The 70653-nt window shown below is 43.1% G+C and overlaps 2 protein-coding genes across 4 annotated transcripts in view; one reads left to right on the top strand and one right to left on the bottom strand.

Moving 5' to 3' along the window:
- Positions 1 to 6223, bottom strand: part of LOC119696158 (serine/threonine-protein kinase PAK 3-like) — a 14459-nt gene extending 8236 nt beyond the window's left edge. The window contains exons 1-5 of the mRNA XM_038125821.1: positions 5745 to 6223; positions 4673 to 4811; positions 1903 to 2658; positions 1043 to 1168; positions 330 to 471 (exon numbers count right to left, since the gene is read on the bottom strand). Coding sequence (XP_037981749.1) covers positions 330 to 471; positions 1043 to 1168; positions 1903 to 2088 — 454 coding nt within the window. The 5' untranslated portion in view covers positions 2089 to 2658; positions 4673 to 4811; positions 5745 to 6223. The remainder of the gene's footprint in view (positions 1 to 329; positions 472 to 1042; positions 1169 to 1902; positions 2659 to 4672; positions 4812 to 5744) is intronic.
- An 18874-nt stretch (positions 6224 to 25097) lies between these two features.
- Positions 25098 to 54958, top strand: LOC119695744 (3'-5' RNA helicase YTHDC2-like). Of its 3 annotated transcripts, XM_038124817.1 has the most exons (30): positions 25098 to 25424; positions 25693 to 25783; positions 27255 to 27451; positions 29210 to 29406; positions 30060 to 30226; positions 33020 to 33122; positions 34292 to 34448; positions 36253 to 36360; positions 37469 to 37617; positions 38000 to 38135; positions 38518 to 38644; positions 38904 to 38969; positions 39899 to 40077; positions 40252 to 40348; positions 40428 to 40515; positions 40600 to 40680; positions 41592 to 41674; positions 42715 to 42820; positions 42955 to 43074; positions 43424 to 43696; positions 44133 to 44259; positions 45134 to 45339; positions 45763 to 45958; positions 47039 to 47148; positions 48492 to 48781; positions 49187 to 49361; positions 50272 to 50475; positions 52543 to 52725; positions 53914 to 54017; positions 54165 to 54958. In XM_038124817.1, exons 1-29 carry the CDS (start codon positions 25244 to 25246, stop codon positions 53974 to 53976), a joined length of 4260 nt encoding a protein of 1419 aa, XP_037980745.1. In that variant the 5' UTR covers positions 25098 to 25243; the 3' UTR covers positions 53977 to 54017; positions 54165 to 54958. The 3 variants fall into 3 exon arrangements, with proteins under 3 accessions (XP_037980745.1, XP_037980746.1, XP_037980747.1); XM_038124818.1 differs by lacking the exons at positions 25098 to 25424; positions 25693 to 25783; positions 27255 to 27451; positions 29210 to 29406; positions 30060 to 30226 and adding an exon at positions 30237 to 31331; XM_038124819.1 differs by lacking the exons at positions 25098 to 25424; positions 25693 to 25783; positions 27255 to 27451; positions 29210 to 29406; positions 30060 to 30226 and adding an exon at positions 31536 to 32326.
- Positions 54959 to 70653: the final 15695 nt, after the last annotated feature.

Genomic DNA, 70653 nt, shown 5'->3' with positions numbered 1-70653 from the left:
CTGGTCCCTTTGGCCAGGCTAACACACACCCCTTCACTGAGTCATTGGCTAGGTCGCAGCCTACTGCTGCTCGGGACACAATGGCCGCTCTTGTCTTTGCTGCACAGGGAAGCTCAGGCAAAGCCCAGCCACTGGCAGCTTTTGCCTCAAAGGCAAAAGGAACGCCCCAAAGTGCTCCCTGGCTGCCCCCGAGCACAGCACTGGCTTCTGCAGCGAGTGCAAAAGGTCTTTGTGACACCCGAGGGAGGAGGAACATGTGCTACAGCTCATGCTGAGGCACACACACTATCCTACACTGCTGGATGGCACAAGAAATCCCCAGGACGTACTCAGCAGCTTCAGGAACTGCTTCTCCCTTTCCTGGCTTGAGCGGGGCCAACTGCTCACGCTCGGCTTTTCAGGCTGCGGAGAGGAGGCTTCTTCTTCGGATGCTGCTGCAGCGGCACCTTTGGCGGCAGATCCTGCGTCCATCTGGGACAAGAAATTGGTTTGTGTCAGAAAGGTGCCTGGCAGAGAGACCCCAGACAGAGCATTTGAAAGGCAAGCCCTTAGGAGCAGCACTGCTGTTGGGCTGCAAGCTGAGCTGTCAACTCTTGGTCCTCAAGTCAAAGCCAAAGAGCAATCAGAGACTAGAGCTTGTCACAGCCAGCCGTAGTAGAGGCTGTGAAAGGGAAAGAACAGCTTGACATTTTGCCCCGTTCTGAGGACTGCATTCACCATGGGCAGGGTCAGCTTGCTCAGAACCTGTGTGGGTCACCATGCTCAAAGCCCGCAAATAGCAAAGCGAGCTCTAAGAGGCCGGCAGAAATACATTCAGAGGCTTGCTGGCCCAGCGGCCAAAGCACTAGCCTGGCTGCCCGGGGCAGCAGCTGAGATTCAGCAGCCCAGGAAGTGTCCTTCTGACCAGCTGCCATGGAGACCAGAGAGCGTGGCGGTCAGAGACATTGCCCCCATCCCCCTGCTGCTCTGCAGGGCCCAGGCAACAAGGGCAGAGACCACTTGTTGCATGACTGCGGTGAGAGCCTCCTGCTCTTTCCCTCACCTGCTTTTGTGCAGCCGGCCTGTACTGCAGCAGGACCTTGTGCATCCTTTCCATTTCTTCTTGGTGCCTCTTCTCCATTGCCTTCATCTTCCTCTGAGCTTCCTGCAGCTCTGCCTGCAGCTTGTCCTTGATATTCCGTCAAGAGAAAGCTTACTGGCACCTGCCATCACGCTCAGCTTTCCTCTTTTCCAGTCTCAAAAGCACTTCTATTCAGCCACTTCCCTCTGCTTCTCTAGCCAGCTCTAACCCTTCCATCCTAGCTCTTCTTCCTGGTGCTCAGCGCTGCAGCCTGCGGGGCTCTGTGCTTCCAGTGCCTGCGGTAGTCCTTGCCTGCCCTTGCCTGAGATCTCTCCAGTTTGTGCGCCCCTCACGGCCCTTCCTTCTGCTAGCTGGCGAGTCAGGCTCACCTGCCCGTTCTCCCGCTCCTCCTTCAGCTCCCGCCTCAGCTGCTCCCTTTGGTTTAGCTCACTCTGCAGCCGGCACACCCTGTCTAAGAGAGCAGCCTTCTGACGCTGCTCTTCCTGCAGGAGCTGCACACAAATGAAGAGAGGACGGCTTTAAACTTCCCACACACCACTTGCGTGGCAGCCACGATGGACGTGCTCAGGCTTTCCAAAAGCATTTTGTTCTCATTGTCGTATTTACGAAGGGCCGGCTTAGAGACAATCCCACCCAGACAGACAGTGTCCAGAGAAGCAGTGCCCATAAGGAGACCAGAGGAGTCCAAAAGAGCACACAAACTCTCTTGCCACACTCTGTGCCTCTTGACTGGCTCTGCTTGGTATCTTTTCTTGTTCAGCTTGCATGATGGCAATTTCCTGCTTCATCTCAAGCAGCCTTTTCTCCTGCTCCCTCTGTACCTCTGCCAGGAAGTTTGCCCATTCCTCCAGCTGCTCCCGCGCCTCCAAGTGCTGTTGTGCCAGTTGTCTCTCCTGATGAGGGCAAGAGACACTTCCAGATGAAGTCCCAGCAATGCTCCCCAAAGAAAAAAATGGAAGCTTCATGCCTCCAACAGCCCTGCCTCCCCCCGCCCGAAAAGTGCACATTAGTAGCGACTTTGTGCCCTCCAGCAATGCTGTTGCGACTCCGAGTGTCAGCAGGTGGAAGGAAGGGATGCCACCTTCCTTCCCTGCTCTGATGGCTACCTGCTCTCTGGGCCCTCTCTCCTCAGGATTTCTGCCTGTTCTCAGAGGCTCTGTTCTCAAAGTCCCCCTGCCCTTTGATCAAGGAAGAGCTGCAGATGGACTGCAGGACCAGGCCAGCACATCGATGACCCAGTCCCAAGGCAGGCCAGCGGCTGAAATACCTTGAAGCCCCCTGCTGCCTGGCTCAGCAAGGTGGAGCCCAGAGCAGATGCTTGCGGCCATGTCACATACTCAGGCTGCTCTTCTGCTAAGCCAGCCCTCCAAACGTGGCTGAAATCTTCCGGTGCCTATTGTTTCTTACCAGTTTTTGCACGAGCTTCCTTTCTTCCACTTTCTGAGCAGATTGCCAGAGCCTCAGAGCCTTCCCGCACTGCTCTTCTGCCCAGCGGAGCTGTTGAGCCAGGTCTTCACATTGCTGCTGGCTGAGGGATCTCAGAGCTAGCAGCTCACGACGAAGGCCCCTCACATCCTCTGCAAACATGGCACAGGGCAACGGTCAGAGACTACACAAGCAGGGGAATCCGCTGACCTTAAGCCCTTTCCGTTTCAGGCAAGGAGGGATCTGCCCTCAGCTGCTTCCCTCCTCAGAAGCCCTGCGGACAGAGCCGGCTCGGCAGCAACTGCACTAGGCAGGGCCGTCACCAGAAGCAAAGCGCACGAGGCTCTCACCGAGTATCGCCTCCTTGGCCTGCGTGGCTGTGCGCACTTGGGCTTCCGCACGGCTCCTGGCCATCTCCAGCTCCGTTATGTGCTGCTGAGCCTCCAGCAGGCTGCTTTGCAGGCTCTCCTTCTCTGACCTACAGGTTGTGAAGATGAAGAGCAATTGTTCCTGGCACACAGGGGCAGTTTCTCCAGTACGATGGGCCTTTAGATCCCTACACCGTACTGTGGCAAGTGGCCTGCATGGAAAGTCAGATACAGCAGGACTATTTTACCACTTGACATGGCAAAGCAGGCCCCTCCAGGTGACTGGGCAGCCTTTCCTCATGACCTAGCCCAGCCGAGTTTGATCTCAGCAGCCAAAGCTGAAATTGCTCTTGCCTGACCTATCACACACGGCTGTTGTGCCCGCCAAGTATCTGCAAAGGAGCAAAAGCCCAGCCCCTCTGCTCCAAGCCCTGAGCTCATCAGCGCTTGCAAGTCTCTCTGCAGGGGGACAGAACAGTGCTCTCCTGGCTGACTCGTCAATGTTTCATGCCATTCATAGTGTACGTTTCGGTACTTTCTTTGCCAGGCACTCTCTAAGTAAAAGGGACTAAGGGAATTCAGCAAACGATATAGCCAAACCTCCGGCTTGCAGCAGCACGGGTAGGAAACCAGAAGGAGGTTTTTATCGGAAGAAGAACTATCTCAGGGTAGGGACCATTTCCTGCCATTTAAATGACTGGAATTTGATGAACAAGACCACTTGCTACCTTTCTGCTTAGTTAACGCTTGGCTATGTCTTGGCACTCTTGAAAAAGGAAGAAGGAGCAGCCAGATGGGGCCTTGGCAGGTTACAGAGGTGGGTGGACAAGTGGGCAAGAGTCAGGGCTCAGCAAGAATGCCTAGACACTGTCAACAAGTCACAAGAGCTTTCCCTTCTGCTGCTGCAATTTCTAAGCAGATCTAGGTCCTGCAGCATACTTGACAAGAGGGTCTCAAGATGTTCAGCATGAGCCTCCAGCTTCACCTGAAGCATCAGCGCACTCCTCACAACATTGACATGTAAGAGCCTTGAATTCCGAAAGGCCCATGTCAGACTACTTGGCAAGGAAAGATTGATGGTCAGATGCACCCAAGGAGAAAGCAAAAGCAGAGGGAAACTTGCGGTTTCAGCAAACATCTGCACGGTTTCCCTGGTGCTCAACTCAGTGCCAAGTTGGCTTGCTTTGCACTTGTCACGGGAATGTGCAAGGGGTCCCAAGCAGGCGCCCAAAAAGAGCTTGGAGAGCTTGAGCTGGCAGAAAAATAACATTCAGGTCACAGTATCCTTTTCTTTTTGCTCGCGGCTCTCTTGGCTTCTCTGTCCGAGAAACATCCGGAGAGCACACAGCAGGCAGTAAAGCCTGACATCATGCCCACCACCTTTGTAATTACAGCCCTTCGGTAACGTCCCGCCCAGGGTCTGCTGCCTGCCTTTACCTGGCCTCTGCCAGCTGCTCTGACAGGCCTCGTAGGTCCCGCTCCGTGGCTGCCAGTCGGGCTTCCAGGGCAGCGTTCTCTTGCGCCAGCACCGCCTTCTCTCTGCACACCTGGGACAGTGTGTGCCCTTGGCGAGAGAACTCCTGCAGCAGCTTCTCCAGACCCCTGCGGGCTGGCCGCTGCGGGTGGCACACCTGCAAGTGGCGGAGGAGGGGGGCACCATTTTTCAAGTGGAACAACACTAACCAACAACCACAACGCGGTCTGGGTCTTAGCTTGCTGCCAGAAGCAGCATTCGGGGGGGTCTTGCTAGGACAGATCCCTCTCCCACAGGGGCTGCCTAGGAACAAGGTGAGCGTACCTTTGGCACTGCCAGAGGAACCGCTTCCTTTAGCAGATCCCTCTGAGGCTGCGATTCCTCTGGTGTCTGCGCCGCCACCTCAGACGCCCGCTCTAGTGAGGAGTGGCGCTTGCTCTCAAATGCAGCCAACTCCTTCCACCTACGACAAGCAGACAGACAAACAAGCCTTTAGTTGCAACAGGGGCTCCTTGCAAAACCAAGACTACATACCATGTGCCACATAAGGCAGTCTCAGGGGCTTGCAACAGCCCTCTGCTTCCACCTGAAGAGGATGCTGCAAGTCCCTCCCTGGACCAGCATCTTTCTTTGTCATTTGTGCAGGTGGAAGAGTCACCAGTGAGAAAGTCCAACAAGCTTCCAGAAGCCACAGAACATTTGCAGAAAGCTCAGCCACTCTCAGCGTCACAGCTTCCTGCCTGCTAGGTCTTACGCTCCTTTCTGATTACAGTGGACACCGGACTTGCGAAAGTTTTACTTTGGCTGAGACACGCTTGGGAAGTCCAGATGAGTACTCCCACCATTCCTCTCACTTTCACTAGTGAGACAAGGAAAGAGCCTGCAAGCTATAGCTTGGCAAGGAGGTGGGTACGATTTTCCAAACCAATTCTCCAAGGATGGTTTAGGCTGGCAGAGGCCTCAGGAAGCCTCTAGCCCAGTCTTCAGTTCCAAGCACTTGGGATCAGCATCTGGACAGGCTGCTCAAGGCTCGAGCCACCTGGGGCTTCTGAATTTCCAGGGGTGGAATCTACACAAGCTCCCTGAGGCGCTTGTTCAGCTGCATGACTGCCTTTGCAAGCTCAATGCTATGCTGTCCTTAAGCCCAGCCTGAACCTCCCTTGCTTTTACTCTGGTCTAGCTTGCAATGCTTTTTGTCAAGGTTGAAGAAGTGAGTCCCAGGAGGCAGCCATGCTCTAGGTGGGTCGGCAGCAAGAGCTGCTCTGGGCTGCCTTCCCCTGTCTGTGCTGAGCAAGTCAAACAATGAGAAAGGCAAATTTGTTCCTTGACACTGGGCCTCCTAAAGCCCCGCAACGCACACCCCTGCTCAGAGAAAGCGAGAAAGCTTCACACACACCTGAACTCGGGGGCGCGGCGCGCTCTCTCCGTGCTCTCCTGCCGCTCCGCCTTTCCTGCCTGGGCCGAGGAGTCCTGACTGGCAAGAACCTCTCCTAGCGGGACCTGGAAGGAATGGGCCGGGGAAAAAGCAGCAACAAGCAATTAGGAGCAGGGAAGTTGGCTCCTGAGAGCTGGCAGAAGCAGCAAGCAGAGACACGGCTCAGCTGAAGGCAAAAGCTGTTGTGTGGGGCTGTTCATGTGCTATTTATGTGGTGATTATGTCCCAAGTAAGCCTCGAGTTGCTCTGGAAGTGTCTGAGTAGAAGCAGGGAGCATTTCCCTGCTGAGCTCTGGTCAAATGGCTTCCCCTCAGGATTGCGGGCCTTAGAGAGCAGCCAATAGGAACTGCATCGCAGCCCTTCCCAGACAGACCTCGTCTCTGCCATGCAGAGCCGCTCAGGAGTCTTCTGCACTGACTTGGGCCATGTCAAAGTGAAGGGGGCAGTCAAAGCAGTGACTGTAGCTACCTAGAACGGGTGTGGAGAGGGGTAGGTCCCTGCAGGCATCAGTGGCTCCTCCGCACCCCACGAGGCTGGGAACTGCGCCTTGGGACCTCTTTCTCTGCTGACAGCAGGGAGCCTGCACAGATTCTGTGCACAAAGGGGCTGACTTTGGCACCAGTAGCACTAAAGGACATGGTGCTACCGCTTATGAGACACCAAGGGAAGCTCACCGTCCCCGTGAGAATGCCAGGAAAACGGTGCCTGCATGTGAAAGTTCAGATGCCATTTGCCTTGGGTCAATGGCTGGGCTGAAGAGCTAGGTCATGGCAGGACTCCAGCCCACAGCATCTTCAGCCACCAAGGGCAAGTGCTGCCTGCTGGGAAACTTGCAGCCCTGCACTGCACCAAAGCTTTGCAGTGAACCAAGCAAAGCCGCCACTGGTGGGTGCGGGGCCCTCAGGCCCTGGACTGACGACACGTGGAGGTTCCTTGTCCTTTGGCTCCCCTTTAGCCTCTGGAGGAAGAGAGCCAGCCAGAGGAGGTTCTGCTGCTGCTGTGGTGCTCTGCAGGCAGGCAGCAGCATGAGGGACAGGGAGTGACGTGTCATTTGGAACCTGAATTCTCCTGAGATGTGTCGCCAGCTGTCCTAAGCAGAAGTGGTGAATTTGGATAAAAGTGGGATGCTCAGTCATTAAAACTCAAGTCAAGCGGGCTAATGAGAGTAATGTTTAGACAGGATTGCACATGCTTCTGAAGGAGCTATTTCAGCCTGGCTACAATCAGCATGCGGCCTCCTGTCTGCAAAGCTTGACTTTCATGAGTTATAACCTCGCCAGTGGAATAGGAGGAAACTGCTGGAACCCTTCTGGTAGTGTTCATGCAGACGCTGACATGGACTTTCTTTTGGCCGGCCAGGCTGGCACTCTACGGCAACAGGCCAAGCCCACAGCTTTCTCCACAATCCTCAGACACCAGGAATGTCCAGGGTGCCCGTCCCACTCACCGAAGCGTGCGCTTGACCCCTTCCACCTCTGAGGCGACCTGCCGGGGGCAAGGGAAAATGAACCAGGCGCTGTTAGAAAACTCTTTGTGCTGAGGAATCCCACAGAACAAGTCCACCCAAGCAGAGAGCCTTTTCCTTTCACAACATCCCTCCAGGAGCAGCCCTTCTTTAGCACAGCAAGCAGGACTGCAGGCCAATACCCTAGGCTGTATCTACCTTTTGCTCGGCTTTGCCACTAAGAACCAAGAAGCTTGGGACTGAAGATGCAACTTGTTCCTTAGCAGTCAGGGCCTACACGGGAGCTCATTGTCCAGCCTAGAGCTAGAGCAGCTTTTCCCCCCTCTCTTTCCTGGACTTGCTTTTTCTTTTTGTAACTTGCATGCAGCATGTCCCACATGGCTGCTGTAAGCAATTCCCCACAGAAGCTTCCACCAAACCCCTCTTAGCGCTTGCAGTTCTCTTGGGACACAGCACAGGCCCACGACCGGGCTTCAGGAGCACACCCAAAGAGCTCGGCAGTTTGCCCTTCAGCGCAGAGCCAATGGCTCTTGTAGCACACAGAGGGGCTCCAGTTAGACAGGCACATCCTTTAAGGACGGAATGCAGAACCAAGATGCTTTTGCTCAGTTCTGGAGAGAACTGCACAGTTTTTAGGAGGACGCCTGCAAAGCTCTCCCAGTCTGCATTTTGGAGGTTCCTAGACCCAGCTGGGCAAGAGACACCCCCTTTTAGCTGAAGCTGTTGCCAGGAACTTGACCAAGCCTATGGCATCTTTATGCCATTTTTGTTCTAACGTGCTGCCCCAAGGGAAAAAAAAACTTCAACTTACCAGCCAAACGACGAAAAGCTTTCCGAGAAGCCGCCAATGAAAAGGCGCTGCTGAATGCTCTACGGACTCGCTCCATCGTTTGAGCGGTGCTGCTCGAGTCCGTAGGCCGGGAAACAAAAATGGAACAAACCCCCACTTGCACAAGTCCCAAGACCGTGCAAGGAGAATGGGGAAAACCAGGAGACTTGCACAAGTCCACGGACCGTGCAAGAAAATAGCAAAACAAAAGGACACCCGCTGTAATCTGAGAACAGCTCAGTCGAGGTGATCCTCCTGCATCGAGCGTGCCAAGAGCTGCTCTGGGCGCTGAGGCAGGTATTGATGGCAGTCGCCCCCCTACTGCATTTGCAACTTACGGGGTAGTCAGGATGTTTTTGGCCAGCTCTGAGTCACCCTCCTGAGTGGCTTCCCTCTGTGTCTGGGCCCAGCACTGCTCAGACTCAGGATCTGAGCAGTTGCTGTTCTTATCCTCCGAAGAGGATGAAGAGCGCTTGATGATTGTGCAGGCCTTTTTTTTTGGGGACTGGAATCTCCCTGCTGGTTGGTGGCAGTGGAGGCCAATATTGCCTCCTTCCGGTCGCCATCATTAGATCTTCCCGACCCGGTGTTGTGGGACCTGGAAGTGGAGGGACTACTGGGGGAGGAGCTCAGAGGGGAAGGGATAGGGATGGGGTCTGCAACGGGGACCAATGCTACTGTTAATTGTTCCTATGATGTTGCTGAATGCTTATTGTTCTTATTGTCGATGGATTGCTCATTGCTAATGGTGCTTGAAGAATGGTCATCTATGGTAGGCATTGCAACTCAGTAACATTACATCTACTATGAACTTTGGAGTCACCACCACTCCAAAGACACTGGTCAGATCATTGCAGTGGCGTGGCAGGAGCTGCTGAAGTCACCACCTTCCTGAGAGCATCCTCTCTGAGAAAGGGATAGCTCAGTGTGCTCCAGATGCTTGCACCACACGTTGTTATCTGAGAGTCGACAAAGAAGCACAGCAGGGGCTCTTTGTCTGGTATTCCAATGGCCTTTATTATCAGCACACTGAAGGGGACCAGAGAAAAAGAGCGAAGAACAAAGAAGGGTCCAGGGTTATATATGCGACAAGGGAGGCAGAGCATCAGGTCTGAGGGCCAATGGGTAAAGAGAATAGGGGTGGTACAGAGGCGGGGTTATAGGGTAGCAATCAACTGGGATTCAGGGCAGGTGCTGTGAGGAATGGGGACCAATAGGGAAGGCAGGAGCAAGGAACATTCTAGAACTGAGGAGGGGGAAAGGGATGACAAGGGATAACTTGGGTTCTTACCGTACAACAGCAAAGAACTGTGGGAGAGCAACTCTTTGTGTCACCCTAACTTAAAGGGGTGTTTCTTTCCAAGGCGTCCCTGCCTCAGCATTCTCCTCTGTGTCTTGGGATGCAACAGATCATGATTGTGATTCTGGGGTAGAGCGTGGCAGAGGCACCCACTATCCACACTCTTGGCATTGTCACCAGTGTCGATGCCTTGCTGAAGTAAAGGTCTTCTGGGTTGTGCTTGTACTGTCCTTTTATTGCATACAAACAAGATGACTTAGATGCGGTGTGTTTGGTTTCCCTCTCTCTTTGGATTGTAGGATGAGAGGCCTGGGAGGTTGCAGTCTGACCCACCGGGACAAACATGAGAACCCTAGAGGATGAAGACATAGGGGCTTGAGAAAGGATCAGACACCAAATGTAGGTAAAGAGCATTGGTGGAGACATCCTCAAAGCAACACATGCCCATAGTTCTGACTTCTGCTGTAAGAACATGATCTCTCCATCAACAAACATATGTTCATGGCAACCACCCACTGTGATATGGTCACTGACGGTTGGATGGCACATGCCATGGACCCCTGTGTGACCCACTGTGATGTAGGCACTGCCAAGTGGATGTCATGTGTCATGGGCCCCTTTGTGACCCACCACCATATGGGCACTTTGTGACCCGTCTCTGGCATCAAAGTATGCACCCACGTAACCTCAGTGGACACAAGAGGACAAGAAGGAACAGAGTGGAGCTGCAAGGAGGCCCTGCACAGCTACCTCATGTCTTGCTGACCCCTGTCTTCTTTCCTGGGACATGTCCCATCCCTGTGGCTGAAGCCCTCAAAGTCCAAGCTCCAGCAGGATCGAACGGAGAGAACCCCCAGTGGAGAGAACCCCAAGCATGCTCAGATTGACCTCGGTGAACGGGAGGGAAGGGAAGGAGGGGGAGGAGGATGAGGATGATGATAAAAGCCCTGGGGCTGCTCCAGCACAGCAGCCTGAAGAAGTGGAGGGAGTCCAGCTGCTGCAGGCATGTAAGTGGCTGAGCTGGGGCCATCCCGTGCACTATGGACATCCCCAGGGAATAAGGGGAAATGGGAATGGAGCTGATTCCCCCAGTAGCCCTGCTGCATCCACTGGGCACCCACAGCCCCAGGCTGCAGCTGGAGAGACAGGGATTGGTGTCCCCACAAGCTGTTGTCTGAGAGCTGGCCCTTGCTGGGGAGTGCAGGGCTCAGTTGTGTTCTCCAGCCTCTCCTGCAGTCCCTCAGCTCTGACTGTGCTTGCTTTTTGCCAAATCCAGTTGAGAAACTGTCAGAAAAGAAGAAACACAGCCATCACCACTTCCACAGACATGCACAGGTACTTGCAGACTTCCCTGCCTGGGCTAGACCTGCTGTTGCAGCTCATGCAAGCACTGCTGCAGAGTACCAGATTTGACATCCCTCTTTTTCCCACCATAACCTATTTTTGAACATCCATAAGCTTACTGATCCTGAAGACAATACCACCATGGCCTCTGAGGACATGCCAAATGCTGACTCCCAAAAAACAGAGGACTCTGCCATGCTGGATGTGATCATGGGAAGCGGCACCTCCAAACTGAAGAAAGTAAGTCGTCTATGGCAAGGATGTGGCCAACAAGAAAATGCATACATTCTCAAGCGGGGTCTGCTGGGCATCCAACATACTTTTAGGCCAGCACAGTGTGCGAGAAAAAGAACCAATACTTGGGGCTAAGCTTGGGGAAATGGCTCACCTCTAGTGGCACTCCAATTCCCTGCCACGTCTCCTCCAGGTGCCGACCATTGTGAGGGACATTTACCAAAGGCTTGCATTCGTCACGGATGAATCTATTGACTACAGTCTGGATGAAACCCTGCAGGAGATGACTCTGGCAGAACCACATGATGTGGTGGTGACCCTCCTGCGGTGTGCTCCATCATGTGACAGGTACGAGGCACCGGCCTGGAGGGCTCAGGATTCATCAGCCTGAGAGCCCACCAACATGCAGGCACTGCCCCACATGTGGTGGAAGAAAGAGGAAGATTTTCAGGCCCCTCTGATGCCATTGTTTCCCAGTCATGGCATGTTGGCCTGAGACCCTGCTGCCGTGCTCCTTCCCTGTCCTTCAAGGCATCACCACTTGGCTGTCTGCTACTCACAGTAGCAGTGTGGCTTGGTGCTGCTGGAGAGGGGCAGAAGGCAGAGGCAGAGCTGCTGACCAGCTGGGTACCCTGCAGCTGGCCAGGCCACAGTGTTGTGGCCAAAACCCCACTGACACAATGGTCTGGGCCTGCAGAATTGCTGTGACCATGTGGAGGGCAGTTGTCTCCTCACGCAGAACTGCGGAGAAGGTGCTGCCAGAGCTCCTCTGTGTGCTGGAGGACTGGCCGCTGCACAGCACATCCACCTCTGATAAGGACGACTCAGATGTCTTTTCTCTGGCTGTGAGTTTCTAGGCTAGACCCAAGCACATCCTCAAGGGCTGCCTCTCTGGCACCTCTCCATGCTTTTTCCCCCATCCATCACTGCACTCCCGTGCCTCACATGGTGAAACCTGGTTCATGGCAGGTGCAGAGGCAGCCAGGGCAGATGCTGCTCCCCCTGCATCTGCCCTGGCACAGTGCAATGCCTGAGCGTCATCCTCCCATGGCTGGGCTCTGCCACAGAGATGTCTTGGTGCTGAGCGTGGGCTGTGACTGTTTTGGTGTTTGCAGGCAACCAGAGCACTGTGGGAGATCATTCACCTGCCTGAGTGCCCGAAGATGTTGATTCTGTATTTTCCCCAACTCTTTGTGGCCCTCCTCTTCCAAGTTTTCTCCAGCACAGGGCAGATGCCAGTGAAAGTCAATGCCTTCTGGAAGCGATGCCAGCAAAAGCACTTCCTGCCCAAGAACCCCAACAGGTGCTCCATTTTAGTCATCCCATCTCCACAGTGTCCTTGGAGCTGGGGCCAGGATTCCTGGCATGACCTGGGCTTTGCTCTGCACACAGATTTGCATTGATGACCATGAAAGCACTGCTCTGTGAGCTTCACTATAATGATGTGGTGTCTGAAGTTGAACGTGAGTGTGGCTGGGACACGCTCCTCAACACTGAAACCCACCACCATACAGTGGGTCTTCTGGCCAGGTGAGAGCCTCATTCTCCCCGTTCTGACTGTTATTTCTCCACAGTGTCTATATAATCCCTGTGATCATAGGTGAGAGGGACTAGTCACTGAGGGATGGTGCAGCAGAGGGACAATTCTTGAAGGGCTGGGTGCACTGGAGAAGCCACAACCCAAAGTGCCAACATCTCTTTCCGTGAGGAGTGCCAGCGTCTCTGTGCCGATGGCCCAGAGCAGGAGCTCTGTCTGCAGGCACCCTCGCTGAGGACAGCCTGCTGGGAACAGGGAGGCTGCAGTGAGGGCCACTGACAGCCTGGGGGACAGGACTGCCCTGTGGGCAGAAGGGGTAGTTTTTGAGCCTCTTCATTCCTGAAATGAGCCTGCTGGTGTTCGGCTCCACCCTCCTCCTTGCAAGAGGTAGTGGTGAAAGAAAAGGCCTCTGTGAGTCAGTCCCAGGAGAGGTTTGCCTGCCCTGCTCAGAGTCGATGATGTCCTTTTTCCCCTGCCAGAGCAATGCTCAGGATCTCAGAGTCTTTGTGTTACCGGATTGCACGCTACCTGTTCAGGCTGCTTCGCAGGGAGGAGGCACGCTGGGAGGTGGCTGCCATGGCCTTCCTTGTTGAGGTGAGCCTGATGGCAAGCACTGCCTTGCCAAGCTGTGTCCCACCACTCTGCCCTCTTGGAGATGCAGCTGCAGGGGAGTCCAGTCAGTGAAGGAGGGGCAGTGGTGGGCTCTGCTCTGTGTCCTTTGTCCCTTGCTGCTGGGGTGACACCTAGGGTTTGTGCTACTCTAGTGATAGCTCCTCCTCTTCCATCATGCCTTCTCAAGGCCAAGATATTGGAGGCTGCCAAGAGCTGATGGACAGAGGGGAGCAAGTGAGCAACCTGTGCAGGGCAGTGGAAGCGCAGGGGTGCTCTGCAGCCTCTACTACCTTTGGGCTCTGCTCCCATATGATCTTGCATATGCCCTTCCTGCTGTCCATACCTAGCCCTGTGCAGTGTTAGGGTTCTATCAGCTGTGCATCCCTGTCACTTATTTGTGTTTCAGATTCTGCCTTGCCTTAGCATAAAGCAATGGGATGAACGTATCCTACAGCTTTTCCCAATCTACCTGTGGAGGGAGTGCAGAGTGATGCGTCTCCTGGTGCTCAGATGCCTAATGGCACTCTGCAAGAGACCCTCGATGGTAAGAAACAGGCAGCCAGTGTGGGTCGGAGTAACACAGTAGCTTGCACTTGGATGGGCTTCAGAAGATGGGCAGCTTCTTCCAGCTCTCCTGACTTGCCATTCATCTACCAGACTCCATCAGAACAGGCCTTTGGCTTCTGGGCTCTGAGGCAGCAGCATGGGATTGAACTGCTGGAGTGGTTTTGGCAATGCAGCCTTTCATGGCTTCACATTATTGCATTGTGTTCCACACAGGCCAACACAATGTGGGCCCTGACAGACAGCCTCACAGAGGTGCTGAAGGATGAAGACAGGGAAGTGAGGAGGATGACTCTCTCTGTGCTAAGTGAGATGCTCCTGAACAGAGATGAGCCAATTGCCAGTTCCCTCGCTCTGCAGCTGGTTGAGGCACTCCGGCCACTCATTGAGAATGTAAGGCTCTGTGCCCCGCACCACAGGTGCTGGGTGCTGCCAGGAAACTGTTCCCTTGTGGATTTTCAGTTCCATGCCCAGGTGGGCCTGGAGCAGTCAGTTCTGAAATTCTTGCTGTCTTCCTTTTCACTAGGATATGAGCTGTGTGCAGCTGCTCTCCATTCGCGTCTTTCAAGCGGTGATGAAGTTGGTAGAGAAAGAGGGGCAAAAGCCCCTAGAGAGAATTGTACGCCAGAGCCTGTTCCCACTGTTCTGCCATTTGCATGACAAGAACCAGTTTGTGGCAGAGGTTAGAACTTCTTAAATGCTGGTGTCCAGTTTGGGTGTGACTTGGCTGCCTCGTGTGCTGATGCCTGGTGTAGCCAATGGCCACTGCATCCTCCCCCTCTTAGCTACAGAGCGGCAGTTCTGGGATACTTCTTTTCTGCTGTCCTGGCAGTACTAGGTGCCTGGGGTGGGGGCTGACCCATCACTCTGCCCAGGCTCCTGAATTTGTTCTCTCAGCTGCTGCATCCTCCCACTACGGGCCAGAAAAGGCCCTGTGCCTTGCCCATGTGAAGATACACAGGTTCTGCAGTCTCAGCAGTGGTTAAATCTCCTGGTATCTACTGCTCTATAGGCCTCCTGGGAAACTCTGCTTCAAGTTAACACATTCCTGCAAGAAAGGAAGTTTGAGGATCTGTTGGAAATGAAATGGAGAGGGGAAAAGGGCCTGGTAAGGATGAACTCAAAGCCCCAGACAGCCTGTCAATGCTTTTTAAGTTCAGCACCGTGTATTGCAAAGGAAAAGATGTCTTGGGTAGGCTGGGGAAATAGCTCACCTCTAGTGGCACTCCAATTCCCTGCCATGTCTCCTCCAGGTGCCGACCATTGTGAGGGACATTTACCAATGGCTTGCATACGTCACGGATGTATCTGCTGAGCACAGACTAGATAAGACGCTGCAGGAGATGACCCTTGCAGAGCCACATGATGTGGTGGTGACCCTCCTGCGGTGTGCTCCATCATGTGACAGGTACGAGGTACCGGCCTGGAGGGCTCAGGATTCATCAGCCTGAGAGCCCACCAACATGCAGGCACTGCCCCACATGTGGTGGAAGAAAGAGGAAGATTTTCAGGCCCCTCTGATGCCATTGTTTCCCAGTCATGGCATGTTGGCCTGAGACCCTGCTGCCGTGCTCCTTCCCTGTCCTTCAAGGCATCACCACTTGGCTGTCTGCTACTCACAGTAGCAGTGTGGCTTGGTGCTGCTGGAGAGGGGCAGAAGGCAGAGGCAGAGCTGCTGAACAGCTGGGGACCCTGCAGCTGGCCAGGCCACAGTGTTGTGGCCAAAACCCCACTGACACAATGGTCTGGGCCTGCAGAATTCTTGTGACCATGTGGAGGGCAGTTGTCTCCTCACGCAGAACTGCGGAGAAGGTGCTGCCAGAGCTCCTCTGTGTGCTGGAGGACTGGCCGCTGCACAGCACATCCACCTCTGATAAGGACGACTCAGATGTCTTTTCTCTGGCTGTGAGTTTCTAGGCTAGACCCAAGCACATCCTCAAGGGCTGCCTCTCTGGCACCTCTCCATGCTTTTTCCCCCATCCATCACTGCACTCCCGTGCCTCACATGGTGAAACCTGGTTCATGGCAGGTGCAGAGGGAGCCAGGGCAGATGCTGCTCCCCCTGCATCTGCCCTGGCACAGTGCAATGCCTGAGCGTCATCCTCCCATGGCTGGGCTCTGCCACAGAGATGTCTTGGTGCTGAGCGTGGTCTATGACTGTTTTGGTTTTTGCAGGCAACCAGAGCACTGTGGGAGATCATTCACCTGCCCGAGTGCCCAAATATGTTGACTCTGTATTTTCCCCACCTCTTTGTGGCCCTCCTCTTCCAAGTTTTCTCCAGCACAGGGCAGATGCCAGTGAAAGTCAATGCCTTCTGGAAGCAATGCCAGCACAAGCACTGCTTGCCCAAGAACCCCAACAGGTGCTCCATTTTAGTCATCCCATCTCCATAGTGTCCTTGGAGCTGGGGCCAGGATTCCTGGCATGACCTGGGCTTTGCTCTGCACACAGATTTGCATTGATGACCATGAAAGCACTGCTCTGTGAGCTTCACTATAATGATGTGGTGTCTGAAGTTGAACGTGAGTGTGGCTGGGACACGCTCCTCAACACTGAAACCCACCACCATACAGTGGGTCTTCTGGCCAGGTGAGAGCCTCATTCTCCCCGTTCTGACTGTTATTTCTCCACAGTGTCTATATAATCCCTGTGATCATAGGTGAGAGGGACTAGTCACTGAGGGATGGTGCAGCAGAGGGACAATTCTTGAAGGGCTGGGTGCACTGGAGAAGCCACAACCCAAAGTGCCAACATCTCTTTCCGTGAGGAGTGCCAGCGTCTCTGTGCCGATGGCCCAGAGCAGGAGCTCTGTCTGCAGGCACCCTCGCTGAGGACAGCCTGCTGGGAACAGGGAGGCTGCAGTGAGGGCCACTGACAGCCTGGGGGACAGGACTGCCCTGTGGGCAGAAGGGGTAGTTTTTGAGCCTCTTCATTCCTGAAATGAGCCTGCTGGTGTTCGGCTCCACCCTCCTCCTTGCAAGAGGTAGTGGTGAAAGAAAAGGCCTCTGTGAGTCAGTCCCAGGAGAGGTTTGCCTGCCCTGCTCAGAGTCGATGATGTCCTTTTTCCCCTGCCAGAGCAATGCTCAGGATCTCAGAGTCTTTGTGTTACCGGATTGCACGCTACCTGTTCAGGCTGCTTCGCAGAGAGGAGGCACGCTGGGAGGTGGCTGCCATGGCCTTCCTTGTTGAGGTGAGCCTGATGGCAAGCACTGCCTTGCCAAGCTGTGTCCCACCACTTTGCCCTCTTGGAGATGCAGCTGCAGGGGAGTCCAGTCAGTGAAGGAGGGGCAGTGGTGGGCTCTGCTCTGTGGCCTTTGTCCCTCACTGCTGGGGTGACACTTACAACACTCACTGCTATGTGTGTTTCAGGTCCTGCCTTGCCTTAAGCTAGAGAACTGGGACAAACGCATCCTACAACTTGTCCAAATCTACCTGTTCAAGGAGGGTAGAGTGATGCGTCTCCTGGTGCTCAGATGCCTTCTATTACTCTGCAAGAGACCGTCTGTGGTGAGAAGCAGGCTGCCCAGCTGAAGCTGTGCAGGCAGTGTGGGTCGGAGTAACACAGTAGTTTGCACTTGGATGGGCCTCAGAAGATGGGCAGCTTCTTCCAGCTCTCCTGACTCCCTATTTGCCTGGCCAAAGCCTTTGGCTTCTAGGCTCTGAGGCAGCAGCATGGGATTGAACTGCTGGAGTGGTTTTGGCAATGCAGCCTTTCATGGCTTCACAACATTGCATTGTGTTCCACACAGGCTGAAAGCGTGCAAAACCTGAGTGAAGGCCTCACAGAGGCACTGAAGGATGAAGACAGGGAAGTGGTGTGGTTGACCCTCTCTGTGCTCAGTGAGATGCTCCTGAACAGAGATGAGCCAGTTGCCAGTTCCCTCGCTCTGCAGCTGGCTGAGGCACTCCGGCCACTCTTTGACAACGTAAAGCTCTGTGCCCACCTCTTTTCCCCTGCCCCCTCACCTCCCCTCACCGCCAGATATGCTGCCAGGAAACTGTTCCCTTGTGGATTTTCAGTTCCCTGCCCAGATAGGCCTGGAGCAGGCAGTGCTGAGGTTGTTGCTCTCCTCACTAGGATGACAGCCATGTGCAGCTGCTTTCCATTCACCTCTTTCAAGCGGTGATGGAGTTGGTGAGGGAAGAAGGAGAATGGCCCCTGCAGGACTGTGTGCGCCAGAGCCTGCTCCCGCTCTTCTACCACATGTATGATGAGAACCAGTTTGTGGCAGAGGTGAGGACACTGAGCTACTAGTATCCCCTGTGAGCGGGTTCAGCTGCCTTCTGCTCTAATGCCTCAAAGACCGCAGCACTCCGGCCTCCTTCTGGCCTTTGGCTGGGCCTATGCCCTGGGATGCTGTGCCATCTCCCAGTCTCTGCTGCTCTGCAGGCCTCTTGGGAAACCCTGATTCAAGCCACGATATTCCTGAAGAAGTGGAATCTTGTGCAGCTCCTGGAGACAGAAGAGCTGTGGAGGTTTGGCGAGTGCCTGGTAAGGGTGGCCTCAAAGCCCCAGACTGTGTCTGAACAAGCCCTCTGGCCTCAGTACCCACTGTGAGGGGCTGGTAGATGTGGCCTCTGCCTACTGCTGCACTCTCATGACCAACAGCCTGCTCCCCACACACTAATCCCATCTGGCATGTGGCCCAGCAGGCGCTTCTCCAGGCTCCTGTGCTTCCCTGAGCCAGGCTGCCAAGAGAGCCCAAGCCCACCTGTGCTTTGGCATGAAGACAGCACTGAGGGTCCCTGTGGAGTAACCAGCTCTCTGCTCCCTCCAACCCAGCTGTTGGCTGGCCATCAGGAGTGTCCATGTAGGGATGCCAGTCCTGGATGCAGGGGCTGCCCGTCCAGGGGGAAGAGAAAATGCCAACCCTTCCCTCTGTCCCCTTGTGCTCTCTTCAGCTGCAAGAGGACAGAGACAGAGCAGATGAGTACCTGCGCCAGTCCGTGACGTACCTGCAGAGCCCACAGAAGTCCATGCGAGAGGCAGCCATCAGGCTCACTGGTGAGCCAAAACCCTCAGGGTCCCTCACTGCCCTGCTGTAGCTTGGCCCCAGCCCCAGCAGCAGCACTCAGCCCAGTGACTGTGGTATTCTGACTATGCCTTAGGACTCCCTGCCACCCTCTGCCACCCTTGCCCTTGTCATTTATACATGGCTCAGCCCTGTCAAGGGAAGGAGAACATGTGGCCAGGCTGGCAGCACTGGTGTTGGGGAGCTGTACCACTAGGGTGATGACAAGCTTGATGTCCCTAGTGCTCAGCAGCTGCCACTTGAGCAGGCAGCAGGAATTGCTCCAGGTCACCTGTGAGGATCAATGTGAGCAGTGGGATGTCAGAAGGGACAGGTGTGAATGCATGAAAGATCCTTGGCAGGGCTCTGCTCTGTCTGCAAGGGGGTGGTGGGCAGAACAGACAGAGATTTAACAGACACATGAGGTATTCATGGCAAGCACCTTACTTGGGCTTATCCTCTTACTTCCAGTTGCCTTCTGGACATGGGAAGACCTGGGATTGGGTGGGATGGGACAGAGTGGGGCTGCCATAACTAGAGAGATTCCTGGGGTCCCCAAAGGTCTGGGCTCTGACCTTGTGACCTTGGTGAACAGTGCTCCATCCAGCTGGTGGCCAGTCACCAGTGATGTCCCTCAGGGGTCTGTGCTGGGACCAGTTCTGTTCAATATCTTTATCGATGACATGGATGAGGGTATTGAGTAAATTTGCGAAGGACACTAAGCTGGGAGTGTGTGTCGATCTGTTGGGAGGTAGGAGGGCTCTGCAGAGAGACTTGCAATGGTTGAATGGATGGGCAAAGTCCAATAGGACGAAGTTTAATTAAGTCCAAGTGGCAAGTCCTGCCTTTTGGCCACAATAACCCCCTGCAGCGTTACAGGCTGGGGACGGTGTGGCTGGACAAAGCCCAGGCGGAAAAGGACCTGGGGGTACTGGTTGACAGCTGGCTGGACAGGAGCCAGCAGTGAGCCCTGGTGGCCAAGAAGGCCAATGGCATCCTGGCCTGTATCAGGAATAGTGTGGCCAGCAGGAGCAGGGAGGTCATCCTTCCCCTCTAGTCAGCACTGGTGAGGCTGCACCTTGAGTGCTGTGTCCAGTTCTGGGCCCCTCAGTTTGGGAAGGATGTTGAGACACTTGAGCACATCCAGAGGAGAGCAACAAGGCTGGTCAGGGGCTTGGAACACAAGCCCTGTGAGGAAAGGCTGAGGGAGCTGGGTTTGTTTAGCCTGGAGAAAAGGAGACTCAGGGATGACCTTACCACTCTCTACAGCTTCCTGAAAGGTGGCTGTAGTCAGGTGGGGGTTGGTCTCTTTCACCAGGCAGCACTGACAGAACCAGAGGATACAGTCTCAAGCTGCATCAAGGGAAATATAGGTTGGATATTAGGAAAAAGTTTTTCACAGAAAGAGTGATGAAGTACTGGAATGGCCTGCCCGGGGAGGTGGTGGAGTCACCATCCTTGGATGTGTTAAAAAAAAAAGACTGGATGTGGCACTCGATGCCATGGTTTAGTTGAGCTGTTAGGGCATGGGTTGGACTTGATGATCTTGAAGGTCTCTTCCAACCCAGTCATTCTGTGAATTGTCTCTGTTCCTCTCTGTTCCAGCCCGTCAAGGCATGACAAATAACTTTAGCCTCTCCATCCGTAACCTCGTAACTCAAATCCGGCACTTTCTAAGGACTGGAGAGAGAAATCCTCGCTCCAGATTCAGGCTGCTGCAAAACCAGCTCCGAGAGGCATGGAGGAGGCGAGATTCTCTCTTGGAAAATGGCTGGTCTTCTCGCTGGTACAATGTTGGGTCACAAAGCTGGAAGTCCCCGCACTACTAATCCCAAGAACTCTCAGGGCCATCTGAATAGAAATATTCAGCGGCTTCTGGCCTCTCCCAACCCATAGGACAGCTTTCCTCTTAGGGAAACTTTTGGGATCACTTTTCCTCACCCTTTTTAAGGAAACTATTAAAATGCAAAATTCCTGCCAGTCAGAGCCCAACGTGCAGCTGGCACTGCAGCTGCACACTGAGCTATGTGCATTGACTAGATATCTTAACACTTATCTTAACACACATGTTTGCATTGAGCATACCTGCTAATATACTAAAAGGGAAACAAAACCATTTCAATGCATTTACCCACTGCTCTTACACACAGCATTGTAACAAGTAACAAACTTAACAGTATGAAGGCTAACAAGAATGTCACAGGTCAAAAATATTTATTGATATGAAACCACAAAGGATCCTGAAAAGTCAGTTCCTGATCAAGAGACTGATCCTTCTCTACTTGTTAACATACTGAGTCAAGCATTCGTCACCATCTAACAGGCCTTAACTGGGATGTAAGTTCACACAGAGAATATTCGGAATTGGAAGGGACCTACAATGATCATTGAGGCTGACTCTTTAAATAAATGATTCATATGGGGATTGTGTGTGAATACATGAATGTGTATGTGACCTTGGTGTTGTTAGCAAGCTGATTGATTGTATTTGATAAGGACAGTAAAACAGAACAGGATAGCCTTGGAGGAATCAAAATAGGATGTAACTTAATCAAACAGAAGCCCTGAGAGAGACGCAGGATGCCAGCTAAGCTCTGCAAGGCTGACAAAGCAGGAGTTATAAACAATATTATGCTTACTCAAAAGTGGGGGTCAAGGAGCAGCCACCTAAGAAAGGACACCAGGTGTTGAAGACCATGGAAGATAAGCCCCAAAGAACCATATAAGGACTTCCAATAAGGGGTGTGACAATGTAAAATAAAGTAAAACCTACACATCAACTAAGTGGGAAGAGCTAATGATTATGTAAATCAGTGTGTATGATAAAACCTCTGTTTACGCAACACTCCGGGCAATTAATTAGAGGAAGGGTCCTCTGAGTGATCAGCATGCTTCAATAAAGAATGCCTGCTTTCTAATACTCAAAACTCTTGTAGAAAGTTTCTGTCTGGAAAATTTTGGTATCATATTTGCTATAAAATGAGCACTGATTTCTTTAAGCAGGCTTCTGTTATTCCTCCTGAATAAGTATTTTTTGTTGGAATAAAAAGCTTCTGCCCAGCCTGACAGCTGGTCTACTACCACCCAGGCACAGGTGGCATGTCTGCAGGGTCTCTTTGCATTCCCTGAGAATGGAAATCTGTCCATGGTCACCCTCCTAACTGTGAGCTCAGTCTGCTACCTGAAAACTCACGTCAAGTCGGGCAGCCATTTGTGATTCTCTTTTGTGGTGGCATAAATTCCTGGAGCTAAATTCCTGTGGTGGCTATTGCTGGCCATATTTTTTGTACTTGAATAAATATTGCCTGCTTCCCTCTATAGGTTTTATCATTAAACCATCTAGCCAGAGTGACTAAATATTCTTTGTCAGAACTGATATTCTGCTTTACTTGAAATGTGTATCACTTGCTCACATTGGTGATGGTTTTTCTCCATCATTAGGTACTGCTATTAGATTTTTGGATTAAAGGTGTTAAGATGCGACATCTATGTGTCTGTTGTGGTGTTAGAACTTTGGGTTCCTCCTGCTGCTGCCACTGAGTTAATACTGGCTGGTGCTCCTGCTGCAACTGTATGTAGCTGCAATTCATCTCTTGTGAGGTCCTAATTTCTGCATACCTCTCCACCAGCTATTCTCTTAAGTTCCCAGCTGTCTCAGTCAAAGACTTAGTCAATTCCCCTAACCTAGGAATTTGTGGATGTCAGATGCCACAGCTCTGAGAAAACCTCAAGCCTACTTTTTGTGATCAGACGTGGGAGCTTAATTATGGCCTTTGTTATCGTTTATTGTCCCTTCCCCAAAATACAGTCTAAATACTTCAATTTCCTTTTGACACAGCTGAAACATGGATGGAGATGCACTCTGTTCCCTTTCTGCTAGGGCAACACAGTCTAGAATAGCAACCATTCTTTCTCGTCACAATTTTCTTATGAAAAGTTATTTCCATGACCCGTGCAACAAGCGCTGATTCCAGTAATTTTGCATCTTAATTGCAGTGCAATGTAAATGCTGAAGTCTCTGCAGATTCAAGGGACCTAACATACCTCCTAAAGGTAAAAACACTTTCTCGTTCACCTTTTTTGTTTGGTTTTTTTTTTTTTTTTAAACAGCAGCTTTTCCTTTTGTTTTTCATCAAAGGGGCAATACAAAACACTAGGCAACAGAGACAGTTTCTTGCTCAGGCAGTACTCTTTGCATATTATCCTCCTGTGAGAAAATGGAACGGAATCCCCCACGTGAATAGATATACCATTATTTTGAATACTAAAAAGATTTCCTGCTCCTGTAACCGCACCGGTAAAACAGGCCACTGAGAATGCCCTTTGTTTATGAATAGCAAATCTTATCAGACAACTGCAACAGTTCTCCATATTCTGGAAGAAGTCTTACTAATATTATTTGCATGTTTACCATCCTCATACTTAAAATAAATGTACATGTAGGAAAATGTGGGTTTATAACTATTTTTTGACATAGATACAGAACTACCACCATTATTACAATTAGTAGTGATGCACATAGAAAAAATAAAGCAGCACTTCAGCATAACTTCTGAAGAACCTCCTTTTGGCACGGTATTTCAAAGTTACACCACAACAATGAAATAGTCACAAACATGGCTTGAAGATGATTGTACCTCTACATCAGATCTTTATGGGTCCCCCTCTTGGAAGAGACTGTGTGCACACTGCAATGTAGAGTGCCTAACTCTTTCAGTGTGTGTGCTTTCCAGAGATGTGGTCCCTCTGTGCACCAATTGCCTATTTGTTAGGTGCAAAATAAAACTCTTGAAGTGTTTTCAAGGAACACACTAAAACATGGCTGCTTGCACATGATACAGCGCAGGTTTTTAAATAGCTTCCTACTTAATCTTTTTAAATGCTTAAACAACTCTCCTACCTATCTTTTCTTCCTATACCAAGCTTAGTTAGTCCCTCAAATCATCCGTCAAAGTTCACAGAGCAATGCTAGGATATGGACAGTTCAACTTGGAGACCTGCTGTGGATATGGGTATAGTGTGACATGGACTTTCCCTTCCCCTGGATGGCCACAGGCTGTTGAGCATTCACTGGGCGCTGACAGAACTCTCCCTGCAGCTCCTGATGGCTTCTCTGGGATGGGTTACATCAGCATACAGGGTGCCTTGCAACACCCGTCTGTGCCACTCTGGATTTGGGCATCTGAGTTCTTCTCCCCGCTCCAGTTGGTGAAGAGCATCAGAGACCACAAACCTGTTCTGAACAGCTGTTCACTAATCTGTTCCGAACAGCTTTTGCCTGTTGTTTAGGACTGACTGACCCCAGTTCAACAGCTGACCCTAAACCTCAATCCCCCTGCAGGCCTTTTGAGGGACGCCAGCCCCTGCATGCCTTACTAGGGACTCCAAACCCCCTGCATGATTTACAGGGGACTGCAGCTCCCACATGCCTTAGGAGAGACCTCAATCTCCCCCGCACACCTTACAGGTGACCTCAGTCCCCTGTGCAACTTGGGAGAGACCCTAAGAACCCCTTTAGGTGTGCCTTTTGCTGATCAGGCTGGGCACCCATATTCTATGCACTAATTAACTTCACCAACCATGTACATAATGCTGCAAGAAGGAAAAGTCTGAAATAATTAGAGAAACATATTAAAAATAATTTGAGAGCCTTGTAGTTTATGCTGAATATACTTGGGGAATTTTAGCATTCATCTTTTGTATTCTCCCTGCTTCAAAGATCTCGGGTGAACTCATGCAGTTCCCCATGAACTCCACAGCAGCTGGATGTCTGAATAAGGGAGGCTATGAAGGTGGTAGCCTAGGGTTCCATTTGGATTGCCAAACTGTTGAGAAAACTTCCCTGCCTGACTATATCACGACCCATTTGGTTGGGCATGTGGTGTTCGCTGTAAATTCTTTGCTCCCTTCAACAAAGACACCAGTCCACATGTTTCATCTTTTAGACTTTTATCCTTTTACTATACAGTCCTAAAATCCAGCAACTAGCCTTTCCAGTACTTCTACATAATTGCATTAATGTTGGCTAACAAGGTCTCAACTTCTACAACTAACAACCTGCCAGTCCTCACCACAGACTTTGGTACAGACCAAGGGGTAGAATATGTTAGCCATACTTTGCCAAGACATAACAAGAAAGGAGAGAAATAAAGACGGAAAAGAGAGAAAGAGAATCTCGATGACTCCGTAAAACATTCAAAACAACAAGGCTGAGGACTGCGATATGATCACCTACACGTAACGTCATTCAATGAAATCGCATGATACCTGAGAGGTATCAGCGCTGCTTCTTCACTCATGGCCGACTGTGACGCTATTGCGCAACACCGATTCCACGACACACTCCTCCAGACTCTGCCGGGCACAGAAGCACCCCAGGCGCTTCCTTCCGTGCGCAGGCCGGCTCCGCCTCCCGCAGCCGCCGCGCCGGTGCGATCTCCGCCCGCTGCCGCCCGGCGCTGTGCGCACGTCACGGCGCCGCGCCCGCCCGGCCCCGCTGCTGCGTCGGGGGCAGCGCCTGTGGTCCCCGCTCTTTGCCGGAGCCCCGCTCTTTGCCGGAGCCATGTCGCGGCCCAGGAACATCCCGCCGCGGCAGCACGGCGCGGGCACAGCGGGCTCGGGCGCTCCCGCCGCGCCGGGCCGCGGCCGATGCGGCAAAGGTCTGAGGGATATCCGTGTGGACGAGGAGGTGGAGATCGCGGTGAATCTCGCTCTGGAGCGGTTCCGCTATGGCGAGGACACGGGTGCGTGGGGGAGCCGCGCGGAGCGGGGCGGGCGGGCAGCCGGGCCCGCGGGCTCTCCCGGGCAGGAACATCTCGGGCGGCCGCGCTGCCCCGGGGCGGCCGAGCCCCGCACGGGTGCCCGGGGACAGCGCTGCCAGCGTCCCGCTGTGCACGGGAAGCCTGGTGGGTTTGGGGACTAATAAACTCGCGGGCGCCGAGGTCATACGTCGGGGATACTGCCCGTTGAGTTTTTGTGCTCACGTTTTTATTTTTAAAATTCTCTTTCCAGAAATGGAGTTTCCGTCTTCTTTCACTAGAACCGAAAGAGCGTTTGTTCACCGGCTTTGTCATTCTCTTGGACTTATATCGAAGAGTAAGGGGTAAGTTTGACTCTTACTTTTATGTATTATTTTCTCTTTCTGGTGCAAATGTATGGGATTTCGTTATCAGTGTTAAAACTCTCTGTGTTTGTAACTTGTCCTGCAGTGTCATGGGGAATGGTACTAGACAGGAAACTTTAAAAAGGAAATATAAAAATAAGTGTCTCTGTGCTTTGCTTGATGTCTGAGTGAAAAAACACATGACGTACTAGTTTGTAATGCAGTTTTGAGGACTTCATGTGCATAAGAAAGCCTTCTCATAAAGATCTTTCCTGGTTTTTTTCCCTGCGCTAATGTGTTTTTAAAGGTTTTGCATAGAATCTCCTGCGTTGACAGGTACAACTTGGAGTAGCATGTTCAAAAGAGTGCTCTGTTGGGAAGCATAGTAGAGAGTTCAAGTGTTGTTAGCGGGCAGAGGGAGGCCACGGTTCACCTCTACTCAGCGCTGCTTAGGCTACAGCAAGAGTGTTGCGTCTGTCCAGGGCTGGGATCATCAGGAGGACAAAGACCTAGAGGTGAGAGGAGAATTCAGTGAAGGACCAACAACCTGATGAAGGGGATAGAGCATCTCCTCTATGCAGAAAGGGCCAGAGTGGTAGGACTTTTCAGCCTGCAGAAGACAAGGCTCAGGGAGGTCTCAAGAGTGTATGTAAGTACTTGAAATGTGGATGTAAAGAGGACATAGTAATTTTTACCAGGGGCTGCTGGAGGTGGCTGTGCCTCTCCTCACAGAAGCTGCCCTTGCCAGCACCTGCATACCTACACCAGTCTTCCACTCTTGCCAGGGACAGGTCACTGGGCTCTTAGTGTGACCTTCTGTTCTTACCCTGAGAAGTTGTTTTGGAAGTGTTGATGTGGCAGTTGTGGCCCAGGCACAAGTTAGTTCAGTTTCACATCCATTTACAACAATTCTTTGCATTTTGATGTCAAGAGTTCAGTCTGAGAAGTGGATCAGTGTTATGGTTAAGTGTTTTGGCTCTATTTCTGCATAATAAATCTTTGATAATGAACATCCTGAGATCTGATACGTTTTTCTGGATTTTGTTAAGGCTCGGAATGCCACTAGCAGGGAGCTTTTTTGTCTATTCTGCCTATTTGTTAATTTTTAACTTCAGAATCTTTCAAGTTAGTCTGAAAGTCAATTTGCTATCATAACTCTTAGTATTGATTGATAAAATGATTGGTAGAGCTGGCTGTATTTTGGGAGACAAATGCAGTGATAACCGGTGCAAAGTCGTTCGAGGTCTGCGGTGTCTGTTCTGCACAACCTCGCATGAATAAAAGCAGCTTTTGATGGTGATTATTGTGAATGTTGCATTATGCTCCTTAGGACATTATTTGGAGGATTCTTGTTATGACATTATATTTGAAAATAAGCTGGAAATCATCTTGAAAGAATTATTATAAAAGATCATTACATGGACGTAGCTAGTTTGCTTATTCCTGAAATGCCTTTTTTCCTTTCTCCCAGAAAAGGAGCAAATCGATACCTAACTGTCAGAAAAAAGGATGGATCAGAACTAAAACGTGCAGTAATGACTTGTGCCTTAACTCCTGGTACAAAACATGCTGTTTGTACTTTAATTCGAAATTTTCCTGTCACAAATAAAGAACGAACAGAACTTCTGCCAAAGACAGAACAAGGAAATGCATACGCTGTTGAATCTGGTATGTTCAGTGTATCTTGTGATATGAACTTGTCAGTCAACACTATCCTGTTATTACTGAAAAAACAACCCACAACCCAACTCCAAAACAAATCCCTCTGCTTTCTGTCTCTTCTTCTGTGCTGACACTCTTCTTTCTAAACCCACCTAATAATTTTCTTGTCTTGTAGTTGTTAATGTAGGGTCTTTTAAAACCCGTGTCATAAGACGCTCAGGCAGTCATGTCACTCACATTGCAATGTCTCCCCTGTATCAAGTTAATTTTGATTCTTGGAGACAATTTCAGCCAGATTTTTTTTTTTTAAATACAGTTGTGAAATGTGGATTCCTGCAAGTTCCATGGGGTAAGATTAGAGAGATAGGTGTTCTCACCTGTCTTCATCACTCAGTGTAAGAATACCCTTAAGAGAAAATAGGGCTGCCTGTTGTGGCTGTAGGAATTCGTGTTGTTGATTAAATAAAGAATTCATATTTTGTTTTGTCATCTAAATTAGATTCAGTCTGTAAGAGCTGCTAAGTAAACTCGGGCTATTATGTAAACTTTGTGATTTCTAGAGTGTATGAAGTCCTCTGGAAGACAAACTTCTGGTAGAAGATGGGTATTTTAATTAATGCTTTTAACATGGTTGTTGCCTTAAAGTTGTGTTGTGTTTCTGTGTACAAAGCTGGGTGTAGTGAAGGAAGAACATAGCAGCGTGCCTTGTTTAAATGGATATTTCTGATTCATTGTGTTAATTCTTTAAGTGCTCCCTGTGCTAGTTTTCTTTCTCAGTTTTTTCACTTGTTTAATAGGGTTGTTTAGTGAACAGAGGGAAATTATAATAAAAGTACCAAAAAGCAATTTCTTAGGGATGTAGGGTATAAATTAATGAATAGTGTAAAATTTATCTTTCTTTACATCTCCAGAATGGTCTTTGGCTCTTTTAATGTGTTAGTCTGTGTCTGCCTTGGCAAAACAGTGTTTGGAATTTGAGACGTGAATCTGTTAATTGCATTAAGTAATTGCATTATGCCTATATAATTGCATTAAAATTTCATTGACAGCGAGCTTCTCATTCTTCTGGAAAATAAGTCTTAAGGAATTACAGAGTAGCATTTAACATACTGACATTGAAGTAGCCTCCTCAGAAGACTGCAGGTTTTTTAGCTACTTAAGCATTGCTTTCTGATACATCACACTGCTGTGTGGCTCCAGGGCTCTCAATACATCATGTTTCAATTAGTACCTGTTAAGACAAATCTTATGGACTAGGCTATGAGGTTATGTAAGACTGACTGAAAGGAGTCTTAAAAGACTAAAAGTAAGGATGTGAAAGAAGCCATCTTAATCACAGTAAACTTGTCTTTTTGTTGAAAAACGCACTTGTCAGTTTGGAATAGCTGAAGTGTTTAACTATCTGGTGGATTTATGCAGGCAAGCTCTTGAGATGGGAATGTGTAAACAGATACAAATGCCAAGGCTTTTTTTTCTCAGATTTAGTTTCTATTTATCTTTAAGCTTTTCATGCCTTTTTTTTTTAACTTAAGCAACGTACTGTGATAATTCAGTTTAAAATTTCTATGAAAGTAAAAAATCCTTTAACTGTTTATTTTAAGCACCTTAACAAGATGTGTTACCGTTAAAATGACTTTTAAATGTGTCATGGGTTTCTCACTTTATCAACAGGGATGCTAATAAAATCAGAAGTCTTCATTTTTAAGTACAATTTTAAAGTGTTTTAGTGACCTTCCTTTATAATTTATTGACTTCTTTTCACAGAAAACAAAGAAATGAAGACAAGTGGACGACTTAGTGATGGTATCCCCCAGGTTCCTGTGAGGAGAGGGGAATCAGAGCTTGATTCCTTCAGGCACTCACTACCAGTTTTTGAAAAACAGGAAGAAATTGTTAAAATAATAAAGGACCATAAAGTTGTTTTGATTGTAGGAGAGACTGGATCAGGAAAAACTACTCAGGTACGTTTTAGTGAAATAAAAAACCTAAGAGTATTTATACCAAGCTGATGCCAAATCTGCAATATTTCTGTAATAAGGAATTTTTTTATTCTAGTTCTAAGGATTTTGTTTTCCTGTGTGGTTCAAGGTCTAGTGTTCCAGTTAACGTTTTTGCTTTTGCAGTACTAAATCAGCAGATACATATTTAAAGCATAAAATATTCTGCACAATTATCTGATGGATATCAGTTATTCTTTAAAATAATTGTAGAATATTGAAGGGAAAGTAGCTACAGTTTTGTATACCCTTTTCCTTCCAAAGCTAGTTTCTAGTGTCTGGAGTATTATTGTGTTACAATGAGAGATGGTCTACAGGGTTTTTTACATAGATTTACCTGAAGTGGGGGAGAGAAGCTTCAGCTTTTGGTTGGTTGGTGGGTTTTTGTTGTTGTTGTTGTTATTGTTGTTGTGTTTTGTTTGAAAGAGATGAAACTTAATAGACGAAATTGATTTTTGTGGCCTTTTTTGCCACTTCAGGTACATTTGCAATGCTAATCCTATTGTGAGTAATTTTGCAAGGTGTATGATACTGAGGTGTGGTTAAATGGTTTCATTGTGATAAAAAAGTTATGAGTCTATTAAACTAAAAAGTACATTTAAACCACTTCTTTGCAGATCCCCCAGTTTATTCTTGATGACTGTCACAAAAATGGAACTCCCTGCCGTATATTTTGCACTCAGCCAAGACGTTTGGCAGCACTTGCTGTGGCTGAAAGAGTGGCAGCAGAAAGAGGAGAAAAGATTGGCCAGACAGTTGGTTATCAGATCCGATTAGAAAGCAGGTACTGATGACATTTTTTTAAAGTCAGTTGATCTGGTATTGGTGTTTTATGTCTTGGTTATTTAAACTACAGTGTATTTGGGTTGCAGCCCAGTAAAATATCACTGTGTAGGATAAGTAGGATGTGTTATTTTGGGTAATGAATAAGAGTTGAAAAGGATGGTTTTTGTCCTGTATTATGCAGTTTCATGCAGTGAGCTGTTCTATAGAACTGAACTGCAAGTGCTTTCTCTTGATTTCTTCTAGGGAGTACGTGTGTGGATATCCTTGTCCTCTCTACTTTTAACATTGATAAATCCAAAAGTTCTGCAAGATTTGAAAATAGCTAGGAAGACCAGCATGCTGTGACAAAAGCTATGTGGGAACGGTTTATAGGGCACAGAAGAGGGAAAACAAAATTGTAAAGTGAGCAATGATGCTGCGGTTTAACCATCTCCTTTGGGTTAAATTTACTCTGTTTCATCTTTTGTGTTTAAAGCAAAAGCAAAAATTCTAGATGACCTGAGGAATTTGCTCCTAAAACACGGCAGGGATGGATGAAAGTCTGAAGATTGTGTGTGGTTTCTAAAATCTTTGACTTGTGTAAATAGTGGGATTTTCAGGAATGGGAAGCAGCTGGGATACAAATGAGAGGAAGATGGCAAAAGGTATGGCTGGTTATGTTGCTTATATGGATGAAGATAGGACATTTCTAATGAAAATGAATGCACTTGAACAGCAAAGCCAAGTGAAGAATTTTGTTATGCATACCGAAGGTCACAAAGCTAGAAGAAGAGCATTAGAAGATTAGAAGAGCAAGTAAAGATGAATTGCAAGTAAGGTGGATGATTATTGTGTGGAAGAATTATGCTGAATGAAGAAAAACAAAGTATAGGTCAGATGGAAGAATTACTGGAAGCAGTGCAGAAGAATCAAAGAGTTCACTTGAGAAAGAGCAGAGGGGAGAGATGGCACTGTTTCTGTCTTGCCAAAAAGTGTTGGATGGAAGTGTTTGCAGTAACACAGAAATCTGTTTTTTTTATATTTTAGTGTCTATTAGACAGTAGGGGTGATTCATAGAAGGCTGATGAAAAAGAGAGATCAGAAAAGTAAAGCACTTCCATCTGGTATGTGTTCTGTGAATTCAACATATAAGAGTATTTTTGAAGTGAAAAAAGAATTCCATACTTGAAATAGAGACATATATATGTGTGTTCCTTTGTTTAGTACTCTACAGTTTTTTGTGGAAGTTTTCAGTACTTAAAGTGTCAGTGTTGGAGGAAGTAATTGCTGTTTTTACTTGCACAACTAGCACTGCCACACATAGTGGGTACTTATAAAGAATTTTAGATTCTTGAAAAATCAAAGCATTTGAAAAGGTTCAGCTTATTTCTTTGAGATTCAGTCAAATATAGCGTATTGGGTTTGTATGGCAAAGTTTTGGTAGTGAGGGGGGTGTTTTTTGTGAGAAGAAGCTTCCCATATGTCTAATAAAGCCTCTGGCAGTTGGCTGTAAGAGAGCCCCACCTCTAGCCAAGGCTGAGCCCATCAGCAACAGTGAGCATGACTCCGGAGCAATGTATTGGAGAAGAAAATCTGAGCAGCAGCACAAAGAGAGGATTGCAAATATTTGAGAGGAGTAGTTTTGCAGACAGCGAGGTCAGTGCCAAAGGAGTGGCACGAGGTGCTCCAGGTGCCAAAGCAGAGATTCCCGTGCAGCCTGTAGTGAAGACTATAGTGTGAGAGGATGTTCCTCCGCAGCCCATGGAAGTCCACAGTGGAGCAGTCCACCTGCAGCCTGTGGAGGACCCTAATACTAGAGCAGGTGGTTGCCCAAAGGAGGTTGTGACCCTGTAGGAAGCCTGTTCTGGAGCAGGCTCCTGACGGGACGTATGGCCCCACAGAGACTGGAGTTTTCACTGGAGCGGTTTTGCTGGTGGACTTGTAAACCCATGTGGGTCCTGTGCTGGAGCAGTCTGTTCCTGAAGGACTGCACCACATGGGAGGGACCTACACTGGAGCAGTTTGTGAAGAGTGTGAGAAATCCCCACTGTGAGGAGGAAGGAGCAGCAGGTGTGAATTGACCACAGCCTCTATTCCACGTCCCCCTGTGCACTGAGGGGTAGGAATTAGAGAAAATTGGAAGTTAAATCTGGGAAGAAGAGCGGGGTTGGGGGGAGATTTTGTAACATTTTATTCTATTTCTTGTTATCCTACTTGGATTTAATTGGTAATACACTAAACCAACTTGTGCAAGTCAAGTCTGTTTTGCCCATGACGGTAACTGGTGAGTGATCTCTCCCTGTCTTTACCTTGACCCTTGAGCCTTTTGTTGAATTCCTTCTCCCTGTCTAGCTGAGGAGGAGAGGGATGGAGCAGCTGGGGTGGGTGCCTGGCATTCAGCCAAGGTCAGCCTACTACATGTAGACAAAGACTATATCTGAGGGTATTTGGAAGAATTGTAATCTGTTTTTTCAAGGCAGTCTACACTGAATTTTCCAGTAAACTAATACAGCATGGCGAGGTTTTCTAGATTCAGTTTCACGGGCCTATTAATGTAGAAAAAACTTATTCTCTCCTTGTTAATTGATCACTTGTCTGAAGTTTTTGAGCATTAGCACTAAGAAACCTTAGGAACTCTTAGGAAACAGGCATAGTTAATGAACAAATACTGTGTGTGAGCTCTTGGGTGACAGAACTGTGATTCCACTTCTGGTGAGGAGCCTTTCAATCTTTAATTTTCAGTAAACAGTGGAAAGCTAGAAGCATTTAAATGGTGAAAAAACCAGAAGCATCTTTGTTCATTGTTCACTAGGGTTTCTCCAAAGACACTGGTAACCTTTTGCACTAATGGTGTACTGCTTCGCACGTTGATGGCCGGAGACAGCACCCTATCAACCGTGACACATGTTATTGTGGTAAGGATCTTGTATTTCATGTGAGATGGAGCAGTATGTATTGTTTCTTAATTGGAAGATGAATCCCTAGTTTTCTGTATTAATTTGATGGACATTTAAGGTGTTTTTGTTAAGTGAGTATCTAAATTAACTTTAAAGAGTTACTGATTGTTTTATTGTGATATGCATATTTTTCTGGTGTTGTATTTTTTCTTGTAAAAGCATATTAGGCTTTTGTCAACAGTTAATTTTGGAATTGTGATGTGATTGTGGAGGGTAGAGGTCAGAATTTTTCTGAATTTCCTCTGTCAGCAGAAAAGCCTCAGAAAGGTTCAATACAAGTGTGTCAGAATTCCTGTTATCATGTACTTGATTTTGCAGAACCAAGTTTGCAGTCCCTTTGTTTGCCCAATGTTTTAACATAAAATGTAGTCTAATTTCTAGCAAATGATTTGTGTTCATGTATGATTATGTGAACTTCCTATTGTGGAGTTTGATAAGTCAGTGGAACCAGAATGTTCACTGCAAGTTCTCCACTGCTGAAAGAGAAAAAACCACGGTAAGTTTAGGTGGCTGTCTGTTTACTGAGGAGGAAAAAAGCAGAAGAATGGTTTGTGCATTCTTCAGCCTGCAAATCTTGTTCTTGATCCATACATTCAGAATAAAAAACGAAACAGAAGATAGGCAAAGATGATTAGGCAGACATTTGCCTTAGTTATAAGCTTGGTGCAGGATTGATTTGATCTAAGAAATCAATCTTTTTTATCGTTATGTGGTATCATACAGTTTTTTAAATTCTTATCAGTTTTGAAGGATAATTTTGCTGAAATAAGATGTTAGGATTTGCAGTTGTGGCTTTATCTTGAAAATGAGATTCAAGTGCAAGAATTAGAGAAATTTCAGATGCTCTTTTTGATCTCTGAAATGAAGGTCTGTGATGGGTTGTGCATTACAGTGCAGTCTACTCTGATACCATTATAAAACTTTTTGAAGTACTTTTTTTACTTTTGGATGTATTTTTAAAAAATCCTTTTAAAGTTAAACTTGAGCATTTTAATACCTCAGCAATGCACCACCAAATTACATGTTTTAGTTTCAAAAAAATAATATTTGTGAAAAGTTATGATCTTGGATCTGTGATGTTTACATGTTCTTTTTTTGTTTGTTTGTTTTCCTTTCCTGTCATACAGGATGAAGTACATGAGAGGGATCGGTTCAGTGACTTCTTGCTAATAAAACTGAGAGATGTGTTGCAAAGCCAAGCTAATGTAAAACTAATTCTTTCTAGTGCTGCTCTAGATGCAGACCTCTTTATTAGGTATTTTGGATGTTGCCCAGTAATACACAGTAAGTACATGAGTAAGCTCTTAAATCTTAGTATACCTGCCCTGAGACTCCTTGATCTTAACTGAGCTGTACCAAACCATTCTGAGTAAAGGCGCGTGATGAATGCACTTACAGTTACCAGCAGTGGTTGTTCCTTGTTTGCTTATGTTTGTTATTTCTTAACTATTTGCATCTACATCATAGGAAATGTTTTTTATCAGTGGATAGTCTGTAAATGCAAGGATGTCCTAGTCCCCTCCGTTCAACTCAAGGAGGAAAAGGTTCTTAAAATGCTGGTCTGCATAGCAATACAGACCCTAGGATTTCCAAGAATGTGATATCTATTAGTATAGTCCAGTAGATTCTACTTCTGGCTTCAGAGATTGCTACTAGTTAGAGGATAAAACTCAGACGACTCTACCTATTCTTTTCAGAAATGCAGTCCTAGGCAAATTGGGGTATATGTTTTAATCATACAACTCTGTGCTTCATTTAGAATTTTCGACACAAGACATTGGTTAATTTTATGGGATGTTAATGAGAAAGTGTTATTTTTTCTTATTTACACATAAAAGTGTTCATCTCTGGTTTTCAGGTTTAAATTCCTGCCTAGGAAAATAAGGCTCGTGGCTTGTTGGAGGCATGAATCTGGAACTTATACATGAGTTTAATATTTGGCAATTTTTTTTGGAGGAGAAAAACTTCATTGTAATTTTTGTCTGGCTTTCCAGTTTACTTTTTTTGCAGCTTCTCATCCTTATAGATCAATAGATTTATTTTGGAAAATCTGGCTGCTGTCTTTTTCCTCAGTTTACTGCAGTGGATACTTCACAGGATAATGACAATTGAAAAGATGCTTTTTCCAATTTTGCTAATTTAGGAATTAAGAAAAGAGGGTTTAAATACTTTGTTTATTAATATAATGAAAAAGGTTTGATTCTTCAGCAGTATAGTTGGCACAATCCTGACCGCAGAAACCAATATTCTTTAGTTGTGGGTTTCTGTAGAACACAGTTTGTGACTAGTATCAGAAGACTTCCTCTGTGACGGCTTCTAAAAATATGTAGACTGTAGTTCTTTCTGAAAGAAAGATAAGTCCTAGGTGATCTGAACTTAGTTGTGGTAAGTGTCTGCTAAGGAACCTAAAATAGGTATCAATTCTTCCTGTGTAAAAACATAATTTATATCCATAAATAAGGTCTAAAAAACAGTGATGTTAAAAAAGTAATCAGAGTAAGTTCTTAAGAGAGAAAGACCATGGGAAGTAGTGAGCAAAGAAAGCCAAAATTGGCTGCAGTAATTGAGGACATTGAAAGAAGTCCATCTCCTCATATACTTGTCATGAAAGGAGGTAGTTGAGTACAGACATGGCAGTCTGCTCTGGCGGAGTAAGTGGGATCTTACACTAAAACTGTCTTAATTGCTCTTATATTGAATAATTCAGGTGGCTGACACAGTGAATTCTTTTTTGTATGCCTAAATAAAAGTCATTATTTTCTTCTCATTTGATGAAATTGCAGTAAATAATTGTCAGTCTTACATCTCTTACTATTAACACTTAATAGAACTGAATAGGTTTATGAAAAACATGGTACACTCCTGGTATTGCCTTTTTGAATTTTTTCTTGTGGCCCAATTGCTTAAAGAAGATAATCTCAAGTGAAGAGAGTCTTGGAAGACTTTCCAAGGAATATAAGAATTCATTAAATCAGGCCCTAGTCATGTTTAATTCACTTTCCTGTCTATAAAACTATTTTTAAGAACTAATGTTGTTAAAGTGAAGCTTGTGAATATCTAATCTTTCATGAATTATTTCTACTTTTAGTCCAAGGAAGACCTTTTGAAGTTAAAGAGATGTTTTTGGAGGACATTTTACGAAGTACTAGGTATACAAACAAAGAGATGATAAAGTACAAAAAAGAGAAGCAGCAAGGTTGGTGGACTTGTTAATTGTTATGGCTTGACAGAGAGACTCATTGATTGATTGATTGAACAAGTGAAATGATTCTCCATTAAAATTCTAAAGGCAGATTGTTAAATGAGACATGATTAGATGACAGCACTTATCTTTAATACTCTGTGTTTACATTGTTGATGTAAATTGTGATTGAAAAATTACTTTTACTTTCAGTAGTTATATTCTTACTTCTTTTAATTGATAAATATTATATTTTTCATAATAAGTATGAAGTAGAATTACAGCATGCAGGGGCTTTGCTCACATGAACACTATAGAAGCAGAAGATACAATATGCTGACATTTAGGTGCAAATTTAAGTGCAGCCATTAGAGAAGACAGGATTTTGTACATCTTTCACAGAAGTGGTTTCTACTATTAACATTTTTAAGTGCATTCTTTAGACAAGGATGCATTTAACATACTTAGGTCAAGGAGCAGTAACACACTTGAACCAAATATAGGGGATTCTTTTCAATTGATTAAGTATTTGGGTATATTGGTCACAATATTTGCGAAGTTTTCCTGACAGCTGGAAGTAGTTGCTCTCATGAGTATTAAAAAAATTTTTGGAAAGGCCAACCCCAATGTTGTAACACACAGTGCTGACTACACATTTATCATGGTGCTCAGCTCTGATAACTGTGGGTAAAAAAGCTCAGTTGGGGCACTGATGGCTTCTACTGTTTCTTTGACTGGTACACAAAAATTAGTTGTTACATGCAAGAGTTATATCACTGCTCTTTGCCATTTCACTTCTGGAGAAACATCTGGATTGAGAATTGTGTAGAATTTACTTAGGAATCTCGTTTGAATACAGCACGTTGCTGTATTCAACAGCTTAATGGTTTAAGCAAGCAAGTGGTATTTCTTACCTTGTTCTTATAGCAGATTTTTCCTGTGGTGCACTTTGGGTGCCCTTAATCATGGAATTTATATTGGACTGGTAACAATGTTCTAGATTAAATAAGAGATCAAAAAGTTTAAACTTTGTAATTAGATATTGCAATTTTTTTTTAACTGAAATTAATGGATAATTAGGATGGCTGTAAAACTTTTCATGGAAATCCTTTATGCATTGCAGAAGAAAAACAGCAAAGCACTCTTACTGAGTGGTGTTCTGCTCGAGAAAATAATAGTAAGCTGGAACCTGAGAGACCAAGATTTGTCCCAAGGGCAGCTGAAGAGTGTAGTCTTTTGGGTGATGATGGTGACACAGTATTTAACCAACTAGTAAGTTTTTTCCTTTTGTTGGGAGATGTGTTTAAATCTGCTTTAAAAACTGTTTTCCAAAGATACCAGTCCTGTAGAATTTCTTGAAGGGTATTAACATATTTTATAAATGATTTTTTTTAAATTATCAAGAGCTACTCTATCCAAGGTGTGCTTTTCACTTAAAATGGTTTGTGCACAACTTCTCTTCAGCCTAAATCGCTGAACTGCCATTGCTTTAAGTATTTTGCATGATACAATAAATGCTTTAACTGTTACCTGAATGCTGGATTTCTGATGGGTACTTGGAAAAACAATAGTTGAATTTTTTCATGTGTAACATATGAAAATAAAGATAAATCTTGGAAGACATCCATCTTTCAATACTGTTATTCCTCTTCAGACTGAAAAAGATGCGAATTGCCTTGAACTATGGTTAATAAAAGAAATGGATTCTTGTCTTTCTGACATCTGGTTGCATAAAGATATTGATGCCTTTGCTCAGGTGTTCCATCTCATTTTAACTGAAAATGTCAGTGGTAAGTCTGTCATCTTATAACATAAGAAAAAAAACAATAACAAAATTACTTGAATTTTTGTGGCTGCTTTATCTCCAGTTTCAAGCGTTGTTAGGTTTGAATTCTGATGCCTATTGGAAAAGTGAATAGAATTAGAATTAATGAATTGTTAATTATTTTTTGTTTGTACTTGTTTTGAACTATTAACAGATGTTAATGGTGTGTCTAAATTAATGTTAAATTCATATGAACTGAGAGGTGGGATGAAGTCAGAAATTCTCTCTGACCTGGATTTTAAAAGTCATGTAAGCCACATTCATACTACATTTAAGTAAAAGTAAGAATGTTTTTATTTGTTTTGCTGGTTTATTTGTTTGTTTATTTATTTATTTGTAATTCTCAGTTGATTATAGGCACAGTGAAACCAGTGCGACTGCACTAATGATTGCTTCAGGGAGAGGCTTTTTGAGTCAAGTAGAGCAGCTGATCAGTATGGGAGCAAATATCCACTGCAGATCATCTAATGGCTGGTAAAAACAAACAGACAAACCAAAACATGGATTCATTTGTCAATATACAAATGAGAAAAAATTTCTTTAACATCTAAACTAGTTGATACCTTAATAGACTACTGTAAGCAATAGTAAATTTTGACATTCAAAGCCTTTTCTAACTTCTAGTTTATCACATTGTGTTATGGAAATTATAAATTGAATTCTTAATTCAGAGTCTTAGGCTGTGTGTCTTTTGAAGCAAGAAATTTAAAAAAGATTTCTGTGTACTCTTCAGGATGGCTGTGGACTGGGCTAAGCACTTCGGACAGACAGAGGTTGTTGACCTGTTGGAATCCTACAGGTAAGCTATAATTATTTTGCAGAAACAATTTGAAGGGAAATGTTGAAGGGAAATTTGCATTTTGTCTTCTAATCAGAAAAATTTCTTAGCTTTTTATGCCTTTAAGTCTGACCTAAATAGCAGGATTTATTTGAGACCAGGAATGTTTCAAAAACATGCTCTTTAAAAAAAGTGTGTTTGTATTCAGTGTATTTCATTGTTTATGTTTGTGCAAATCCTAGAGTGATATAGAATTATTTCATACTGTTATTTTTTACCATTTTGATGTGGGCATTGCTATCATGATTATATGTCTAGGCAGGATATGAGTATACTGACTTCGATAAGTAGAGATAATCATTCTACTGTGTAGCATTTTAATTTCAGAAGCTTATTTAGGAAACAGACCTGTTGTGTTTTTATCTATACATTGTTGTCTATACATAGTAGCCATATTAAAGAAATTTAATAGAAGTGACATTTACACTAGGTCATTCAAGAATTGGTTTCTGATTACCTTACAGTTATACTTCAGTTATCATTTGGTATGTATCAGTATTTTTAGAATGCCTTTTAGTGTAGTTTCTGTTTGTGTAGTACCTGTTCATGTGAAGAAAACACTTGGGAAAATGTTTCTTTAAAATACTTTTTATTCAACAGGTAAACAAGTAATGTCTTTATACTTTGAGTTCTGACCCTTTGCTTATGTCTATGTTTCAATAACGAGTAAGAAAATTAAAATTATGCTAAAAATTGAAGTTTCATGCTTTGTTGGATTACACTTAAATCAGTGAACAGTAATAGAATTTTGGAGGTGCTGTTCTGCTACTCTTTAAAATTAAAATTTGAAAGGAGTGGTCTTGTTGGTATTGATCTAAGTTTAGTTGGTGGCTGAATGCAAACCTGAAACAAACAGCCTTTACTCTGGTCTGTGCATTTTTCTGTTTTAGTGCTTCAGTAGGATTTGGAAATCTGGATGAAAGTTCCCTGGTCCAAACAAGTGGTAGTGACCTTAGTGCAGAGGACAGAGAACTGTTGACAGCTTATCATCACAGTTTTGATGATGAAAAAGTGGATCTTGACCTCATTATGCACTTACTTTATAACATCTGTCATAATTGTGAGACCGGTAAGTATAAACACACGCTCCCAGTAAATTACTGTACTTTCAGCCTTTGATGAATCCTGCCATTCTTTTGGATACACTAAATAGGTGAAACCTTCCAAATGCTACTCTGTGCAGTACTGATGCGTATTTTAAGTGAATTTGCTGGTTAAGTCTGCAAACCCACTTCTTTTTCAGGAGCGATTTTAATATTTCTTCCTGGATATGATGAGATAGTTAGCCTGAGGGACCGTATTCTTTTTGATGACAGGAGATTTGCTGACAATGCGCACAGGTAAAGCCTCTGGTTCCTATGGTTGTGCTTTCATTGCATCTTTTAAAAATACTTAAATGTGCTCTTTGTCTTGCGTTAGGTATCAGGTTTTCATGCTTCATTCAAATATGCAGTCTTTGGATCAGAAGAAAGTGCTTAAAAGTCCACCTCCTGGTGTGCGCAAAATAGTAAGTTTTGGAGGACTTTGTCAGATGTTGTATTAATGTCTTTTGTCTTTGCTTAAACTATAATTTTGGTTGTTTTATTTGCAGATTCTTTCTACAAATATAGCAGAAACCAGCGTAACAGTCAATGATGTTGTATTTGTTATTGACTCAGGCAAGGTGAAAGAGGTATGATTGGTTAAAACTTCCTGTGACAAGTAAACTTCCTAGTGTTATTCTATAATATATAGTAGGTAAATTTTAGAGTACTGTTTTCTTATAGTAGGCTGACAACTAGTGCATGCCAAGTAACCAAGATCACAGAAGTTTTGACATTTGTTTTATGACCAATACTGTAAATAATTAGCTGTTAATAAACCTTGTAAAAACTATTGTAGATTGATATACTAATTATTTTTTTTTTAATTTACAAATTCTGTTAGTTGTTTTAAAACAAGTCCCATCTGTTTAGACCACCATCTTCCTGAGATTGAAGAGAGTACTGGGAGTTCCCTTTGTCCTACTGTGGTGTCAAGTCAGAATCAAAGCCATTAAGTTTTTTAATTATTGCTTATGATGTGTTGAATGCCCATTCCCAAATTATGTGTGAGGGAAAGGAGAGATAGTATAATGAGGTAGTTTAAGACCCATGTCTTTGACAATGAAGTTGGATTTCACAGGGGAGATACATACCAAATTTCTACAGTTCCTATGGTAATACAATTTTTCTGTAACTTTGCATCAAATGCAAGAAAATAAGGGTGTGATTTCCAAGTGAGACAAAGAAGAAGACTTTAATCAATACAGCAACGTGGTTTTTTTTCCTGATTTGTGATAATTCAAAATACAGTCCATATCTTTTATTGATTCAAAATTGCCTACTGAGACTAGAAAGAAAACTTCAATTTAGGAAACTATAGCACAAAGATTATGGAAAACATGTATTATAAATTCAGTTGAAAGGAGGTACTTCAGAGCATACTTTTGTGCCAGAAGCTGCTGGTGTTCAAATTATTTTTTCAAAGAATTTCTGTTAAAACTTATTAATAACTTTTTATTTCATGTATCATGGTTTTATGTTCCTTGCTCTGCTTTCATAGAAGTCTTTTGATGCACTGAGTTGTGTTACAATGCTGAAGATGGTGTGGATTTCAAAAGCCAGTGCTATCCAGAGAAAAGGCAGGTAATAAATGCTTCATACTGATTTTTATTTTGCAGATATCTACTATCCTATATATTAAGAGTAAAGTGCAAACCTGTAGCAGGCACACTGGGTAATGTTTCTAGGCTAGTCTAACATAGTGTCATGTTGAATAATGGCTAGTACTTCTTCTCTGCAGTAAATTAAGAGTCAGCATGTATTTTCTTGGACTAATTTCCCAAGATACAGAAAAGTGGAACTTAAGGATGTCCCAGAACTTACATTTAGATCTAGGTTGTTGTTCCCCTGTGAACTTCATTCCTCTTTCTGCCGTATAGCGCCAGCAGCCACAGTAACTTTGTGAGCAAAGGACTGCCTACTGCTAGTTTTTATTGATATCCTGGCATCCCGTCTTCAGAAGTGAAACTGAGCAGTGATTCCTTACTGATCATCTCCAAAGTATTCATGACTTTGCATATTAATTTGGATGCTCAGGATCATGCTCTTCCCAGTGCAGTGAGTGAGGGCTGAGAAGTTATGTGTGTAGATAGCAACAAACGCCTGTTTGGAGATAAAATGTTGTCATTATCCTCCGGGTTTTTGAGCATGAATTGTGAGCATTTGCTGTCTCTGTTCCTTCATTCACATGTTTTAGGGTCTTCATTTTACCATTTACATCTGGACTTCTAACTGGGGAATTTGAAGAGGAAGAAACAAAGTTTGCAACTTAGGTTCCCTATGGTACAAGATTGGCTGAGATTTGTATTGATCTCAAGTTAGGAAAAAAATTATATCACTTTATTTAGATAGGTCTTCCTCCTTTTTTTTTTCCCAGATTTTTCAGTGTAGGCTTAAAATTCTAATAATAAAATTATATAAATCTCCATGTGTCAACAATAATTAATACACTGGAAAACTCTTTTAATTCATATGAGGGACTTCCTCTTAACAACAAAACTACCATTCTCTGAGACTTTCTTCTGCATTTACATTCTAAGTTTGTGTGGGTTGTTTTTTGTTTGGTTGCATTTTTATAAAAAAGAAACTCTAATTTTCACAGCTTCCCACATTTTATTTTCCAGGGCTGGGCGCTGTCAGCCTGGAGTCTGTTTTCGTCTCTTCAGTAGGCTCCGATTTGAGAATATGTTGGAATTTCAGACTCCAGAACTTCTAAGAATGCCACTTCAGGTGCGTGTTCACTTGGAAGTTACAACTTCTAAAAAATGTATTACCACCAGACCATACTAATAACACCAAAAAGGTGTGTAAGTATTTTCTATTTCCCAAACCTTAATAGTATTTTTCTTCCTTTTAATTTGCAGGAGCTTTGTTTACACACAAAACTTCTGGCTCCAATTAATTGTCCAGTTGTTGACTTTCTTATGAAAGCTCCTGATCCTCCACCAGCTTTAATTGTGAAAAATGCTCTGCAAATGCTCAAGGTCAGCAGAGGAATACATTTAGATGGGAGTTATGTTTAATTAGTATTTGTGGTGTGGTAACATATCTTACTGATGTTTAATTATACTGGAAGTCTTGTTCACTTACTTAAGGATGCTTTGAATTTTTGTTGGTTTTCATTTTATGTGTGTGTGTATGTATTTTCCCATGTTAAGGGAAGGGACTTCTGTAAAATCTTGAATTGAAACTAGTTTGACTTGCTTCTTTAGTGTTAGGGAGCAAATCCAGGTGATGTCCAATATTCATATCCTTTCTGCTTTCATTGTAAATTAATTTTGCCCCCTTACCCCTTCTTCCCCTTTTCCCTACCCTTTTTCTTTTTTCAAACAGACTATAGATGCCATGGACCCTTGGGAAGATCTTACTGAACTTGGTTATCATCTCACTGAATTGCCAGTGGAGCCACACCTCGGTAAAATGGTGTTGTGTGCCGTTGTTTTGAAGTGCCTGGATCCTGTTCTTACCATTGCCTGTGCTCTTGCCTACCGAGACCCTTTTGTGCTGCCCACGCTGGCCTCTCAAAAGCGGGCAGCCATGCTGTGCAGGAAGCGTTTTACTGCGGGAACCTTCAGCGACCACATGGTGCTTCTCCGGGCTTTCCAGGTATCCTTTCAGAACAAGGACTGTTCACACATCAGAGTAAATGACCTACCAGCCAAGCTGGACGTAGAGCGGTAGACTGTGGCCTTCCTGTATATTGGACTCACAGATTTCTGAGGGACACTTTTTGTCTGACCTTTTCAAACCTGGTTAAATTCTGTAAGTTCCAGCAAGATGCCACTTTATATCCTTTTATGTGGATAACCTAAAATAGTGACCTTGACATAGTGATCTCTATAATAACATAATGAACTTAAAATAATTATCATTATGTTTCATTTAGGGAATGGGGAAAAAAAGTCCAGTAGTTAAATAAATCAGGTTCGATACATTTACTTTAGTTAATTTTACTGACATAAATGTAGCTTTTAGAACTCTGCATTTCTGAATTTTAGATACTTAAATTAGTAGGCAAGTGTTAAAAAATTATTCTTCACAGGCATGGCAGAAGGCACGCAGTGATGGCTGGGAGAGAGCCTTCTGTGAAAAGAACTTCCTCTCTCAAGCCACAATGCAAATCATCGTAGGAATGAGAACACAGTTGCTTGGCCAGCTTAGAGCCTCAGGTAAATAGGTTACAAAAATTTTTAACATAATTTTACATTTAAGTGTTTACAAATTTTAAGGAAAATAGTGTTCACTGGTCATTTTCCTTCCTAAGTTGAAAAATACAGTACATCTTCATGCTGGGCATGGTGGAGATGCTAGGGTAAGAAAATGTGGCTGGGGAACAGCTAGCTTAACTGAAAGCACCCTGATTGTTCAACATCCTCCTGTCTTGCAGTGTGAGACATGTTTCCTTGGGTTTTTATGTTAAATGAGTTCAGACCCTAGATTCTGAGGCAGAGTAAGTTAATTTCAGCTCAAGCTGGATGTCCCTGGAGAATGTCCTGAATAATGAAATCCCTTTATCCCTTACTGTCAGTGTGCCTGATCTTCATCTGCTCTGCTTGTTCCTTGCATGCTTCTCTTGATCCAATGGCAGTTTATGGTCTGGGGTCTCCACTGACTTAGTGTGGGCAGCCCATTACCTGCTCTTATATTACAGCTTGAGCCAGCCTTGGGGCCCTTCCAAGGTCTCATCCTTTATCCAAAGATATCTTTTACATCCCCTGCTTAGCTGTTTATGTGAAGAGACTGTTCACCTGCACTAAGTTGTAAGCAAGTTGCAATTAAACTACACAGTTTCTAATTTTCTATTAAGAACTATTGTAAAAGGTAGTTCTATTCTACATTAGTATGAAACACCTTGCCAGGAAGGATTTCAGTGTAAGGGTTTCTTCTTGTTGCTGTTAATGTTGGCAGTTGTGAAAAATGCAACTAATTTGTAGTTTATTTCACTTTTTCTTTTTTTTTTTTTCAAATTCCTTTTGAGAAGCAGAAAAGTAAATCTTAAATACAAGCAAATATAACACAGTTTTGACCTCCTTCTTTCTTCAGGCTTTGTTAGAGCCAGAGGAGGAGCTGATATTAGAGATGTTAATGCTAACTCTGAAAACTGGGCTGTAGTTAAAGCTGCTTTAGTGGCTGGGATGTATCCCAATCTTGTGCATGTAGACCGAGAGAGCCTGGTTTTAACTGCACCAAAGGAGAAGAAAGTACGATTTCATCCAACCTCTGTTCTTAGTCAACCTCAGTATAAAAAGGTAAAGACACTTTGAACTTTTTAGAAAATATTTTTTCTGGCAAGTGGTAGAATGAAAAATTTCAGTTGGTGTATTTTTCCTATATTTCAGTTAGTCCTGCTAGTGGAACAAGACAAAATAATAAAAAGAAAAAGCTAGTTGTAGAAGTATTTGGTTGAGGTAACAATCTCTGCTCATTGTTATGAGGAAAATTTTGCTCTGAAACTGATATTTCTTTGGATCCTCTTTTAAAGCGAAATGTTTTTCTTCAAGGTGATAGGGTAACTTCTAAGTCTGGTTTAATATACTTGTGCTTTTCTTATTCTTGTGTATGTAAATATATATGTATTTATTTCTAAATACATAAAGTAAGAACTAAGTTTAAAATTTATTTTAATGACACATAGACGATAAAATAACACAGTCTTATTTGTTCCTGCACAGATTCCCCCAGTGAATGGCCAAACTGCAGCTGTTCAGGCCCTCCCTACAGACTGGCTGATATACGATGAAATGACTAGAGCTCACAGGATAGCAAACATCAGGTGCTGTTCTGTTGTAACACCCATCACTGTGGCTCTCTTCTGTGGACCAGCTAGGTTACCAAGTAATGCTTTACAGGCATCTTCGTCCTGTCAAGGTATACTGGAGTCTGGATTTGGAATGTTTGCATTGGTATTATACTAGTACGTGATTCGGAAAACTTATTTTCCAATTCTATTTTCTACATAATTTGGCTAATTCTTGAAATGACAGAGCTATATATAGTTCTCTTGCTGTTCAGGAATAATTTATAGGCTGTGTAACAAATGTCTTGAGTTTTGTGAATCCTTGTAAGTTCATAAAATGTTTACAGTTCTGGAGTCTCAGAAATAACAGTATAGTTTTTAAAAAAATAAAAAATGCAATCAAAATGTTTAAAGACAGTACTTACACTGAGAAGTGTAGTTTGTATATTTTTTCTACAGCCTAGTTTATTTGATACTTTGAACCAGATGATTCAAACTGAATCATATAGTTAGAGTTAACGTGGCAAATAATCATATTGCTTTCAGTTGACACATGCATTTTTAAATATTATTTTCTACTGATAACTTTTAATGTCAATTAGCCATATTATTAGCTAGAAGTAGTAGAGAATTTTTTAAAATTTCCTTTTTTCATATTTAAATGGCGTGCTGCAAGAGTAGAAGCAAAAATAATCTTATCTGTTGTCAGTTCTGTAGAAATATTAGCTTAAATTAAGAGTCCAGGCTGACTTTCCTGACTGCTCCAAAACAGTTACCCTTAAAATAATGTTAATGCTGATTGAATTGCACTTTGAAAAAGGAATCCTAAATAGCCATATGCATTTATAATTTTTTTTCTTAATTGTTATTTCAAGATATAAAGCATAAAGCAATGTATGGTTTTACAAACAACTTCAGGCAAAAGTTTGATAATGGCCTGTTATTGATGAAAGGACATGAAAGAGTCAGATCACTTCAGTTTATGTAGTAGGGCCCTTAAGAGGTCTGGGAACCTGTTCTCCTAACTGAAGCAATGACCTTCCCTGGGGTGTATATGCAGAAATTAAAAAGTGTGGTTACAAATGTTTACATTTTAAGTGAAAATTTAGAAGGAAAATTAGCTTATTGCTGGTAATATAGTAGTGTTCAAGTTTTTGTATGTAAATGAAAATAATACAGAAATGTTAATGCACCTTTTATACTTAATTCAGGAGACAGGGCATCCAGTGATAGCAGTGACAGTGAGATGGAGGACAGAACAACTTCTCATGCATCACTACTAAAGCTAGATGAATGGCTCCATCTCAAACTGGATTCTGAAGTACGTAATCTATCACTTCACTTCCATGTTTGTTTTATGTAGAAGAATATTTATGCCATACTGTCCTAAAAAATTCTTAAAACTCTAAAAACTCTCTCTGTCTAAAAAAATTCTTTTTGGTTGGTTAACCAAAAAGTTACTGTAAGAATGGCTGTTGTGATCCCTTCAAATCTCTCAAATTTACAGGAAAACATACTAAATGAGTTAACCTTTATTTTATGAGTTCAGTAAGAAATATGAAAACTACACAAATACGGACTCAATCTTCTTTTGCCCAGGCTAGTAATTTGTGTGAATTCACATATTCAACATACAAGTTGTAGGGCTTCCTATGGATTGTAACAGTCCATAACTCTTAAATCCTGCACCTGTGAGCAAAAAGGAAGAAAGAATTTGTTACCTATCCAGCTGCAAGTGTTCATTATTCTTCCTCTGTCCTGGTGCGGCCACACATCACACTGGGAAGCAGGAAAGCCTCAGCAGTCAGCTGCTGTTGGATTTGCTTCAGAAGCAATTTGGGTAAGCTGATGTTTTGTGATTGCCATCTTGGCAGTTTGATCCATTTCCATAAGTTAGGAGATTCTAAAGAAACTGCCAGACAAAAGAGAAATGGCTGCAGAGAGCAGCAAGCTGCAGGAGTAGTGGCTGCATAATGGCCCTTCTGCTGTTTGTGGTCACCTGTATTGCCTGTGTGATGATCCCAGCAGACAAGACTTTAGCTTGAGCTGGGTTAGACAAAATTTAAGCAGGAATTGAGAAAACTGTAAAAGTGGCATATTGTGTATTTCCTTTCCTGAGAGGATGACTAAAGTTGCTTGACTAAAATGGAGCACCTGAAACTGGAGCTGCTGAAAGAAAATTGCTTCAGATTTTATAAAAAGAAGAAAAGAGCCCCAGCCTTTGAAGATACGAGATTTCTGGTTATTGTGAAGCTCTGATTGTGTTAGAAGGTAGAATAACCAGAGGTCTTTTCCATCAAGTATGTCTAAAGAGCCCATAAATACAAACTGAACTGGCTGGAGAGGCATTGGACCGTGAAAAGACTGCTTTTAAAGAGAAGATAAATTTTTAAAGTGAAAAATGAAAAATCCTGTGTGTTTACAATAGAATTTTAAGTTTTGTGCAGTACAGCATGAAATGGTTTAGAAATTATCTTGGACCTGAGGAAAGAAAAGATAACAGCATAATTTAAATGTGAGGTTTTCTTCCCCTCCCTGAGACCTTAGTCTTGCCTTTCAGTTTGCCGGAATGCCACCTGCTGCTTGATAAGAAAGATGTAGGATACCCTTTGCCTAACTGATATATTTTTTATAAGTCTTTAACAGAACTGAAATTCATTACAGGCTGCTGGTTTGCTGTTGCAACTCAGACAGAAGTGGCATAGCTTATTTCTGCGTCGCATGCGAGCTCCTTCTAAATCGTGGTCTCAAGTTGATGAAGCAACTGTAAGAGCAGTTGTAGCTGTTTTAACTGCTGAAGAACAGTCTGCAGGTTTGCAGCAACCTTCAGGAATTGGTCAGAGACCAAGACCTGTGGCCTCTGAAGATCGTCTTGTACCATCTACATGGAGGTCAACTAACACCAGGAGAAATACTGTAGAAGCTGAATTCTCTGACTCCTCTAATGCTGAAAAGTAAGATGTTGAGATCTTCCAGAGACTGTAGCTTGTAATTTATATATCTATAAAAACATCACTTGAATTTCTGCTTATATTAAGAAGAAAGAAACAATATAAATACAGCTGAAAGCTTTGATACTGTCCTGTGCTGTAGTTGTGATTTCATTGAGAACTATTTAATATATATGTTGGCTTTTTGGGAGAGGAGTCAGAAATAGTGTCCATGAGTTATACTCCTTGGGAAGTAGCAGAAGAGGTTTAATCATAACACTTAGAATGAATGCAGCCTTTTTTAATTAGTGTTTAGTATGTTTTTGAATTACTGTAATACATGTGATCATCCAGTAGGCTGATATGTAGAAATAAATCATTCTGTGACCTCTTGCAAAACTCAGGGTCTGTTATGCCTTTACTTTTTAGAGTTCTCATGAGGTCTATACGTCCTGTAATTCATCAGCCGAAGAAGTACAAACGAAAAAATGTTTTGCACTCCAAACAAACTTCAGATGACAGGTCAGATCAATCATCAGTGAAGTCTGCAGACAGCAGTAGCTTCCCTAGCCCCTGTGCTAGTCCATCTTCGATATCTGGAAAGGTACAGTTCTCATAAACATATTACCCTACTTTTCAAAATTAATAGAATCTCTTGCTGGTATCTTTCAGCAACTGTCAGGTATTGTATTGATAAATTAAGAACCTTACTTAGATTTTCATTGTTAACAACCACATAATACTTCTTTTGGAATCAAAAATCAAGAATGAATATCCTTTTTATACTAGTTTAATGCAGTAAAAATGTTATTCTTTGTAGACTTCTGAAGTAAAGCTATTCAAAGTAGAAAAAAAATCTACTTTTGAGATTTGTTTTGAGTTGGTTTTTTTTTTCCAAAACTAGGTATAATAAACAGTGGCAGTGTATACAGTACATGCATTTCTGAACTCAGTGGATTTTACCTTTCTCTCTTCCTGTTATAGCATACATTGGTACTGATTCTCTTTAAGTTTTGTGTTATCTGCCTCATTATCACTGGCAGTTTTTTGATAATTATTTAATAAAGCGTACATTTTTATTGTGAGGTTATTTTCATAAATCTCCCTGTATTTTTTAAATTCAGCCAGTGTTACAGAGAGAAAATTTGTTTCCTGAAAATGGATATGCAAGTGTGCTGCAGGCTACAGTCTAGAGTGATTAATTTTGTGTCATCTGAACTTGTCTCAGACTTCAAACAATTGTAATTAATCACTAGACTGTAAGCCTGTTCTGCCATAATTGTTTGCTGCCCCTTGTGAATGAATTATAATTTTTAAAAATGCTTAAAAATGTTAAATAGGTGTAAATATACTTTCAAGTCAGTTCTGACAGAAACAGCTGATAGATAGTATATTTCTTGTATAATCTTGGAGAGGAAAAACTGTTTGAAGGGTCTGTCTGCATGTGTGTAGAACTTCAGAGCTGAAGCTTGTTTTATTTTATTGTATTTATTAATTTAATTTAATTCTTTCAGGCTTCCAAATCACCTTCCCCAAGACAAAATATGCCAGTTCGGTACTTTATAATGAAAAGTAGCAACTTGCAGAACATTGAGATTTCTCAGCAGAAAGGTGTATGGTCCACTACGCCAAGTAATGAACGAAAACTGAATGGAGCCTTTTGGGAAAGCAGCATGGTTTACTTAGTCTTTTCTGTTCAAGGGTCTGGACACTTCCAGGTGAGTCCTTAGCTGATACCAGCTGTTGGTGGTGATTGATAGTTTAGGAGAGTGCAGCAAATGGCTGTGTACAGTATGGAGGGCTTTGCTTATGGCTTCTGACTTTCTGATAAGTAGCATATTGTACCAATGTCTCTGGTTGCTGAGGAAGAGTACTTCATTCTTCTCCAAAACAGTCCCTTTTAATGAACTCAGTTTTTCCCTCAAAGGACAAAACTAAGTTGCCTCCAAACATAATGAGTCAGAATAATGTTTCTACCCTACATAAATGCTTTTAAACAGCAACAGTGGAACAAACAAAGAAATCCATACAAAGCAGGGGATTGCTGCCTTTTTCTCTGCATGCCAAAATAAATGCTGTAAGTGAACAAGAAGATAAAATCAAGTCACTGCTTTCTAAAGCCAGGAAACTTGTGTGTCTTGAATACAAATTTTAATAAAAACTGTTCTGCTGGAACTGTAGTTTCTCAAAGTTAGGAAGCTGGAAAGTCATGGCCATGTTTCTTCCACAGCTGTCTTGAGTTCATATTTAGGGAGGTATTTGTCAACAATTTGCTGACAAATCTGTGGGAAGTTTAAAGGTAAAGGCTTGACCTGCTGGTGCAAAGTTGCAGGTTAACTATGTTGTAGAGCCTGCTAAACTCAATTGTTCCGAGTAAAGAAAGTTCAATTTACCTCTTTATATAGTATAAACTATTCATAGAAGTCAGCTGAACTTAAAATTTAATGAACCAGTCCAAATATAGAGATCTTGATGATACCACTTGATGATTGTGGTGAAATGTACATATGTCAGGAGGTAGGTGGATTATGTTGGTTTTCCCTTCCAGTTTTGACAATGCACTGAATCTTCATGGGAATGTGAGATGGACATTCCTAATAATATTTTCTTGCCTCAGGTGTCTCTACTTTCCACCTATATTTTTCTCTGTTCCTTCTATTAATTTTCATTGATTTTAATTTACGGCTTTAGCTGTCTAGGACTGCATGACTTACAGCAGCAGTGTGTGCTGGTAACTTTAGGCAGTGCACTGCATCTCTTGGACTCCTAAGTTATAACTGGGGTAAATTTGCCTGAACAATTGATACATTGTGCATGGCCTGGGTTTATTTTTGGTTTGTTTGGTGTGTGAGTTTAAAGGGTATCCTTAAGTAAGTTAAATGCCATCTTGGATTTGTGGTTTTTTTTCATTTCATTTCTGAATATTTGTCTTGTTGGAATTTCTTTCAGCTTCATTAAAAAAGGAACTTTAGGCAGCTTTAACTTACTTCTTTGGAGAACAGCTCCACACTTCTAATTGTATATGAAAGTTTGTTAACAAAGAGAGAATAGTGAAAGTGAAAGAAGGACGGAAGGAGGGAAGGAAGGAGGGGAGGGAGGGAGGAAGGAAGTGTCGGAAGGAAGGAAGGAAGTGTCGGAAGGAAGGAAGGAATGGAGGCAGGGAGGCAGGGAGGGAGGGAGGGAGGGAGGGAGGGAGGAAGGAAGGAAGGAAGGAAGGAAGGAAGGAAGGAAGGAAGGAAGGAAGGAAGGAAGGAAGGAAGGAAGGAAGGAAGGAAGGAAGGAAGGAAGGAAGGAAGGAAGTGTCGGAAGGAAGGAAGGAAGGAAGGAAGGAAGGAAGGAAGGAAGGAAGGAAGGAAGGAAGGAAGGAAGGAAGGAAGGAAGGAAGGAAGGAAGGATGGATTGAAAGAATTTTGTACAAGTAGCAAGGAATAGCTAATGGGCATAGAACATTCATCTTGATACCTTGCACTTTTTACAACAGCTTTTCAACCTCTGTTACAAAGCTTTTAAAATCCACTTGAATGGTAACTGTGAGAGATGAATTGAAAGACATCCTTTATGGTCAAATTCTAGAAGGCATATTTGAAGTGGAAGAAACAAATGATACTTCTAACTTTCTAGGTGTAAACATTTTGGAAGATCCAGCTTCATGTGTGTGAGTGTTTGGATGAATCACTGAAACTAATTTGAAAGTTTCATATGAAATCCACTAATTTATTTAATTCCAGCATAAATAGATGTGCTCTCATTATGTTCATTCTTTCATGTTTAAATATTTCTTCCAGGGTTTTGCTAGAATGTGTTCATCAATAGGGTGTGAGAAAAGTCAGGACTGGGGATCTGCTGGATTTGGAGGTGTATTTAAGGTGGAGTGGATCCGAAAAGAAAGCATTCCTTTTCAGTTTGCACATCATTTGCTCAACCCTTGGAATGACAATAAGAAAGTACAAATAAGCAGAGATGGCCAGGTAGTTATTCTCTTCTAAAGTCTTCTTTACTTGGTAGAACTGTGTTTTCTTCATAGGCTTGTTCAGCCTTGAACTCAACTGTGCTCATGTATGTATTACTCTGAATCACAGTACTTTGGTGCGCATTGTAGCTTCTGCTAATGCAAATTTACTGTTGCGATAGTGGATTTATTAAAATCACACCAGATTCTTGCTTAATGTTGTTTAAAAAAAAATGATCAAAGCTGGATTTTTCCAAAATAAATGAGGTGTTGTTGGTGGTTTTCTTTTAATTTCTGGAGGTTTGTTTCCTGTTTGATTCAGATGTGTTCCCTGAGATAAAATAGTCTGTCATACCCAAATAACTGTTCATAATTAGAGGCTTGCGTTTTCCATAAAGCCTCAGGAGAATCTTGATATTTGAGGCAGAATAAAGCTTAGTACTGTTCTCCAATGTATTAAAGCTAAATGCAACTGCAAAAAGCCAGGAAAGAATTTGCACGAGAATTCTCTATGGCAGTTTTTGCGTTCTCCTCAGTCTCCTCCCAACACATCTCCTTGGTACAAGATTCTGGACTAAACTTTTTGTATTGTCTTCTCACTGCTTCCCCAAAACCTCTTCAGTGATAACAATAAGGAAAGGAGCATACTGCAACAACAAGGGAAGGAACGTAGCACATGTTGAAGTTGACAGTGCTTCTCCTTTAAGTGGCTCTTAAGACCTAAAGAATCTGAACAATATCAAAAATAAGTTATTTATATTAATGTCTGTGATTCCACCAAGAACCCACTGCATTATCTGTGACCTGCCTTTCCACATTCTCCACTGCATTTAATGGAATTAAACCTCAAAGACGTGGAGAATAATGATCTTTAGTTAATAAGGAAGTGGCCTGTGAAAGACACAAATTGTATGATGCATCTGTTGTAGTGATGGTATCTTCATTACGAATTCTTTTTTGAGAACTGACATCTTGCCTGAAACAAAAAACAACAAACATCAGGTAGGCGAGGATTGCTTATGAAAGTTTCTAATCTCCTGCAGACCCCTTGTTGTAGGGATAGTTCTAATATAAGTCACAATAGCAAAAGTAACAATTCTTTCAGAAAGACCACCAGCAACTTCTTCTAAGGATTTTGTGATAAATAGTTTTTATATGCACAATGGCAGCAGTGCTGATAACTTTTTAATTTCCTGATTGCTTCTAGGAGCTGGAACCACAAGTTGGAGAGCAGTTGCTGCAGCTGTGGAACCATATTCCTTTGGAATGAAAAAACTCAACTGATTAAGCATGTCATATAATGAGATGGAGGTAGTTATTATTTCATGTATTGCATTCTGGTTTTATGATAATAGAGAAGGTATCAACATACACTCTGTCATTACAGTACTGTCATTTTATAGCTTGTGGAAGGTACACAGAGAACTAAGTGTTTTCTTCCTTTTGATTTTTTTCTAGCTGACATTGTTGAAACATCAGCTCTAACCACTAGAACCAACAGCATGTCTACAATACCAAGATAAGGAAGAAGGTGGCACAACAAACAAACTCCTGAAGCTCTTAGTCATGCTAGCTCTTAGCTAGCAGTGGGAAAAAAAGAGGGAATTATGTTTGTTTTGGTGTTTCCTTGTTGTAAAAAATATCAATAAGGTTGTCCATCAGTCTTTTTTGACTGAATTATTTTTTTCTACAGTAGTGGGCAGATACTTGAAAGTGTGGTAAAGTTCAAAATTAAGTTTAAAGCAATGCACCACATGTAAGTTTTTTGTGGGTTTAAAATAGCACAGCAGACAGTTTACATTTAAAGCATTCTCAATCCAGTAAATGTATGAAAGAAACCAGTTTAATGTTAATTAATCATTTTTGCAGTTTGATTAAAATAAATAAATTGAGAACAGATGTCTCCAAATATGTTGGGAGAGTCCTTAATTGTTTGGTGAACTTCTGTATGCACAGTACAAGAGAGAAGGATAGGTTCAATTACAAACAACTATACAGCTGGAGAACGCTAGTTTTTGAATTCTAGTTTAAATATAGAAGGGAAAGAAGTATGAGACTTTTTTGAGTGTGGCTTGGTCCAGTGGTATTTCCAGTTTCAATTTTTTTGCCCCTAAAAATACTCACACTTTGACAAGCTGAGACAGTCTTTCAGAGGCCTGTGGCCAAATGGTATTTTAATAGTTCACTATCTTGAGCATTGTTACAAGATTTCTACTTCTTTTATAAAAAATAAAAAATAATTACCAGTACAACTTACTTCATCTTTCAATGTAGTCTTCAATTTTTCTTTCTATACCTCGTCTTTCAAGTGTATTTCTTTCTTCTGTACTACTGTTGTTTTGGTTTATTCGACTTTTCCTTAATCATTAACATACTGTAATGTAAGGCTGTTGCAAATTCAGTCTGCTCACTGTCAGCAATGGTGCTCATTCTTGGTTTAAACTGAGAGCTTTTTCTGCTTTGGAGATTCTGCTTAGTTTTTCATGTCCTCTTAGGATGTTCTCATAGTTCAGACTATCCCATGTATTCATTAACTCTGGCACAGCATCATTAGAAATTTAAGTTAGACTTGCAACAGGCTACTGAAGGACCTGGTGCAGTCACTAAGAAAGCTGCCAAGAATATGAGTGGCTGTGAAAGAGAAGGAGACGAAAAAGGTATCAAAGGGATCTTTAGGCATTAAACGAAACACTAAACATTAAACGAAACACTTTTCGTTTAGGCACTAAACGAAAAGGGATCTTTAGGCATTAAAAAACAAATAAACATTAAAAAATATATGTATAGTATGTTTTCATCTTAAATCCAGAACTAAAGACTCATTTGCAGCAAGTAGTGTTCTTTAAAATCCATCTCGCTCTCATTTTTTTTTCTTGGGAGACATTTATTACTTGTTTAGCACTCAATTTAATTTATATAAAAATAGTAAAGATAACCTACAGGAGCCCTGCTCTTAGAAAACAGTCAGATTTTTGGCATGTTGCTACTTCTCTGCCAATCAAGATGCAATAATTTCATAAACAAGGCTAGGACATGCTTGTCATGTCTTTTCTGACTGCTGCACTTCTCTCCACATGATCAAAGTGGTCGTTGCTGTTCATTAACATGGCATTTGGAGGAATCCTGATTAAAAGGACCCTAAGAGGTAAGCTTATTTCTTAGTAAGAGTAGAAGCTGGAATGTGTCTTTTTTTTCCTTAGATCTGAAACTGTTGGAAGGAGGGGAGAAAATCTGTACTAAAATGTTCAGCTTCTCAGTGTTCCCATTGAACAACATACTCGGCCACTCTAGATGGATTTAGTATACTTGGTGCCTTTCTCTCTATCCTTCAGCTTTTTTTCTTTTTTTTTTTTTTTTTAATTCTCTTCGTGCTGTCAAGTAACCTGTATGAAGAATTGTGTAATGAAACTGCAGATAAAAGCTTTTGTATTGATCTTGCCTGAAGTGGCTCTGGAGTTGTTCTGCAATCTCTTGGAGCATTCCCAGTGGCCTGTGGGACAACTGGGGTGTATCTATTTACTGTTTAAGGGAACCATTAAAGTTTGGGTTTGGTTCACATCTACTGGTGGAGAGAACGTAACAGAGGTAAAACAAAATAGTATCTCTGGATTTGGAAGATCATAAGGACCTCCTTGCTTTAATTTCAAGTGAGGATAAGTACAGCATGGCACTAAGATCCAGATCCAAGCTGGAGAGAAGCTGAGTTACACAATGGTTCCTGCTTGTTGAGTTCATTAAAATAGGTGTCTCTGTCTTTCCTTTACTTGCCTGTAGTGTGTAAATCCTGCTGAAGCTGGGCTTTTATACTTGTGTTTGGCTGCATTACAGGTAATTAGTACCAAATACAGAAGGGATGAATCTGGCTGATAGACTGCATCTGGAGGTCTTAAATTAGAGGAAAAAAATCAGCTGTCTACCATTTGGTGGTGATCCAAAGCCTAAATGAAGTGCAATGTGAGAAGTGGCCTACTGTGTCGGGAAAACAAACAGACCTTCTTAGAGAGTTGTGGTGAAAGCTTAAAAAATAGCTGCTAAAATTCCTCAGGATTGTATCAGACATAGAAAAGGGTGCCAGATCCAAGTGGGGAGTAATATCTGGGAGGTAGTCCAAATAGTTAGATCCTGGCAGTTTCTTGTGAGGGATATTTTCTGTGAAATAGCTTCAGCATTTGATGTAGGTCTCCTGGGATATACAATAGCCCACCTGGCTGCTGGTGTTCAGCACATGAGAAGGCTGTGTCTGGGAGATGACACTCAGATCCTTCTCATTCTTCTCAGGGCCTGGCAGAGGTGTCCTGCTGATGTCCTCCTCTGTGTTGGGCTAAGGGATTTCTAGGTCCTGCTTGCCTAAGGGAGCTGCCACAGTCACACTATGTGCCTGGTCCTGTGTGGCGGGTGACCGCTGGCTGGGCCTCTGGATCCCAATGGAGAACACATGGGAGACTCATACAGGAATACGGCTCCTGTGCCCTGTGTATGCCATGGGATGAGGTGCAGTGCAGTGCAGCCCCCAAGCCCTAAGAGCTTGTGGCTTGTGCCCTGCTCACCGCAGTTGCCCCAACAGTTGAGGATCGTGTTCTCCTCCATTGGCTTCTCTCTGGTCCTCTACTGCAGGACTGGTCCAGGAGATTCCCAGAAATGAGAGGAAGAAAACCTCTTGAGACAGAACTTATATTAGTGTGTCCATGGTGAAACCACCCCCTTGTGAGTCCCCCCTTATGGGGAAAGAAGCATCCAATACTCGTAAATACTTGTGATCAAAAGGAACAGCAAAAGTGACAGGGTCTGCAAAACCTCACAAAGTTATAACTTACACACTTGGCATGGAAGTTGCTGTATTAGTCCATACCCTACCCTCTATACACAGGGCAGAGGGTTTGGGAGAAAGGGCAAGATGAAAGGGAAAGCAGAGAATAAAACATGAATTAAACAGAGGGAAGGAAAGAAAAAAAATGCATGAGAGACTGCTAGTCCTGGTTCTAAATTACACACCTAGGATGGAAATTGCTATGTCACTTCTAGCCTACCCTATATACACATAGCAGAGGGTTTGGGAGAAAGGGGTATGGTGGAAGAGAAGGGAGAAGAGGAGAGGTGGATTAAAGAGAAGGAGGGAGAGGGAAAGAAAAAGAGAGAGAAAAAGAGACCAGCAGTCCTGGTTCCATTATCAATCCAGATGACAAGATGTCATTCCTGGTTCCATCATTGATGTAAATGATAAAATAGATGTCCATGGTCCTGTAAGCACTGCCCAGGATTTAGGGGCTTCCTTTTTATGGGTGGGTTTCCCTGCTCAGAAGCCAGGTTTCTTGCTTTGTATGCCAATTAATTGTCATGCACAGTCCATTTTTTCAGACCTTTCTGGAAATAGGTCAGAGGCTTTGTGGTGGTTCTTGCATCATCTTGGCTCTGCTCTACAGCCTATGGTCACTTCTTGGCTTCATTCCAACTCTTTTGCTGTACTGTGTTGTGTTTATCTCCCGGCACTAGAACAAGGATGTTTGTCCCAGAGAAGTGGTGTCCTGTGTCCGCATGGTCCCCTTCTCCAGTCACAATTTCTTCTTTCTCATGTGCGATTATTACCAACACTGCTGGGTTCCTCCAACAGCTCTTGCATGTTTTTACCAGGAGTCCTTGGCTGACTCCACAGCCATGCAGGTATCAGTGTTTGAGACACACATGCTGGCCTCTTGTCTTCTGGCATTCTTCACCTGTGTTGCTCCTGTGGGATGCTGAGCAGGCTCAGGGCCAGCCAGCATCTCTGGGTCCCAAGCCGGGGCTGGCAGTGGTGCACTAATGCTCAGGGCATCCCCCTATGCAGGCACAGCAGCACTCAGAGCCCGGAGTGCCCGCCTGAATGGGGAAGGATGCTGGCTGGAGGACAGCCTGAGCCCTGCTGAGGCCATGGGCTTCCCTCTGGCAGCCCTGCGCTGGCACCTTGCCAAAGGCCTGTGCCTTGCAATGGGTGAGCCCCTCTTATGCAGGAGTAGTGAAGCTTTGGTCTCTGTCCCATTGTGCCTGGGCTTGGTGTGGCTTGTCTTCCCTTCTGGACAGTTCTTTGTTGCCTCCTGCTTAGGACAGGTCATGGACTCTTTAATCTTCCCTTTGATACAGCTCTTGCTTGAGATTCCCCACTACAGCCATAGAAAATATAATTGACAAAACTCCAGAATGGGGCCTGGAATTGACCTTTATTGGCAGGAAAGGCATAAATATGATCCTTCCGGTGCACTTCTAAGCAGGAGAATTTGGGAGAATAAGCTTTAGTAAGCATTTAAATAGGCAAAGCATTTATGAATATTCTGAAGTGAACTTCCTGAAAAGAGACCATTTTGTTGAGGTGATTCTTTCCTAGTTAAACTGACTGCAATGTAGTTTCATTGTCAGAAATACTGTCTTGCTTTTTGCACAGGTTTGTGTGGCTCCTCTAAGTTAGTTATAGCTGTGTTCATAGTTTGAACCAACTGAAAACTCCAGGTATGTCCACTTTTGAGAAACATTCTAGGGAACAGTTCAGTGTGGCTGGCTTTTAAATGTGTGTTATCTTTTACTTACATTTAGCTCAACATCACAATGGCATTTAATTTTACAAGTCTCTGATCACATCTTCAAAAATTCGGTATGTTTCCTTTTTTTTTTTTTTTAGTATTTAGAAAATATATACTGAGTTAGTCCTTATTTTGTATTTCTGCCTTTTAAAGTTACTCCAAAGGTGAACAGAGTATAACTGGAGTGGTGGTATGGACTCACAAAAAGAAACACCTCAATAGCGATTGCAATACTAAGTGATTTGCTTGGGAGAAGCTTATCTACAAATGAGACCTCCATCTTGATTCTTAGGTATCTCAGAGCCAAAAAAAAATTCTGAAGAAACTTATCAGTTGGACTATATGAGATGCTGGTGAATATGGGGTTTAATTCTATGATACATACTAGCCTGGTTTTAGGATATAACATGTAATCAAGATGCTATTTCCACTTAATAGCTCTCAATACTGAGAGGGTTTTCCTAAAAATGTCTGAATTTCCTCTTTCTTAGTATTTTACATGTAAATTTAATTTTAATTTTATCTGATGTTAATGAAATAAATTGATCTGAGATAGTGTCAGCTAAAAGGATACATTTTCTTACACAAATAATACTGTTAATTAATTATTATTCAATAATCAGTCTCTAAAAATCTTCTTACATTACTTTAGTGTGTCCTATTTAATCTTCCTTAGGAACCGTTTCCAACGTAAATAAAAAAAAAGATTTTTCTCAGCTTAAATTTTCTTTTTCTCTTCCCATCAGGCTTCTGTTTTCAGGTTTTAAGCAGCTTTCTGGAAGCTCCTGTAAGCACACATGATCACTAGGTGGTGATGTTTTGCCAAAGAAAAGCTTAAAATGTGGGAGTTCCAGATTCATGAATAAAGGATGAAAAAGGCCAGAGAATGTAGAGATTACAATTATTTAGTTATTGTAGTTTTTTCTTTACAGTTTTGCAAAATTTTTAAGTTCAGGGGGAAAAAATGCCTCTTTTCTTGTTGATTTATTTCAAATTTATGAATTATTTGTTATGGACCTTAACTTGAGTAGTGGCTTTGTACATGAATAATTACATCTTCTTTCACCAGGCAGTTAATACTACTGCTCTAAAGATTTTGGGAAGGCTGGTGGCACCTGATACTGCATTTTTAAATCTGAAGTTTAAAAATATGCCTGGAGTTGATACAGAAGGGAGTAAATAAGGTGCTGAGGTTGACATGTAGTTATGGGACATTTCTGCTTTCATAAATGTATTTGCTTTGTTTTGTGTTTTCCTAATCTATAAGGAGGTACAAAATTTTTCCTTAAAACCAGGATGGTCCCCCCTTGAATAACAGGATAATTGTTGCTTACATCACAGGCAATAGTATAAAGGCTACTTGAACTTTCAGAAGAATCATCTTTTCATGATTTTGAAACAGATGTTAAAACCTCTTTGATTTTTTCCCAAATACCCAATTTCTTGTTATCTCCAGAAATTTTGACCAGATGGGTAGAATCTGCCTTTCCGATATATAACAGAAGTCTTGGTCTTTACTTCTTTATTAAAAAGATGCAGAAAAGCCATATTTAGTTATTTTCTCTCTGGCACTTGCTGCTTGCAGCTTATGTTATGAAACTTGCAAGAATACAGAGCACCTGTTTGCTAAAATAAGTGAATTCAGTCATATCTGCCTTTTGATATGCGCTTCTCTGTTGCATGACTCTCCTTTTCCAGCAAATACAAATATTTTCTTTAGTGTGACTACCATTCCTATGTCTGCAAAGTTGCTTGTCTTTGCAATCTCCTTAATGTAGACTAAGAGGGAGCAGAAACACACTAGATGCTATGAAATAATATAAGAACCTTCTTGATAGTCACCCTTGCTCTTTTGGTTTATCAAGAATTTTAATCTATGAGCACAGTGTTTTGGACTGGATAGGCACAAGGGGAAAGAAATAGTCTCCTTAGTCTACAATGACCTGTTTTAAGAGTTACTACATATCTTTGAGAATTGTGCATATGTGAAATGGTAAACCAAAATTTTCTACCGAGATCCCATTCCTGCCAATTACATTCCAAAACTAGTTTCTGAGGTCTGATTATATAAAAATAAGAATTTAATTTTCCTCCCTTGCCTCTTCCCCCAAGTATTTTTAGGGGCAGTGAAAAAAGAAATGCCCAAAGAACTTATGGCTGCCCACCAACCTCATAAACAACACAGTCAGTTATGAAATGACCTCTCCAACAGAGGAGGGAGAGGGAAAGGCACTGGGACAGGTAGATGCAAAAACCTCTTCCAAGTCTAGTGATATCTCTAAGGCTTGTGGGCTAAAAAATAAAATAATGGGCATTTTTATACCAGCAGAATAAATGTCTGGTGCAAATGCAACTCATTCTCACAAACAAGTCAATACAGTTTATTTCATTTGTGGCAGTAGTAACAAGCTGTGTCAGCATAAGCAGTCTTGCTGTGTAAGCTGTATCTGTCCTGTGGGGGTTCATTAACTTTGTCTGCTGTAGACCAAGCCTTTTAGAGGAGCTTCTTGCTTACTTACTGGCAACACACAAAAAATGAGAGAGACATTAGTGACTTCAAATTTTCATTTGATTAATAAGTTCTATATTCATCCCTTTGAAATGTCATGACTATTCCAGCATTGCTGTAGGTACTGATGAAACCCCCTGATATAGAGGTGGCTTTTAGGCAAAAATCAAACCGCACTATGATAGCTTGCTTTTTTTCACAGCAGAAAACATGCACCCTGTAAGAAGTTCTGCAGCTCTTACTGCCCCATCGGAAAGCTTTTTTTCTGTTTTATGCCATGTCTAATCATGCTGCAAAAGGAAAATCTTTCTGGAGTAGAAAATACCAAGATTCTATTACTGATCATATCTTGAAGACACAAAGTGCCGCTAGAGAGGCAAAACCATCCCAACTCTATAATATTGAAATCTTAAGAAACTGCTGGACAACCCACAGGATGCTGTGCAATTAAATTAGGAGACTAGTATAAAGATGCCTCTGTTTATCACTCATATTTTTAATTTCATGGTCTCATTTTAGAGTCAAGTACGAAGTTGTATCCAACAGGATGGGGGGAAACTTGTCCATCAGCTTACCTGGGTTTATCAGGTCCAGAGGATGAGTTCTTAGCATTGCTGGTGAGAGGAGCATTTATCAGGAGTCTTTGGTTATCCAGCACATTTTTTCGTTTAACCAGAAATATTTAATAAGAAAGTGAAGCAGCACATTCTAGCACGTTCCTCTTGCAATGAAACATTTTTCAACCCACAGCCTGCTGGCATTTTGTCCTTTGAAAAGCTAATAACCTTTGAAATGTCCTCATTCATAAGGAAAATGTATTATATTTTCTGAAAAAATAGGTATTCAGCTATGCTTTCCATATTAAATATTAGGATTTGGTTGAGAACAGGGGATTCATATTTAAATTTGAATATTTTGATTCCTCTGTAAAGGTCTCAATTCTGTAATAACATTTTAGTTTTATAGATTTTTAATGCTGCCACTTAGGAACTTTGCAAAATCCACATTTGGAAAAAATGCACATAATCTGTAATCATGGTAATCTTTTAGGTTAATTTTGTTTACCCCTGACAGAAAGCCAAATTTTAATATATTTAATTATGCCACACTTCCTCTTTTATTGTGAACATTAGGAAAAAAGCCATAATTTAAGCTTTGAGGCTCCCGTTTGTAGTCTCAGTAAACTAGCTGTGCTTCTCTTGTAGACAATCATGGTAGATTTCAGTAATATCACTATTCTTTGGGTTATATTGCAAAGTAATAAAATGCTGAAGCCTGTTAACTCTGTTGGTGAGTAATTCAGAATGGTATCCATTCTTTCAACATTTAACTGATCCTACTTTTGAGTGGAAGGAGATTCTGGGCATTCAGTTAACTTCTGGAACTGGAAACATCCATTAACAGCACTCTAATGCCTGAGTTGTGCACAGGTAGCTGCTTTTGCTTTAGTATTCTCAAGCAATACTGGGTAAAATTACTGCCAAAAATCAGTCATAAAGTGCTTTTTCTCCTGCTGGGTGAGTAGTGGAATTAGCATAACAGTTATTTTACTTAGTTTTCTAGTTTGGAAGATTTTCATTTATGAAGACCCCTAGTGATGTCTGTGCAGTTCGGCCATTCCAGTAATGCCAATCGCAACACCAACAAAGCCGTTGTGGGGAGCCTGTGTGTGCAGGGGGGTTCTGGAATACCTGGTTGCATAAGGTGGATAAGAGGTTGCATAAGGTGCATAAGACCTGTGCACACAGCAGAGCTCTCTGGCTGCAGCAGGAGAGTGAAATCAGCATCAAGTCCTTTAACTTGTCAACACCCACAAATACAATGAGAGGGTAGCATAGACTCTTTGCTGACTGGGAAGAGAAACCTTGTACTGCAATTTACAGTGGTCAGATTTTGCATTTGAGAGGGGCACTCTCTTTGGGTTCAGGATCAATACACCTCCTAATTTCATGCCTTTTTGTGTGATTGTGATCAGATGGTGGTACCTCTGTCCTTTGATACTTCAGAACTTGGAACTGGTGATAAAAAGGTAAAGAGTCCTGCTCATCAAAAACTAACTGTGGTCTACTATGTTTTGCACAGCTAATCAAGTTAATTAATAGAGGAGCTTTAAGGATTACGGCCATCTGGACATATAGCAAAAATACATGGAGAAGAGTTAAGGTCACTCAGTGATATAGTGGTTTTTAGGCATTATTTTTAATAAGCTGTGCTGGCTTGAAGGTAAACCGGCAGGAGAAGTTAACCCCACACAAATACCTTGCAAGAGACTTTAAGGAGAAGTTAAAATTTAATAGAAAGGTTACAATAAATGCAATGAATACAGAAAACTGGCTTAAAACCACAGGATACAACCTGGCCCCTGTTAATCAGGGTGGTAGTCTCAGTTCAGTTAAGCAGTGGTTGCAGTGCTGTTGAGAGATGATTGCAGTCTTGTTGAAAGAGGTGGTCCTTTGGAAAGTCTGGTCCCCCTCCAGATGTCCAGTGGTGGTGGTGGTGTCCTGAGCCACAGATTATATACCAGCAGGAATGTTTGGTACCTCTCCAGGGTGGGCATCTTCACAATGGAATGATGTATTCCTATGAGTCATAGAATATTATGGGGAATCCTTGATGGCTTATTGGCAGAGATGATCCCCCTTAAGGATCATCATATGAAGAGAAAGAAAACATTACACCCACTCATATGTGGGATATGCATGGGACAGCTTTTGCAAATGGCCCACTATTAAAAGTTCATCAGGAATAATGTAGATGGGTGTGGAATACATACTTTGGCTACACCCATATTGGTTTCTCCTGTAACCACAACATAAGATAATAAAACTTTTTACAAGGAGAAAGTGGTATTGGTTAGATCACAGAATGCATTCACATTTTCACCCCCATTTCATTGAGGCAAAGGACTTTTAATTTTGATTTCTTTAGCTCTGAGTGTAAGCTGTGTATTACCCTCTGGCCAGTAGGTAAGAGTTAAGGTAGGTGACAGTGAAGGGCTTTTCATCAGTAGACCTATGTCCTACCTGCATAGCAGCAGGTGTTGTGGAGAAAAATATGAGTAAATCTGGAGCAATGAGGGTTTTTACCCCTAAAATATCCAAAATCTCTACTTACCATAGAATAAGTTTTGTTGCAGATCTGAGAAGCACTCAAGCATTTTTTATATATTACTATCAAATTGAAAAGTTGCTGTTCCCTTGCCTGCCATAGCTATGCCATGTAAGACTGCAGAGCTTTTGCTTTCTGACACTAGCAAGGCACTGATGTTAGTGAGGCTTCTTTCTACACTGAATTGTTTCTCTGGAGGTGATCTTTTGCAGTTAGAGGTGGTACCTCTGATACTGCAGTGATCAAACCCGTATTGACCATACACCCTATCTTTTCCATCTAGTGCTTTACCTTCATGAGGCTGGCCAGTCTGTTCCACACTAAGCAATAGTGAATCAGTTCTTGCAGGATGCTGTCTTGTACAGAGGTGCTGCTGCAGCAAAAATAATTGATCAGGATCCAGATTACTTTACTGTCTTGCAAAGTAGATTAAATAATACAGAATAATTTTTATGAATTAGCAATGTTCAAGTAGTAGTGTTGCTTAATTTCTCCCTCAACTCTTGTAGATGAGACTAGCAGATTTTCTTTATCTTCTGCTTCAATTCATTTTCAAAACATTATTTCTGTGTTCTACTATTTACATATAGCAAACAAAACAAACAATTGCAGTAAATTGTGTCATAGTTGTTTGGTATGGGTATGAAATAAAATCAATCTCCTTTTGTAATATTTAGTAATTGTTACTGAGTTTTACTTTGGGAATCTCAAAAACTCAATCTCAATGAGATGTTAGCTATCATGGTGTGTGTTCTGCTTCACTTGTTGTTTACTGATTATTGCTGTTACCAAAGCTGGGTCACATTTCCTTTCTGTCCAATGCTTTAACCTCATGATTTAAAAATAAAATTTGGAATCAAGCTGCAGTAAAAATATGGAAGTGATTGAACACATCCAGGCAGTGCTAGTCTGTTTAGTATTCAAAGTATGCTGTCAACTTTTGATCTTCTCATTTTATTGGCAGAAATTTCTTCCCCTACTTCCCTGCTAAGTATTAGTGATCTGAAGGTTTTCAGCTGAGTGTTTCCCCATATCACAAATCTAAATCGCATGAGGGAAGAATCCACAAAGCTGTGTGCCCACAACAGACTTTAGTGGTTTTGCCATATGAAGAGAAAGTAAAAGAAAATGAAGGATTTGTTTCCCTCTGTGTCTATGCACCACGATACGGGACACATTTTCACCATTTTCTCAAGGGAACATGAAAGGACAAAAAGACAGCAGACCTTGCCTTGTTGTTGTACTTTAGAGCTACAATTAGTGCAGCAGGATGGGAGTTGAAAGGTGGCTCCTGAAATACACTTGTGATTTCTTAGGGACTCCATAGATACTAGGTTACCGGCACATGCTCTTTACCCACCTTGGTAGGACTGATGCAAATGTCAGTTTTTCATGAAAGCAAATAGACAAAAAAGGGCAGGAAAAGGCAAAAGCCAGGACAGGGAAATGTGCTGGAGAGAAAGAGAAGGTGAACATCTGGCTGTTGCAGGAACTCACAGAATTTTTATGCAAGACTTTGTCAGTGAGGATAGTAGGCTTATGGCTACAGGCATTCTTGTAACCTGAAAAGCTTTTGTGTTTAGTAATTGGAGACTTTTAAATTTTCTCAGTGCAGGTGGGTACCTTTGTAACACATAAATACCTACCCAAACTATAAGCTTTCATGCGCTTTCAGCTTCACTGGGACTTCCAGCCCTTTGTGATACCACCAGGCAAATTTGCAGGGTGAAAGCACAGCCCCCAGCAATATTCTCTTCCCCACCTTGAGAAGAATTTATAAACAAGGCAACTGACATGGTGAGGAGAGATTGTCAGAACATCAGATTGTTTTTCCTGATGCCCGGCTCTTTGAGGCTGACTCCAACGAAGTGATTATTTAGGTATGTCTACAGCATGATTGGCATTTCTTCTTGTGAAACCTCAGGAGGTGCAAGTTGTAATAAATGTGAGTGACAGATCTGAATTATGAAAGAAGTCAGAAATATTTCACAGGGGTGCCAGGAAATATTTTTTTAAAATACAAGATATATTTTCTGTAAGAGACCGAAAATACTTTAGGATAGTAATTTCTCTTAATATATTGATGCATTGCTTGACAATCAGTCTTTGCACTTGGATAGCTTAAAAATTATTCAGAGGAACCAAAATAATCTTATAAGTACTCATTTATTCATGAGCCTCTCGTTTGGGTGATTCCCTCTGCTGCCCCCCGCCCCCCCCCTTTCAGTCTGCAGCAGATGGAGCTGTTCACGGTTTTATATTGCAGTGAACAGTATCACCAAGAAACAGACAATTGATAAGAGGTTGCCTGGGAAACCCTCTACCCATTGATTTTTGTTTTGCTGCATTATGTACTTGTAGGTGTAGCTATTTTCAGCCAAAAAATTCCCCCCAAACTGTTCCCATGGAATCAGTGCAGTGATGGTGAAATTACTTTTTCTTTTCTAGAGAATTTAATCTTAGTTTCTCATTTGATTTTTGATCATCTGTAACAACAGGGGTGTTTCATACGTGTGTGATGGGGGGAGGGGTGGTGAAGTGGTGGAGGTTTCTTTGGAAACTACTTGCAGCAATAGAAATTCTGCTTGAGAAAGCAATATGGAAATAAACTGCTTTAAATGCAGGTCACGTACAAAACATAGTCTCCCTGCCAATGGAAAAACCCCACCAGCTCGCAAGAGAGCCCTGCTCTGATCAGTCTGAGTTGATTATTCCTTCAGCTTTAATAATTCAAACTCCCTGTCTGCCTTACAGGGAGTTTTCCTCTCTCCTGGAAGACACATGATGCTGAGTTGGGAGATCCCCAGTCTGCCGCTCGTATTTTTAATGATAGGTTTGTTCTTGATGCTATCTTCTTAAGGAAAAAAAAAAAAAATTCTATTTTTCATTGTAGTAGGAAAATCTGTATGGAATCTAAGAGATTTACATGGACTTTAACTGTACAGTTACTTGGGATTTTTCTTCCCCCAGTAAGAGGAAAAATTCAAGGTTAAATATTTAACCTATGCTAATAGTAGAAGACTAATCAAAATCACGATTAGCCTCTTTCACCTGACGTGGTATTCTGAGCATGTTAACACTCATTGAGTATTAAGTTAGTGTCCCAAATAGTTTGTGCCCAAACTATTTTCTTGATACAATATTTGATGCTAGAGTACTAATAAAGAAATAAATTAAAACCTGATTCCATGTTCTGCATATCCACTCTGCAATTTGCTGAGTTCTGTGTGTGTGCTCCTCTGGCAGTATTGGCAATACTTTGCTGACTTTATTGCTGCAATGTTTTAGCTCTGAAAACCATAGTACTAATGGTGAAATCCTAGGAAGCCCTGCAGTCTATCTGTGGCCTCTACCCTTCTGGCAGGATGGGTTTCCCCAGCGTCTCCTCGGAGACGAGTAAGGCAGTCAATGTGTCCAGGAGAAGTGGCCATCAGTTATGGCCACAGCATCCTTCCCTCTAAAAGGGAATTAAGTCTGACAGACAGATATGATCAAAATAGGAAAAAAGGTGGTGGTAGTGGTGGTGGAGGAGCTCTTCATCCATCAAACTGATTTTGGTAGGTCACTGTCCTGGTGGAACTGCCATAGCAGGGAGGTTTTCCAGGGCTTAAGCCCGGCATTGGTGCACTGCCTCCTGGTGGTGTCCAAGTACGCATTGTATGGGCTGTTTCCACCTGGCCACAGGAGAAGTGGCTGAATCTGCACAACACCTGTATGTTAACAACGGAGCTTGAATATGTGGGGCAGGAGGGAACAACCGCACTCTGTCCTCACACGGAATTTCTTCACCCACCTTGCTCACAGAGCAGCAACAGAGCAGTTCAGCTTGCAAAGCAGCCTCGGATGGTGGGGTGGAGAAATGGGGTCAGCTGAGGTCTGAGCAGGGACTTGTTTCTGCAGGTTCTCATGCTGCTATATGCTGTTCTGCATCTGCAGTGCTCTGTCGTGCCAATCGGGGCTCTGATACAGCATCATCCTGACTGCACGCCCTTGAAAATTTTCCACCTGGGGTGAGAACAGCAGTCAAGTGAATTCAGAGCAATGAATTGCTTTTCTTAGCTGCTTTTCATGTACACAGTGAAAGTGATGCTCATACCTTCAGGTGACCATAGACCAGTGCGGTGGCTAAAAGCTGCTGAAACACAGTGTGACAGAGGCCATTCCAGAAATGAGGACATCTATCTTCATCCTCTTTGTGGAGCCAATCTGCCAGTGGGGTCAAACAGTGTACCAGTAAGTGCAGTACATCAAAAGGAGAACTGGGTTCTTTCTCATTCTTTTCCTCTCTCTTTTCTTTCTTGTCCACTTTTCCTTTTCTTACTGTAAAACGTAATTTCCTCTCCTAAGACTGCATTTCTGCCAAGCACTCACTTCTTTTCTGTCAAAGGGTGAAGATAATCAAACCTCAACTTTTATACCAGTTACTTTTATACCAGAAGAGTGGTAAAAGCAAGATATTTATATTTCAAAAAGCTAATAGCACAGAATGTAAATACAGCTGGCTGCCAAATTCATTTCTGTTGCTATGCACAGATTTTGATTCAAGGTTATGCAGCTCCAAATACATCACTGTAAGAAGTGATACTTCTGGTTGTTTCAAGTCCTTGTTTTCACACAGCTGTTACTTCCATTTGTCCAATTTTTAAAGCATATGTTTTCTGCAGTAGATGTATATTTGGTTTCTTCTTGGCAATGATGCAACACAAAGATTTGGTTTCCATACAAATATATTACATCTTCCAGGAGAATTTAAAATTGCTAGAAACATTGCTTAAGCACAGAAATTCATTTGGTAAGACAGATTTATTGGAGCAGTACTGAATTAGTTGACATAATGTATAACCCACAGTTTGATATTGCCTTCTGCCCTCTCAGCTTTACCAGTATTAAGTAGATTAGCTTGACCATGCAATAAGCTATGCCTGCAATTTCCTCTTTTATGGGGAGGTTAAATGAAACACAACAGAACAGTTATGCTGACTGTGCTCACAGACCATATTTGTCTGGACAAAATAGAAGTCTTTTATTTTCTGTGCCTGTACCCTACTCCAATGATGACACTTCTTTTTGACATATGTTATTTTATATGCTGTATGTTTTCAATTTACTTTTCCAGTTGAGGGTATTACTGCCTAGCATATTACTAGTTAAAAAGTAACTAGGTTATGGGAAACTGTTTTTACTTGAAGTGTTCTGCTTTCTTTTAATAAAATATATGTGATTAGGTTTTGTGTTATTTAGTTCTCTTTTTGTCTTATTTCTCCAAAGCAGAATGTCACCTTAATTTTCATATTTCCAGAAGGGACAATACTCTGCTATGGGTAAAAAATGTTAGCTAAGAATCCATATGGTAGAGAAAAGTAGAACTTTAAAATATTGAGTTTTGAAAAATCAGAAAACACAGTAGGAGATGAGACATAAGGGGATACAAAATTCAACATAAGAGTATAAGGGCAGCTATTTCTTCAGTGGTCAGCGGATTTTCCTTGATATAGTAAGAACTGAACAACTTCTGCTGCTCCTGAGATAGATAAAGGCTTAGACATTGCATCAGGTCATGCATCAGGTAGTTACACTAGTAGTCTGCCTTGGGTTTGGGACCCAGCAAGCCTAATTCTTCTTTAATGTGGAAGAATACATTGCCAATATATTCATAACCTGAATCTGGCTATCATAGTGTAACTTAGATAAACTTTTGTGCATCTGAAATGGAGATGAGGGTCTTTGCTGCTACTGCTGAAGTTGGACCAGAAATTCAAGGGAAGTCTTTTGGTCTGTGAAT

The sequence above is a fragment of the Motacilla alba genome, chromosome Z (assembly GCF_015832195.1).
Source record: "Motacilla alba alba isolate MOTALB_02 chromosome Z, Motacilla_alba_V1.0_pri, whole genome shotgun sequence".
Taxonomy (NCBI): Eukaryota; Metazoa; Chordata; class Aves; order Passeriformes; family Motacillidae; genus Motacilla; species Motacilla alba.
The sequence above is the reverse complement of the archived record's forward strand: the minus strand, read 5'-3'. Positions and strand labels throughout refer to the sequence as shown.

What these genes read in the sequence shown, in the direction of transcription:
- LOC119695744 (XM_038124817.1), top strand. Translation starts at nt 25,244, where the DNA reads ATGTCGCGGCCCAGGAACATCCCGCCGCGGCAGCACGGCGCGGGCACA. An exon ending in TGCAGATCATCTAATGGCTG is followed by an intron (nt 38,645 to 38,903) that starts GTAAAAACAAAC and finishes TGTACTCTTCAG; the next exon opens with GATGGCTGTGGACTGGGCTA. An exon ending in TTCTAAGAATGCCACTTCAG is followed by an intron (nt 42,821 to 42,954) that starts GTGCGTGTTCAC and finishes TTTAATTTGCAG; the next exon opens with GAGCTTTGTTTACACACAAA.